The sequence below is a fragment of the Arachis hypogaea genome, chromosome 11 (assembly GCF_003086295.3).
Source record: "Arachis hypogaea cultivar Tifrunner chromosome 11, arahy.Tifrunner.gnm2.J5K5, whole genome shotgun sequence".
In the NCBI taxonomy this organism is placed as follows: Eukaryota; Viridiplantae; Streptophyta; class Magnoliopsida; order Fabales; family Fabaceae; genus Arachis; species Arachis hypogaea.
The window spans coordinates 145,410,432-145,482,520 of record NC_092046.1 but is presented as its reverse complement, the minus strand read 5'-3'; the positions used below and the strand labels follow the sequence as shown (position 1 = coordinate 145,482,520).

The window sequence follows — 72,089 nt, the reverse complement described above, 5'->3', positions numbered from 1 at the left end:
TTGTGATAATTTTATAAACAACATTACACAAGCTAATAGGCCTGAAATCCTTCATAAAGGTAGGGTTATCAATTTTAGGAATAAGCACAATCAGAGTTTCCCTGATGCTAGGATTTAAGAACTCTCCCAAAAAAGCGCTCCGGACAATATTCCAAATCTCAGTGCCTACTATCTCCCAATATTCTTTAAAAAAATAAGCTTGAAAACCATCTGGACCAGGAGCCTTAAAAGGGCTCATACTAAATACTGCTGACTTGACTTCCGCAAAAGAGACAGGGTCAATTAACCTAGCACAAGCCTCAGTACTTAGTGTGGGCATCGGAACATCCCCTAAACAATCAACCTCAACCTCTTCCGTTGTACCAAAGAGATTCTTGTAAAAAGAGAGAGCTTCTTCCTGGAGAATATTTGGATCAGTAGACCAAGACCCATCTCTAACATATAATCCATGTACTCTATTATGGTTTCTACGTACCAAAGTCTGAAGATGAAAGAATTTAGTGTTTCTATCCCCATACTTGACCCACTGCTCTCTAGATTTTTGGTACCAAAAAAGTTCCTCTTGCAACAAAAGCCTATTGCAATCTTCCCTCAATTCAGCTTCTTTAATTCTCAGAGATAACACATCGGTAACCTCCAAAGATTTGTAAGTTATTTAATGTCAAAATATCTTTTATAAACCTCATATGTCTGTTAGATAATATAGTATATATCCAAGTTAAAATAATGTGGATTTATTTAATTTTTTTTTTTTTAGATAATGTGGTTAATTGATGGAGAATCATGATTGATCATCCATAATTGAGGGATTATCCTTTGTTTATTTCGCCGGCTGGCTGGCTGGCTGGATGGATGATAAGTGAAGGAAACGCTGGCGAGGAGCGCGTGAAGTGCACAGTCATCGTTGGAACAAGAAGACAGATCTGAGTGTGGGCCCCACGGTGTGCCCCCCACAAATTGTAACCGCCACCGTTTGATCCGGAAAGGTGCATCATAGCCGCACAAATATTAAATCACTTTTTTACACCAATTAAAAACAAAAGTAAAACTTGTTTCATTAATTTAGCAGTCTAATCCCTAATCCCCTAACTGGGATCAAACGTAGTCAGCCTCGCTTTTTAATTAGGGTTCGAGGGAAAAAAAAAAAAGGCGTGCTTCAGTAATCCGTATAATCTTAGGCCCAATATTCTTCTAGGGATTGATGTAAAGTAAAAAAAAGAAAAAACAAAGGAGAAAATTAAAAATTAAAAATGATGAAATTTCAATAAAACCCCTAAATTCTGCTATAAATACCACGTCTCTCCTTCCCTACCCCTACATTGTTCTCTTTCTCTCTCTTATCTTGCTTTCTTAGGGTTCTGATTATCTTGTGAATCTCGTGCGGGGGGTTTGGTTGAGTGTGGGAATATGCATGATAATATGACATGGCCCTCTTTGTATTCTTCCACAGCTTTCTTGAACTGCATCTAATTGTTGCATGCATGCCATGGCACTCTTCTTCTTGCGTTGCGGTTCAATAAAGCTGTGGGAAGATACAGATAGGGTCAAACGCCTAAATTACCTTCCACTCTCTGGATTCTACTCTCACCGTCGCTTTCCATTTATATAACATAATTTACTTCTTTTCTTTTTTCGCAATTTTAATTTCACATATATCTGATCGGAAAATTTTGAGATGCAGCTATCAGAAGAGAACGAATCCTATATATAATGATGATGATGATGATGGCGACGATGGTTCACCAAGGGAAATGGCCTAATTAACAGGTATTCGTTCGATCCGTAATTTAAGGAATTTTTTCATGATATTGATAGAAGCAGAAATTACTGTGAGAAACTAGAAACTCTCGTTTCAGCAGATCTTATCGTAATCCATTTGGAGCTTGAGATATTTGTATGTTTCAGCAATTTTAATTTAATAAATTAAGCAGGAAAATTTTATTTGAAGATTATGGTATGGTGGTTGATTAATTTGCACATGATGAACATTTGTGATATGTATCATGTAAGTGTAGCTGTTTGAATCCACAATATATATTTATTTATTTATGTGAATATTTTTATGTGGTCTTGGCTTGCTACTTGCTAATCTTGTCTGATGAATTTTGAATATTATATAATTAATTTTGGTGTCTTTTTGCTCTTATTTTGAATGAATGTGTGTATGTAATTGTAAACCTAAAAATACTAGAAAAAGTTACAACTCACATTGGAATTAAAGGTCGTCATCATCATCATTGAGAAATTTTCAATTTATATATAGAACATACATGTCCCTCATTTCATTAATTATATATCTATCTGTATTTATATTTGTACCCTTCAGTAATAATTATTATTTAATATGTATATTCTATAACCTTCAGATGCAGGACAAGCATAACCGAGTATAATTTAACACCATCGTTATCTTGAATTGTTACTCATACATATATTTTATTAACAATTATAAACGTTTTTATATAGTATTAATTCATTAGTTTACAAAAATCAAGAGAGTATATCCAGATTCATATATCTTAGCTAATAAGCTGGATCAAGATACTGTATGTGGTTATTAAAAGGGTATATAAATATCTTCAAATAATTAAATCAGAACAAAGAAAACACTTGTTTTGTTTTGGGTGCACGGGGGACTAATAACCAGAAGGAACAATTTTCAGTTAGAGATTGTTAGGGAATGGACCACAGAGAGAGTGTAGTGACCATTATGCCTTAGGTAGCTACCTTTATCTCTCTCTCTCTCTCCAACAACTTATGAATGCTTTTAAGCCCCATTGGTTGATGACCCTAGCAAGAGGAGGGAGGGGGATTATTAGGTGAAGGCTTTTATGGGAAAGATTAACCATAAGGATCCACACAAGAATTAACCTATGGTGGTGAATTGGAGCAAAAAGAAATGAAATAATAAAGGCTATATCTACTACTATATGCAGAAGAAGAAGCAGCCTGTGGTGGAAGCTAGGGTTTTCTTTATTTTCCCAATCAAGTTAGAGACAAGAACCATTTGCTACAAATGGTGGAGTTTTAGACCACCTGCCAAGTACTATTTCTTTCATTATTTTTGTGCCGAGGAGAATCGGATCGCTTTGAATCAGAGAGAAATATCCCTCAAAAAGCATTAGAAATTAGAAACGGTAAAAAAGCATCTACCTTAGCTTGCATGGGCTTGAAGAAGAAGTGACCAATCCCCAAAATAAATAACATCCTACACTGTCTATTATTCTCCCTTTGGTTTATAATATCTGACAATTAAACCGACAAAACGGTGAGCTTCAAGCTCCATCAAAACTTTACATGGTCATGGTGCATTCACGGGCATTATGAGTTTTCTTTTTTTCCTTCTAAAGATATATAATGCAAAAGTCATGAATATGCCACTTTACTCTTGCTAAATCAATATCCTAATCCTACATGTTACCCACTAATCTAACATGTATATTCTCATTTGTTCCTTATTCAATGGCTTTCATAAATATAATGCTTTAATTTTAAACGGACTCAGCAACATGTCCTGCTTTTTCCTCCTTTGTTTGGATCTATTAGTTGTTTGTATTATTCACTATTGTAATAACCTCAGCCTCTATATTACTTTATGCAAAAGTGCTTCTTGCTAGCTCACCCATCATGCATGGTGCGTTGTTGCAATCAAATGATGTGAATTGTGTGATTGTATTGATGTTATATATTATATCTATACTTCAGTAATTTTTTTTTTGCTTCTTCGGAGAATGGTTGAACTGGAAAAGTTAGATTTTCTTGTGCTCCGTGATATACAAAAGAGGGGAAGATCGGTGAAAAGAAACGACAGGGAGGCAATAAATTAATGGACAAACCTCTTGATCTTGCTGTCTTAGCAGTGCCACTTTTGTCTTGTGGCTACAACCATCTTTCTATATATTTTAAATGCTTTTCAAAAATTTCGTAGCCCCTTAATTCATGAGCTTTTTTAGCTTATCGCATTGGCATAGATCGATCTAGCCAACTAGAAAGAGAAAAAGAAAATGTTAATTAATTAGTTATTATAGTTCTAATCCACCGTCCCCATATATGATGCTATTATGTATCCCTTCATTCTAGCCAATATTGCATTCTTCTATGAAATGAAGATGCAAACATGTCTACATGTTTCCCTCATTTATTAATTGTATGTAAATGTTTTGTAGCTTTTATCTATGCAATTATAGTCAACTACCTACCTTCCACACTCGCACAACACATATATTTAATTAGTCCTTTATTTTCTACCCCCCTTAGCGAGGAGGAAAAAGAGAATGAAGAATAAGAAATTGAATAAGCCATATATATATATAAATAGTTTCTTGGTAACTCAGGTTAAAAATGAGCATAATATATGTATGTATATATTGAAGATTGTACGGTAATGTATGTGATCACCATGATTGTTCTTTGTCGATGGGTACAATTTCTAATTTGGCATCATGGGTCAACACAGTTTCCATTTATTGTTATTTTGGCACTTTCACTTGCGAAAGGGGAAAAGGAGTTATTATTTTGATTGGGGCGTCCTCTTTGTATGGGTGGTTCATCACTGAGTTACTTACGTCAATAGCATACCCTACCATTGATGGTGGGCATGTAGTGTTATTGTTGTCATTTCATTACTCCTCATATATATATATATGATGATGATATCATTCATTTTCTTCAATTATATCTATCTATCTATCACGGGGCACCTAATCTGTAAATATATACAAATTAAAGCCAGCCAACTCCAACGGATTCTGCCGACATTATGCTTTAAAGACTAATCCTATGCCTAACAGGTTTGGTTTTATGTGCGTGCCTCTTAATTGAACTCACCTACATCTGATATACAAGACAATTCTCTTTTAGCAATGTTTACTATATAGTAAAATTACTTGTCTCAATTGGTATATATTTTTATCTTTTTCTACTTTTGAAGAATAATCACTTAAGAAGCATGTACCAATCAAATCAACCCTTTATTAGTGTTAATGATCGATAGGGCTCACAGGTCACAATACAATACATGAGCTGATCAGACCAGCACCATGAAGAACGGAAAATTGTTTGTTTATGTATGTGGTGCTGCTTATTAATCGATGTCAAGTGGGTCAAGCTAAGCACGCTTGCTCCAAATATTGCATTTTGAATGGTGCTACCTACTGTTGCACTTGGACATTCATTATTATTTTTTTTTCTTTTTGCAAAAACAACGTTGGATGCTTGAGAAATTCACAATAGGAATAAGTTTCATCAATGTGTAAAGTAGTATTCTATTATCAAAGTTTGCAATGCCCTTTGCTAAAACGTTTTATCGTATTGTTAAATTAAAGAGAGGAGCTAGCTAGGTAACTTCTTTACAGAAATAAAGACACAGATAAAGTTAAACGGAATTATTATGTCTCATAATCTTTTATATATGGTGGGTCTGTGTATAAACAAATTTGCTCTTATCTCTTTCCCAACATGATGGTCATATTCCAGTGAGGATCCAATATCTATTTCAAATCTTGAACCGTGATAGATGCTCTTTTTTTTTAACAAATAATAATAAAATGAATATATGTTGATTACACCCTAAGCAAACAATTTTGATGACTCAATTCCGTGAATAATTGTGAGGTACTCCTTTGTTTGTGCCTCACAATGTGTCTTTTTAATTCAAGTAGACGACAAATCATCATGTGTTAATTAAACATAATAGTTAACAGAAAACGAAGCAAAAACCATTTTCCTTTTCCTTAGATGCTTGAATCCGAACATTCCCATTTATATATTTGTTAAGGTGGGAGTGGTAGGGAAGCTCTTTAAAGCTACAAGACCCATTTAAAATATTTCAATAATAATAATAATAGTAATTAATATTTATCAAGTGAACTGAAAATTATATATATATATAAATATTAGGTTAAAGTAACGAGCAGGTAGTTTTACACTGCATGGCGCAGCTGACACGTTCCTGTTTAGCAGAAAACTTAAGTAAATAAACCATAGCACGAGAATTTTCTCGTTTTATTTTATATTTTACATATTTATTTTTTGTAAAAAAGTAGAACAGTGGTGTTAAAGTTTAAAAGCAAGAATAATTCCGTACTAGGAAAATTGTCTGATGATTCAGTTTCATCTTTTCATCGTGTCATTGAAGGGTTCAGGTCACCAATCACCAAGCATCCATGATCAGTTACTTACAGCTGAATCTCTGGTAACTCATACGATGTCGTGTCACAATTCACAAAGCTGCTTCATGGGTTTCGTGTGCCCGTTGCTCAAAGTGTTGATTCTTTATTTTTCCACTATTTCCCTGAAAAGGTAGCTAGGTGCATAATATATATAATATAATATATATATATATATATAATTTAGAGGAGTTTAATTATTACCGCACACATATAGATATATAAATAGTAGGAGCAAGACAGAATCTCTTGAAATCAATATGCTAATGATATAATTCTGATAAAAAAAGAAAGATGCAGATGCAGATGCAGATACATAGACGAGAGATGAGATCAGAATTGAAGTGGCATGCCATGCCACTGTGTCTTGTGGCAGATTGATTTAATCTGATATATCTTTGGTGGTCCTACTCCTCTCTGTACAACTTGTTGCATTCTCTTTGGCTAAATCTTCATAATAATGTATCTTAACTTTATGCCCTTCAATTTGGTAAAGCTTATCTCTTTCTCTCTCTCTTTTTCTCTTTTTCCTTCCCTTCATTCTGTAATATAATCCTAACTAGCCACCTAGGGCCCTTCCTTTCCCTTATGACATGTGCAATATTATATATATAATGAGAAGAAAGAAGAAGAAGAAGGAGGAGGAGGAGGCAATTGATTGGATGTGAAAATTCTGGTAATAAATTTGTGTGTGTGTGTGTGTGTGTGTGTGTGTTCAGAAACTGTAATACGGTTGAAAACCTAGTGACAGGTGAAGAAGAGATACATAGATAGAGCAATGGAATGGTAGTATCATAAATTACCCAAGATTTCAGCACCAACATTGCTTTCAAGAGACAGCATGGCAGAGAGAGAGAGAGAGAGAGAGAGAGGGAGAGGTTAAAAATGAAATGGTGTCAGGAGAGAGAGAAGAAGAGAAATGAAGAAAGAGGAGTGGTTAAAAAAATGATGTCATGTAGTGACAAAGGTTAACCTTTTTCACAGAAATGTAGGAGGGAGGAAGGGGGGATATGTGGATTCACTAAACCAAAAGGGCAACGCCAACAACTATCATCATTAATGATCAAAAGGAAAGGTGAGGAATCTTCTCTCATCTGCACCAAACAAACTTCATTATTATTTTTTATTATTACTTTCAATCATTTCTCTAATTCATTGTTAGTTTAATTTCTTGCATGAAGATTGTTCATCATCATATCCTAATAAGGTAACAGGTAGAGAGAAAGTTGAACCTACCACTGAAATTTCTCATGAGATCAGATCAGAGGAGACAGGGAACAGGTCAAGTGAGACCTTTTCTTTCTTTCTTTCTTTATATATTTCCTTAAAACAAAACAGAGATGAAACAATATAATGTAATGCAACAATTTGATTTGGTTGGATCTAATTACATACAGAACCATGAAGCAGCAGCATATGATGACTCTATCTATATAACAACAATATTAAGGTGTAGGGTAATAGCACTTACCGATGTTGAGAGAATCAGAGAAGAGAAATTACAAGAAAGGCCTGAAATTGCCATATTCTCCCACAGCTTTCTTGAGCTTCTTGGTTAAGACTGTAATTACATACTTACTTAGAAGAAGTTGAGATGGATGCACATACAAGAAGTTCAAGAAAGCTGTGGAAAAGCATGACCAGGACTCAGATCTGATGAATGAATGAATGAATGAAGGAAGGAAGGAAGGAAGGAAGAAATAGTGAAGCATTGGTATAGAAAGGAGAAGAGCATGGACCACTCTAGAAGCAGCTTTAATTTATAGAGAGATGAGAGTGGTGGAAAATTCTTTGCTTTTTGGGTTTCAGAGATAACAGCAGTATCCATCATCACTATGTAGTAAGTAAGTAAGTAACTAAGTAAGTAGGGTTCTGCTTCATTCATTCATTCACCGTTTCTTGCTTCTTCATTCATTTACCCATCACATACATACATACACGTCACATGGGTAGTAACACATTCACCCAACAATAATCTTCCCAAAAACAGACAAATCCATCAAAACCCAACACTGTAATTATTTATATTCACACCCAAATCACCCTTTCTTTTTTTCTTTACTTGCATATTCATTATTATTCTAACAAAATTATATAAAACCTTCCCCCATTCTTCCCCTCACATGCCACCATGTGACCACGATCTCTCTCTCTCTCTCTTTTTTTTTTCTTTTTTTTTTTCTGTTAGATTTAAAGGTATGGGTTGTTTATGGTCCCCAATCTTTCTTTCTATACGTCCTATTCGTTTATGTCTATTACTTTCTATCGCTTTCATCTCTAATAATATTAATCCATTTTTATACTATCTAAATTCATGTTTGTTAGCTAAATTGTTATTCGTCTACTCTAAACTAAAATTTAACAAATATTTACATAAACACTTATATGTGACAAATAAATTTACAGAAATGTTTGGTAACCAAAGAAAATTAGATAAAAATAGTCATAACTTACTTTATTTAACATTCATTAATTGTTGTGACAATTAATTAATGCTAAATAAAATAAGTTCTAACTGTTTTTGTTGTTTCCCTATCATTACTCATTTATCATTTTCCGTTTATATTTGACCAATTTTAAATTTTAAATTCTAAATTTATCATTTTCGATCACTCATTCACTTAAGTGAATAATATTAAAAATTTAAATTTATAATAAATTAATTCTTAACTTATCGAATTAAGAAACATAGAGGTGGGCGGATTCTTATAAGGAGTGTTAGAATTGAATTATGATAATGATTTATTGTAAGTAATTATATGGTGATGATTATTGAGACTATGGTGGAATTGGCGCCATCCATGTGATGAGGGTGCCCATATCTATATATTGTGCACAATTTCAAAGTCCTAATTATAGGAAAGGGATAAAAAGAAGTAGTAGAGTTGAAGATTGTTTCCATATAAAGTGCCTTTCTATTCTTTCTACTTATATGAGTATTATATCCGGGAGCTATCCACTGTGTGCTACACATCTACAACTAGCTACGTACACAGATCAAGATGTACCATACCACTAACTGCTTCAATTTTTATTGCCAAATCTTGCCTCAAAATAAAAGAAAATATGTGACCACTTTCATCTGCATTTTTGCCACTACAGTTCTAACAAAATATTAATATGTCTAAAGTCTGTCTGCTTCATCTATATTCTTTAATACCCTTCATAATTCATTTTCGCACTTTATATCTTATTGCAATTATTATTAATTTTTTTAAAGTTGCCTCTTAGTGGAAACATTTCATTCTTTGTTTCCACATTAGTTTAGTTTACTGAACTAGCAAGCAATTAACCATGAAATTATGGTAGATCATTAATTCACATAACAGAGGATATAACATTATATATCTCCCTTTAATTTTTACCTAATTATCCATGACACAATTTATAAAGCATATAAAAAGCTATAATATTCAAATTGAGTAAACATGAAGTGGACGAGTGGAGGATCTAGTTAGATACTAGAATTCGTATAAAATATTCAAAAATTCGTTGAAATATAGGGCTGCAATTAAATATTGGATTTTGCAACAATTATGGATTTAAATAAGCTAAATCTCTAGTTTACATGACTACAATTAGTTTTAAGGGAGTGGTAGAAAAATATAATAGTAATATCGTTATCATTTATAATTTATCTATAATTTTAAAATTTTGTATGCATCCTTTTTTATCCTTTTTTATTTTTAAGTTCTATTTTCTATTTTATATTGTTATTTAGTAAATTAATATTGTAATAATTATTTTATCTATTTCAGAATTTTGTGGTATAATCTTAATATCTATCTAACTTGAATAAAATATTTATTTAAAGTGTCTTCCATGTATATATGTACAGAAAAAATGTTGGATATACTATTCAAGTAATTTTCTTTTATAGACATTTTATTATATGTACCCATAAAAAATAGAAGAATATATATAAAAAACTTACTTTTTATATTAAAAAGCGGAAATGTTTGGTAATCAAAGAAAATCAGCCAAAAACAGCCATAACTTGTCTTATTTAACATTCATTTATTATTGTGATAATTAATTAATGTTAAATAAGACAAGTTCTAACTGTTTTTTTTTTTTGTCTACCTAACATTATCCTATAAAAGAATTGTAAAAAAAAAATACAAATAACACATCCTGTTAAGTTGTTATATCCAAAAAGATTTAGAATTTAATTTTCTATATATATATAGTTTTTTTCCTAATAAAACTAAATTTTATTAATAAAAACTGTGGAAGTATATTCCATGATAGATGCTATGACTTTTTCAGTGCTTAGATGCTACTATGAACTAATCTTGAATGAAAAGAATCTTTGATTTCAAAGACAAAAAGTTAAGTTGCGCTTTTGACTGATTCAATTCACTGGTAAAACAAGTCACTAGTTACTTGTCATTTTGGACCACGTTTATTTATTTCAGTAATGCTACAGTTTGTAATGTGAAAATTACCGTTTAAGTTGTTCCTCTTTCTGTTGGAAAAAAAAATAAAAAATAAAAAATATTTCATTTGTTTAATTAATTGGATTGCGATTCAAGTTATCACGACTAGTTGAAGGAAATGTCGGATGAATTGAAGTACTAAAAAGTACTTAGTGCTATATGATCAAATTGTTTTTGTAATTAAGTTTGAATCTAACTAAGTTAATTTAATAAATTATTGACATAATAAAAATCAGTTGAACAAAAATGAAAAATACATAAAAAAATTAGTTAAATTTAGTTATAAAAATAATTTGGTTATGTAATATCTTTTTAAACATATTCTATTATTACTAAGACAATATATATATAATAATTATTTTGGAAGAGTTTTTGAAATAATCTATAAGGTAGCATTTGTTTTGAAGTATTGACAGAGACTGAGAGACTGAGACTCAATATCATGTTTGTTAGTTCAGAGGCTGTTACTAAAATTTTTATCTCTCTCTTCAAAATTTCAGTATTTCAGTACCTCCAAAAAGTGGAGACACATATAAGGGATTAAAATTTTTAGAAATAGAGACTGAAACTTTAATAACATTTTATACTTAGAATACCCTCATTTTAATTAATTAATTCCAATTTTATCTTTTGTGCAAATTAAACTAGAATTTCATTCTTGTTTCAATTTCTATTTTCCATTTTGCACTAAATAAAATACTAAAATTTATTTTAATCTCTGTCTTTTAGTCTCTCTCTTTCAGTCTCAATCTTTCTATTTTTGTTTCTCCACCAAACGCTACCTAAGAGTGGAATCCAAATTTTGATTGAAATGTTAGTGTATCTGTCTTTTATTCACTGTTTTCCGTGGTCAAAACCCATGTAAATAAATATATAGAGCTAGTAGTGTAGTTTAATGTTGAGTGTTTGTGATGAATTATAATTAATGAGAGACACAATATATGATATTATAATATATAATGTAATAGTAAATAATAATAATAATCAGTTGTAAATGGAATGGTACGTACATTTACGGACCATCCTAGACGCAGGACCATAAAATGTACTGTGAAGATGATGAATAATGAGTGGGATAGATAGCCATAGGCATCGGACATCATGACATACACACGCATAAAGTTCTGTAGGAAACTGTATGTGTTAGTTGTATTATTATTATTTATTTATATTAAATATATGACAAGATAACATTATAAAGATATATTATCATCACATCATGATCATGTGGTGTGTTGCGGCACCATGGGCCCCCACCCCGCTCACACCCTAAGTACTCTGATTAACTGAGGGGGTGAAAAACGAAATCAACAAAAGATGAGGGGGCTGCTTGTTAAATGATAATCATGAAATGTGAGGTCCACCGGTGGTTAGCGTACGGAACAGCAAGTGGCTTCGTTGGGTTTGTTTGTTCAATGTTGGGATGTGAAATGAGGCTTTTTACCGTTTTGTTCATGCGTGCGTGCCTCTTGCAGTTGCCCTGCATCTGTCTCTTTCTATTATTCAATTAAAGGTTACCACGTACAATAAAATCAACTTCGGTTGGTTTTATAGTTAGCTTATTAGTTCATTTAAGTAAGTATTGAGATTCAAATTCTATTTTGTACATGCAGTAACTTATATATTAACCAATGACCCATATATAATTCTGATCTGTAACGAATTAGTCGTTGATCTGTCGAATTAAAAGATACTATAAAAAATAAAAAAAGGTTAATACAATAAATTCCAGATTAAATTTAAAAATTTATTATAAGATAGTAAATATAATATTAAAAATAAATTTTTTATAATTTAATTTCTTTTTGTTTGTAAAATCATTAAAAGGGACACTAATAATATATATATATATATATATATATATATATATATATATATATATATATATATATGTGTGTGTGAATTTAATTTTAATATATTGTCAGTGTATAGTAATTTTATACATGTATTCAATTAAGTAATGTTACATCAGTAAAAATAACTATTTTTTATATTGACCGTCTAAATGATCATCTAAAAAAGGAATGTGATTGTACAACTGTATCAGTGTATCAAAATTAAATTAAATTAAATATATATAATGATCTTAATTAGATGAAAATTAATAAATCGTATTTATTAAATTATATATATACACAGTGCATATAGAGATATGATCATTGAATTAACTCACTCTAAAAATTCATAATGGTTATAATTATCGCATATTTTTTAATAGCATATTCTCAAGATGAACACTATAATAATTTTTTTTTTACCTGCAACCGTCATGGTAATTAATAATATATTTATTATACTTTATTTTTGGATACCTAATATCTTAGGGTACTAGTTAAATGGACATTGGACATACTTTAAATATTTGTAGAATTACCAATTAGTTAATATGAAATCCGTCTATTCTTGATAGAGTTTGAGTTTTATGATTATAAACACTAAGATAAATAAAATATTGACCAAAGAAATTGAATGAATAAAGAAATGTGTTTCTTAAGTCATTTAAAATTCATTATAATAATGGTAATAAGTTAGAATTGACAATTAAACCATAACTAAGAGTTTAAAAGATTGAAGGAATTATACAAATTCTTCTGAAATTTAGTAAAAAATATATTACTTCATACTATCTAATTATTGAGGAGTGTTGTTAGACACGAACCTTGATTAGTAAATTTAATATGACTAATTTACTATCTGCTTAATTAGTATTGAACATTTAGGGTCACATACTAATGAGGGTTCTATTTTTTGTTAAAAAATTATTTGATTATTATTTTGATTCGATCAAATAAATAATAATATTAATTCAAAAATAAAATATTATTATATTCCTTACTAGTACTAAAAATATAATAATAATAATAATAATAATAATAATAATAATAATAATAATAATAATAATAATAATAATATATTAAATGAAAATCAAGAATAATTAATTATTTTAATTTAGATGAGATCTTAATCGACCATATTTAAAATTGAGTTATGATGTTATATGATTCATAAGATTTCAATTTGAAATAAAATGAGATTAAAATTTGAAATGAGTAACAAATCTGAATATATATATATATGTATGATAAGAGTAAAAAAGACACTTAAAAATTTTTATTCCCTTACATTTACATACACAAATATATATAACTCTAGTTTTTGGAGAAAAATTTGGTGGTAGATGTACAAAGAATTGTAAAGAAGTTTTTACAATTTAAATCAAAAGTCTATTAGTAAAAAATTAACAGTAAAAATTAATCTCGATATAAATATGCATAACGCCTTTGTACGATTAAAGAAAAAAATTATTTTTACTAAAGTGCTCAAGTATTTAGATTTGATATATGTTATTTGAATAAATTTTTAAATACAAAATAAATTTTTAAAATTATTTTATTACTTCTGTTTTGTGTTACGATCACATTATAATTTTGTGTGTCTTTTCTTTTTCAACACAAATTATTTCATATTTAATTTAATAAATACATTACTTGTCCAACAAAGTTGAATCAAAGCATTTTAAGGATAAACATTAAGGACAAAGTTGAATCAAAGCATTTTAAGAGATTGTGACTTGTGGCTGTTCTTTGATATTTTGCATATTGTGAAAAGCAGACCAACTCATATTTATATACATGATCTCAATAAAAAATGTTAAATATATACTAATATCAGTCACTAAAATTAGTTATTATGTATTTTTATATTTGTACATGTATATAAGTCTAATACAAATTAACTACTATTTTCATGTGTCACGCATCTCCTTTTCTCGCTCCTCACTGACCATCGTCATTTTGTCGCTACTACGCCGTAGTTTAGATGGCTCATCGCTAGCATTGGTCGGTCATGGTTTTTTGTCACTCACTCTGGTCGTTCCTATTTTTTCACCGCTTGCCTTGGTCAAAGTTAGGAAAAAGAAAACATGCCTGTTTGAACCACATAGTGTGGGAGTCCAACAAATTCGAGAAAAGGTCCGTAGCAAATTTCGATGGTGTAAGACCTAGAATTTTCGAAAAACCGTAACTGCAATCGCCAGAAGACATCCCTGTAGCTATCAAATCTCATCCCACTCCAGTTTAGATTCCGGCTCTGGTTCGTTTATGCCGGGTTTTGTTCTCCCGAGTGTTGGAGCCGCCATCTTCTTGGTAAGCTTTAGCCTTGTTTCAGATTTCTTTCCTTGTCAGTCGAAATCTTTGTTACCTTAAGGGTCGTCGCTTAAATTGTATATGTTTGATGATGTTGTCGTAGTGAGGTTTTTCGCTACTGGTTGAAGCCGCTGCTGTTGGAGCTTGCCGGAGTTAACCGCTGGAGCTGCGGCTGCGCTATACTTAGCTCCTTGTTGGTACAGTGAGTTGTTTTTGCTCCGAAACTCTTTTAGTCACTGTTCTGTTATATGTAGCTGAGATTTTGCGACGCTATTTGCTATATGATTGAGTTTCAGTTATTACATGTTGCAATTAGAATAGCTGTGATTGCAGCAAAAGTGGTTTGGAATTGCGGTTGTGGTTGCCGTTGTGATGGGCCGAGGGAAAAAGAAATTCAATGCGTTTAATTATGCGAATTGCGAATAATTGAGGTAGGGGCGCTTTCCTTAAACTTATTTTATTTCCGAAAATTGTTATAAATCGATATCGATGCAAAAATATATTTTTGGTGATTATGTGAGTCTTATGGATCTCTCTCTCTCTCTCTCTCTCTCTCTCTCTCTCTCTCTCTCTCTCTCTCTCTCTCTCTCTCTCTCTCTCTCTCTCTCTCTCTCTCTCTCTCTCTCTCTCTCTCTCTCCATTTTAGTAGATTATACTAATTAAACAAACCATTTAATACATAAAGTTGTATTTAATTTATAAAATGAATCAGAACCAATGAAAATCACTATAAATTATTTGATAAGTTTAGAAATTAAAATAAAATGGTTAGAATATTGTGTTTTTCTTTATATTTTCAACGGTTTTGTTAGGGAATCAAATTTGTTAATAAATAACAGTCAATAAACTAGTAAATATGAAAATATTAATGTAAGTAAATAAATAAATAGTTTTGAATTAGTATTAAAAGTTTGAATTAGTTGATAACTTGAAAATTTGTGAGTAGTAGTGGTTGTCCCTTAAATGGAGATACAAGAGCAATAATAGTGTATGAATTGAAGCTAGTGACAGCTTCCTTGCTGCTGCTCGTTGTAGTATAGCTAGGTTATATATAATTATATATTGACCCCACATATATCTCATGTTCATAATTTCAGTATGAATATTCATCAAGTTAATATTAAGCCACGAGTTTTCATATTGTTCTTGATTGTGCCTCGCCATTATTGCTGCCTTCTGCACTCACTGCCGGCTACATGTCTGAGTGTTTTTTGCTGGCAAGCAGCATCGATCGGACATTGCCTCTAATTAATTTATTAATAAATTTTGATCGAAATTCAAAAATGGAAAGGGAAGATGGATGATGAATGAATGAATGAGTGTAGAGGCATAGAGAGATAGAGCACTGAAGGCACTACTAGCAAGTTGACAATGTTTCAAAGTCCCATCTTTCACTTCAAATTCCAATCTCCATCGTTCTTATTAGGTGTCACTTTCTTACTCCCTTCCCTTCCCATGGCCCTACAATCAATTCTTCCACACGCCCGCACAATTACATCTACGTATTCCTACCGTATCCCTACGTATTCTGTAACTTCCCCCCAAAACAAGGCTTTATTTCATTCTTCTTTATGCCAATATCTTTGGAAGATCGATCAACAAGATAACATTATATATATCTATTCACACGTGCACTACTCGTGGAGCGAGGAGCGAGCTTCAAATTAAATCAGACAAATCATTGCATTTCCTAATTTTATAATCACAAGTGTGTTGTGCGTGTTTGCCCACTGGGCCTAGCTACCTATATATATATATATATTATATTCCATCAAAATCCCTTGCAATTATTAGGGTTTGGGTTGCTGAGCTTATATTAAACACACAAAATTTTGAAATTAATTTTTTTAGTTAGTTGTTAATTTTAAAATTTAAGATAAACAAAATAATTTTTAAATAAAAAAAAATTACAGAGAAAGAGAGACATTCGATGAGTTGCAGTCATGATTAATATGGAGAAGAGTTGGCAGCAGCGAGGGGGGGCCTGCCATAGGCTCAATTATACAGGTCCATATGACATGAGATCATATATATATAATAATTATTGAATGAATGAATGAATGAATGAAGGAGTTGATTATATATATAATATTAGTAGTAGTGGGGACTGGGGACATGCATGGTCTGGTCGGGCCGGGGAGGGTCTTGTCCTGTTGTTAATTTCATGGAACCATGAAAGCTGAAACCCTTATCTCACTCTCACAGAGACAAAAATAAAGCTACTTAGGGTGAAAGAGATAGAGAGACTTCTTAGGCTTTTAGGGTTCACACTTCACACTCAAACTGGGGGACAAACCTGTTACCTAGCCTTCAAATTTTCAATTCAATTCCTTCCTCCACGCCACTGCTCACCTCAGATCACTCCAACACACTTCCTGTTCTTGCTTTAATTCGCTTTTCAGATTCGTCTACCACCACTTTTCTCTCTATTTTATATATTCAAATTCTTCATACAATTAAAGTAATATTTTTTTTATTTTTTAAATTAAAAATATAATTAAATAATAAAAAACGTTACTTTAATTTTACCAGTAAAATTATAAGCATACTTATTCCATAGGTTGAACAGTGATTAGTAGATAAAAGTTGAAGAAGGAGTAAGTGAAATAAGATGAAAGTTGAAGAAGGAGTAAGAAGGGAATTGCACATGTAGAAGAGGCAGAGAGAGGGTTGAAGAATGTAAGGTCAATTCAGGAGAGAAGAGTAGAAGACAATTAGTGAGGGGGCAAGGGTACAGGAGAAGTTTAAAGGTGATTAGTGTATGTGTGTTGAAGTAAGTTGGTTGGCATATTGGATTATATGTAAAGATGCTTAGTTTGATGTTATAGCTCAGGGCTGAAGAGGGCCAGAGAAATCATTCAGCAGGGGGTACTATATATATGCAATGTCTCTATTCTTACACTATTCATCTAATTCCCTTTCGTCATTAACCTGTACCTTCTCCCTTTCTATACCATGCTAAAGGGGTCCATATATATCTATCTCTAATCTGTTGCGTTTCTCATCATCTCTTTCTAGATATATACATACATGCATCTACTACTCTATATGCTTCCACGTTAACACCGTTAATACACATACTCACGTACCAAGAGTTAACTCCAAAATGGTCTTTCACATTGACGTCAAATATTAAAATTGTCTTTGAGATTTTAATTGCATCATTACGTTCTTGAAATTGATAAAACTACACCACATTAATTTCTGATCCATTTTCCATTAACGTCGTGATGACATGACTTGATGACGTGGCCTGTTAGTAATACGTGGCAATCTATGGTTTGACCACGTGTAATGGTATGATGATGTGGTGACCAATGACACGTGGTATGTTGATGTGGATAGCTATACAGCTGTATTACGTGTCACAATCATATTTGGCCACGTGTCGCAACAGTATTCGTCTACGTGTTGTCCATTATGTCATCATTGTAGATGCACCAAATTAGTCCCTCACTTTGTATTAAGTGACTCATTTTAATCCCTAAAATTGAATGTTGTGCACCAAACTAGTCCATTCACCAGTATTTTCTCATTTTTTTCTATAAATTCAAAATTCTCTATATTTTTGAATGTATTAATTTCAATTCTATTTTTTTTATATGTTATTCAAATACAAGTGCTTTTATAAAATATTTTTTCTCTTGCGGATACCCCTAACTGCAGTCTTGGAGTTGACGTGAAGGCATTTCAAGCACCCTCACTACCATCTCTGACCTCTTTCGTCTAGACTGAAGAGGTAGGAGATGGTAATGAGGATGCTTAAGTGCCTTCAGTCTAGCCCATTTACACACAACGAAAACATGTATTTCATAAGAACAAAAAAAATTATTTTAATTATTGATTTTTTGTTAAAAACACATATTTTTTTATGAAAAAATGTGTCTAATCAATTATATAAAATTTTTTATAATAACATACTTATATATTACAAAATTTATCAATGTTAAATTATTATCGAAATAAATTATATAATTAAAACTAAAATCTTAAAAAATTTTATGAAAGCACTTGTATTTAACGATATATAAAAAAATAGAATTGAAATTAGTGGATATAAGATATTGAAAATTTTAAATTTAAAAAATATGAGAAAAAACTGGAGAAGGAACTAATTTGGTGCATGACATTCAATTTTAGAGATTAAAATGAGTCACTTAATACAAAATGAGGGACTAATTTGGTGCATCTACAATGATGATATAATAGACGACACGTTGACGAATACTGTTATGACGCGTGGCACAATCATCTACATCAGCATGTCACGTGTTACTGGTTGTCACGTGTCACTGGTCGTCACATTATCATACCATTATACGTGGCTAAATCATGGAGTGACACGTGTCACTAAGGTAACGTTTGTTTTGAGGTACTGAGACGGAGATTGAGAAACTAAGACTCAATATCATGTTTGTTGGTTCAAAGACTGGTACTAAAATTTCTGTCTCTGTATCTAAAATTTTAGTATTTCAGTACCTCCAAAAAATGGAGACACATTGGACTAAAATTTTTAGAGATGGAGACTGAAACTTTAATAACATTTTATACCTAAAATACCCTCATTTCAATTAATTAATTTCAATTTTACGCTTTGTGCAAATTAAATTAGAGTTTCATTCTTGTTTCAATTTCTGTCTCCCATTTTGCATCAAACAGAATACTTAAATTTATTTCAATCTCTGTCTCTCAGTCTCAGTCTTTCCGTCTCTATCTCTTTACCAAACACTACCTAATAGCTCATGTCATCAAGTCATGTCATTATGTCGTTAATAAAAAATGGGTTAAAAACTAACGTGGTGCACTTTTGTCAATCTTAGAGACGTAATTGATATAATTAAAATCTTAAAAATGATTTTAGTGTACGATGCTAATCTCAAAAACTATTTTAGGGTTTAACTCCACGTACCAATCACACGTTACTATAAAATTATCACCTTATATATTCTTCATACATACCTAGTGTATGTATATATATAATTAAAATATAAAAATTTTAGAGTAAAATTAAAACCAACCGATAAGAATAGAATTGAAGTAAATATAAATATTAAAGACAAAAAAATTTACTATTTAATCTAGAGTTACTATACGATAATGATACATTACCATATAATTGTCACATTAATATATTTATTAATAGTATTAACCTCCTAAAAGTATGATTGAAATATATTTTAAATTTTTGAAACAAAACTAAAAAATTTAAAATTTTTTTTCTAAAATTCAGTGTTAGAAAGTATATATATATATATATATATAGAGAATGAAAACTAGCACTTTTATTTTAATAATGCTTTTTTTTATTATAAATCCATAGAAATATATAATGTAAAAAAATTATATATATATATATATATATATATATATATATATATATATATATATATATATATATGAAGCAAAATAAATAAAAGAAGAGTGATATTCAAATTTGAGAGTGAGAGAATTTGTGTGCGAGAGAGATACATTTGCATGACTATAATCCAAGGAATTCAATTATATTAATTAGATCCGAGCCATAAAAAACTACAAAAAGGAATTAAGAAGAGCAAAGAAAACTGCAAATTTCGAGTTATGAGCATCTAAACGAAAAGCATCATCACCACATACGCACGATATGGGAGAATGAATTAACAGTAGTGATAGCTAACGGCCAGCACATTTTAACATTTATAGTCATTAATTAATTATCATTAGTATTTTTAATAATATAAAATTATATTTAATAATATAAAATTATACATTATTTTTTTTTATAATTAAATATTAACTAAATTCTAATAAAAATATTCACCTCTGATACTTTCTCATGAATTAATAATTGTGAAACAAAATTTTTTCCATGCATTCAAAGTAATGATATATAGTAGTTATTGATGAAATTAATTAATGATAAGGGAGTATGCAGAAGGCAGGAGAAGGGGCAAAGTCACCTAATAGGGCCAAAGTGCAAAGCAGTGATGAGACTGAGATTGAGATAGATAGTAGAGGGATTTTTTTTTTATTTCATTTGGTAGTAAATAGGAGTCTGCAAAATTGATGTGATTTTTTGGAAGTGAATAATGAAGAATCTGTGTGTGACTGTGAGGAGTGGATCCACCCCCCAAGCGTGTGCCAGCAGACTGCACACAAACACTGTACTCTCTTCACACAACAATCATGCATACACACCCCCCCAACCAACTAACACAAATACATACATACATACATACAATACCAATTATTATTATTATTATATATTGGTTAATGTGAAAATTATTGTCATCTTAGGCTGATAACATTCTCATAAGAAGCTGGAGTCAGTTAAAGTAAAGAGAAAAAATGCGCATGTATGAAATACGTATGTATGTATGTATAAATATAATTGGAAGTTAGTAAGAAGGGCCCACATCGGACAGGATGGAAAGTGGAAATGAGGGATTGATTCAATTTGTTGATGGGTTTGACAAGTCAGGTGCACGAGCATCGCACCCGCGGCATCTAATGATATGAACTCGTACGGATATATCTCTTCAATTCCCAATCCTATCCTATCACACTTTTCCCCCTTCTTTCTCTATTCTTTAACATACATACATACATACATACATACTTAATTAATTAAATTAATTGCATTTGAATATACCATGTCCTACTTGAATAGTAGTGTGGATAATAATAATAAGCACATGTTTAAACATCCCTAATTCAAAATTCAAAATGTTTATACCCAAACATTCATTCTTGCACACGTGTCTCTACTTCGAAATTGGTCTCAAGTGCACATTTCCAAATTAAGTTAAATGAGTAATGTGTGTTATTTAGACATAATAAACTTAAAGGATCAACAGAGTGAATAAGGGACTCATATAGTGAGATCTGCAATTTAATCTAATTGGTGTTTAACTAGATATTAACCTTTTTGGTGTCATATATGAGATTGAGACTCATCACGTGACAGATTGCCAATCTAATCTAGAAAGGAGAGGGAGCCTTTCAGATTTGGATTTTCTAAAATGAGATTTTCTTTTACAAAATACTAAAATAAATAAATAAATAAAATTATTACACACATGCAAATATTATTATGTAAGAACAATTTTTAACTATTACTTTTATATTAATATTCACCAAAATAAAAACACAAATCAAATAAATTTTTAGCTAATCCATATGTCTTATCAAACAATTTAAGAACAATTAAATTAAATTTTTATTTTCTTACTTTATAAACTTATTCGTTCTAAAAAGACAAAAAATTATTTGTCTTTACGTGAAATTAATAATTAAATATGAAAAATTTTTAAGGGCTAACAATTTTTAATATTTTTAGTCATCATTTGACTAATATAAACGCTAAATCATTTTTAATAAATAAATTTTATTAATTTATTTGTGCAAATTTTAAATAATATGAGTATAAATTGTATTGATTTATATGTACAAATTTTAGTAAATACAGATATAAGCTATATATTTTTTGTGTGTAAAATTCTATAAATATAGATACAAATTATTACAAACCTATGATGCACTGACACGGACACGGGACATGACACGACACGAGACACGCCGACACGCGAATTTTAAAATCTTACATGACACGGGAACATATATACATATAAAATATAAAGCATTTTTTAGATAAACTGCAATGATATTTTGATATTTTATTGATATTAAAATATAAATTAATTTTTTTTATTTTTAATCTCTTATTTTAATTATATCAAGTATTTAAAATATTTTTTATTTTAATAAATAATAATATATACTATATCTAAATTTATTTTAAGAATATCTGTTAAGAATAAGACTGGACATGCTGACACGTGATGATATTTAGGTGTGTCCAAACGTGTCCGGAAAAGAATTTTTTTATTTTTTATTAAAACACAGTTGGACACTGCAGACACGCGTGTCGGACGAATGTCGGTAGTATCCAAAATATTTCCGACACGCGTACATGACAACTCAGCGAAATATCCGTGCTTCATAATACAAACTAAATATTAATAAAAACGATGATCATATAACATTGTTAATTAAAAATTATTAAATAATTTAATATTTTTATTTAAATTACCATCTAATAATCCTTAACTATTAAAATAAGAGAATTTCACAAAAAGAGAAAGACAACTGCTTATAAATTTTTACCACTTAAAAAGGCAAATGGGCAAAAGGAAGAGGAGCGCGTGATGGTGGGGGTGGGACCATACTAAGGAGGGTGGAAGCAAGAGCATGTGATGAACTACTCCAAAAGGGAAAAGGAAGTAAATAAATGAATGTACGTTTTAGAAACGGGACGGAGGAGGGAGGGGCTGCTGATAGAGAGAGATGGAGAAGTGTGATTGTCTCTTTCCGTAACAAGTCTCACTCATGGGGTCACTCTAACAGCCTGTGATAACTATTTCTATTCCTATTCCTATTCCCACCCTCCCTTTTCAATTTCCAAACTAACATCCTTCTTTAATTTAATTCATCATTTTCATAATTCTACATACATTATTATATTTATATATATTGCCTTCAGTCCTTCTCTAGTTTTCATATTCTCTCTTTATCTATTTGGGGGCATTACGTATGTTTGTAAATTAACTTTTCACACATGGATTAAATAGTTCAAATAAGGAAATCAAAATTATGTTTTGTGACAAAAAAGATAAAAGTTATTGTATGAACGTAATGTTATACTTTGTATGTAGTTTGTACTTCCTTTTTAGCTGGCAGCCTTTTATTGTTGAGTGTATTTATATAATGCATGAATCTATATATTTTCTGTTCATGTCATAAAGGCGACAAATATATATATTAAAAAAATAAATACTCCGTCTATCACAAAGCTGTCTTCAATATATCATGAATTTTTTCAATTTATAAAATGACATCATTTTTAGACCCAATCATCACATTATAAAAAAGTTTAATTGTGATGTTCTAAATAACAATTTAATTAGTAAATATGTTAAATCAATATAAGATAAAACAAATTTATTTATTATATTAATTTTTTTTTCTTTTTTATATATTAGGGTAGGTTAACTTGTTGTGCATATATTTAGAAAACAAAATTAATTAAGGATTTAAATAAAGAAAAGATGGATAAATGAAGCTACATTAGGTGATGTTTTCGGTACAAAAATAAATACAGCAGTGGGAATATTTTCTCTTGTTTGTTTGTTTTTGTTAGTATTATATAGCATACAAGTTTGGGGGATTGCATGAATTATTTAAGATTGTAGTGGGAACCACCACTAGTTTTTGGTTGAGGGCTTAGGTCCAACAGGAATGGAGCATTAAACAACACTAACAATTACAAATCTTGTTCGAGACTTGGCTCAGATTAACAGTGGACAAAAACCCTTAATATTGGGTGTGAAAGTGTGTAATGTAAAGTGTTATAATGTTGTAATATCCTTCCCTCTTCTTTTTCTTCTTTTATTTTTTTTCACTTAACAAATGCTACTTCACTCTAACTAATATAATAAATATTTTATTAATTAATGTTAACTCAAGTGTATGTAAGATGAATATAAAAAAAGAAGGGGAAAGAAGGCATTACATCATGATATTTGTGTAGCCTCGAACCTTATCCCACATCCTACAATTGATCTTAAGGGCTCTTTTTTGTACTTTTTGTGTGTTTTTTTTTTTAATACAGTCTTGGGCTCTTATTTAGTGTTTCGAATTTTTTTGTCATGGGTAGTGTATCCGTTTAGTTTGGGTTAGTTCACAACTTGGACGCTTATCTGTTATCCATGGGCCTAGCCCTGTTTTTTTTTTTGGGCAAGGGCCTAGCCCTGTTTATTAGCATAGGAATGCAATTCAAAGAATATATGGGCCAAGATTAGAAAAAAGAAGAAGAAATATATGGACGCTGCTGAAAGAGCATAATGTGTAGTTGGTATTGGCATATTTTACTGGTATGCGAGTTGGGTGTTCGAATATCATCTTTTGCATGCAATAATTTATTAGCCAGCGAAAATTTTTTAAATAGAACTCCGATTCGCGATGAATTAGTCTTTGACCTACCAGACTGAAAGATACTGTAAAAAGTTAAAAAAAAAAGATAGTATAGAACTTTACTAAAAATGGCCAGCAAGTGACTTTTTTACATTGAACCTGCCATTTGAATTTAAGAAGTAATAATGAGAGAGACAGAGGGGAAAAAACAACACTCAAATAGTGAATTGAAATTGAAGAAGGAGAAGAAAAAGAAAAAGAAAAAGATTAGGAATAGCTGGAGAGTTGGATGAAAAAAGATTTAGGAAGTGGCTATAAAAAGGATAAGAGTTTGAGATAGAATAGATTAAATTAAAAGGAGTAGTTTAAGAATTTTTGATAATTTTTTACAGTTCAAATAATTTTATCCACTAAAATTTATTTTTTGTAGGTACAAAATTATTTTTGCTTTTTTACGAGTAAAATTATTAGTTTTGTAAACCTTCGTAAATACAAATAATAGGTTATCCTTATCTATATTTAGAAACTTTACCCTCTATGCACGCTAATATAATTTTCAACCACGTGACAAGGAAAGGGGAATAATTGGGCTAGGATCAAACTTGTAATAGGCAATGGACAAATTCTTGTAATTGCATTGATACTTTATGTTTTGTGAATTGTGATCATAGTCATACTAACGGATCGGATCAAATACTTTGCTTCCTGTTGAGAGTTGACAAAGAAGGATAAGGATTCCCGTAGCCAGTTTTAAGGAAAGGTCATGGCTAACCATTTTTTAAACTAATTATAATTTGAATTTTATTTCTTCGTTTAAAATTATAATTGTTCTCTTGAATTATGATATTTTTTTTAAGCAAATTTCTTTTCCTCCACCGTTATGCTTCCCTAAGCAACAAAAGAAAGCGTTCAATGGAAAAAATCATTATAGAACAGAGCTTAAAATTTTGACAAAAGTAAAAATTTAGGTACAGTTGATTTCATGTGAAATTGATAATTAAGAATTATTAAATAATTTTATAGATTTAATTAAATTATCATCTAACAATTTTTATCTATCAACTTTATATAAAATAAACTGTACCTAAATTCTTTTTTTTGAAAAAACATTTACTTATTTTGTATACAACAGTATGAACCCATTGGACAGCTATGAAAAGATTCATCCATGCCTTCAAGAATAGTATGAAAACTCAATACTCATAAACTTTTATTTTTCAACCTCAACATTAGCACCAAACCATCAACAATTGCAGGACCCGCAACATTGTTTAGGAACAACTCATTATTAATATTGGATTTTGAGGAGAACCATTTAATGATTTTGGAAAATTTTGTAACTTTCGAATGAAAAGTGAGACTTAAAGTTGTTCGGTTGTTCAGGTAAATGTCGGATCGGATGAGGTCGAGATTGGAGCAGTTCTGAGGGTGAGATGATCATTCGAGTTGTCAGTGAGTCGGTAAGTGGATCCACTTGCAAGGACACTCCGATGTTTAAGTTAGTGTCCGTACTAAGAGGCGGCCGATTAAGGTAAGAAAGGTGACGTACTTTTGGGAGAGGGGTAGGTCCCTCGCCATTTATACTCTGACTCGGATGGGCCTCCTTCATTTGGATCCATCTGCCTGGAAGCTTTCGCTAGTTATCCAGGTTTCCTCAACAGGTGTGAGACGGCACGCCGATCACCCGAGGTCGAGTCAAATGACCCGGCAGGGCGGCGGGTCGCAGTCGGACCCAAAGCCCTTGTTGGGTTGGGCCGGAACAGTGCCCCCAATGCACCGAACCGTGAAGCCTAGTGATAAACCCCATTTTTAGGGTTTATCTTGGGTTGAATTTAGTGAATCTTATCAACTTATCTCACATTTATTCAATAAAATAGCATGATTTTGTGGATTTCTCCTAATTTGTGCTCAAGAGAGAAAACATGCTTTTTAGACCTTTAAATTGCTAATTTTAATTCACTTTAATTCCATTCAATGCCTTGATATGTGATGAGCGGATAATTTATACGCTTTTTGGCATTGTTTTTACATAGTTTTTAGTATGATTTAATTAGTTTTTAATATATTTTTATTAGTTTTTGAATAAAAATCACATTTCTAGACTTTACTATGAGTTTGTGTGTTTTTATGTGATTTCAGATATTTTCTGGCTGAAATTGAGGGACTTGAGCAAAAATCAGATTCAGAGGTTGAAGAAGGACTGCAGATGCTGTTGGATTCTGACCTCCCTGCACTCAAAGTAGATTTTCTGGAGCTACATAACTCCAAATGGTGCACTCTTAATTGCGTTGGAAACTAGACATCCAGGGCTTTCCAGCAATATATAATAGTCCATACTTTGTTCGATTTTAGACGACGCAAACTGGCGTTCAACGCCAGCTCCCTGCCCTATTCTGGAGTCAAACGCCAAAAACAGGTTGCAAAGTGGAGTTAAACGCCAGAAACATGATACAAACTGGCGTTTAAATCCAAGAATGACCTCTCCATGTGAAAACTTCATGCTCAGCCCAAGCACACACCAAGTGGGCCCTAGAAGTAGATTTCTGCATCATTTACTTATCTCTGTAAACCCTAGTAACTAGTTTAGTATAAATAGGATTTTTTACTATTGTATTTACATCTTTTGTTCATCTTTGGATCACGTTTTGGAGGTTGACCTCTCGGCCATGCCTAGATCTTGTTCTTATGTATTTTCAACGGTAGAGTTTCTACACACCATAGATTAAGGTGTGGAGCTCTGCTGTTCCTCATGAATTAATGCAAAGTACTATTGTTTTTCTATTCAATTCAAGCTTATTCCTATTCTAAGATATTCATTCTCATCCAAGAACATGATGAATGTGATGATTATGTGACGCTCATCACCATTCTCACCTATGAACGCGTGCCTGACAACCACTTCCGTTCTACATGAAGATGAGATATAATGAGTATCTCTTAGGTATCTAATACAGGGGACCGAGTCCGAGATATTAGAATCTTCGTGGTATAAGTTAGAACCCATGGACGGCCATTCCTGAGATCCGAAAAGTCTAAACCTTGTATGTGGTATTCCGAGTAGGATCTGGGAAGGGATGGCTGTGACGAGCTTCAAACTCACGAGTGCTGGGCGTAGTGACAGACGCAAAATGATAGTAAATCCTATTCCAGTATGATCGAGAACCGACAGATGATTAGCCATGCAGTGAAGCGCATTGGACCATTTTCACAGAGAGGATGGGATGTAGCCATTGACAACGGTGATGCCCTACATACAGCTTGTCATGGAAAAGAGTAGGAATGATTGGGTGAAGACAGCAGGAAAGCAGAGGTTCAGAAGGAACAAAAGCATCTCTATACGCTTATCTGAAATTCTCACCAATGAATTACATAAGTATCTCTATCCCCTTTTATATTTTAATTATGCTTTAATTATCAATTCTCTATAACCATTTGAATCCGTCTGACTGAGATTTACAAGGTGACCATAGCTTGCTTCAAGTCGACAATCTCCGTGGGATCGACCCTTACTCACGTAAGGTTTATTACTTGGATGACCCAGTGCACTTGCTGGTTAGTTGTGCGAAGTTGTGACAAAGTGTGAATTACATTTGAGAGCACCAAGTCTTTGGTGCCATTGTTAAGGATCACAATTTCTGCGCACCAATATGTTTATTGAATGATTTCAGGTTCATAAAGACAAGGATTGGGTGGAAGAAGTGAAAAGAACAACATGAAAAGTGGAGAATTCATGAAAAAATGACTATTTGCAGAATTCATGGCAACGCGTGTACGTGCTCACGCGTGCGCGTGGGAAGGAAATCTGCCAGGCGAGGTGTACGCGTGACCCATGCGTACGTGTGACAAGTAGCACGTGACCAACCTAAAGGCAATACGTTGGGGGCGATTTCTGAGCCATCCAGGCCCAGATCCAACTCATTTTCTGATGCTATTGAACCCAAGGATTGAGGGGAGAATGAACCAAGTAGTCATAATTTAGTTTTTCATCATGTTTTAGGTTAGAATTCTAGAGAGAGAAGCTCTCTCTTCTTTCTAAAATTTAGGGTAGTTTATGTCAATTTTTCTTAGATCTAAATTTTAATTCTTGTTTTTAATTCAACCTTCTTTATATTTTATTGTTTTATTGTCTTAATATTCTTAGTTTCTCTTGTTATTTTCTTTACTTGGTTGATTTTATGCTTATGAATTCTTGTAGATTTTGATTTCCTTTTAATGCAATTTCATGTTTTCATGTCTTTTGATATTTACTTTAGTTGCTATTATTGATTTCTTGCTTGGGTTTGTTATGGTTTTTGTTAATTCTTGCATTGTAGGATGTTTGCCTTTATTGCACTCTAAGTGTTTGACAAAATATTTTCACTAGTTATGGAGTAGTTTTCTATACTCTTGGCCTAGGTTAAGGGAATTGAGTTACTTTGAGTCATTGGGTCTAATTGAATTAGTGATTTGGGTCCCTTATTGGTCAATTTGATGTCCATTGACACCAACCTACTATTAAGCTAATTAGTGGCTAGGTTGAGACTTATGGTTGATGTTGATCAAGCCTATTTGACATACTTCAAGCATAGAAGTAGACTTGATGGGTTGGTCCCTCATAATTGTCAATATATGGTTGTTAGACAAGGATAGTGATCTCAATTTCTATGCCTTAGCCAAGAGTTCTTTTTGCCATTTAATTTCCACTTTTGTTACTTTAATTGATTTTCATTTAATTCATTACATGCTTGTTTACTTTCTTGTTATTTACATTTCTTGCTTATTTCAAACAAAAACCCCCAATCTCTTCATAGCCAATAATTGAGCACTCAATTGCAATTCCTAGAGAGAACGACCTGGAATTAATACTCCTGGTTATTTTGATTTGTATTATGACAAACCTTTTTAAACTTTGATTGAGGATAAATTGTTGGTTTAGACTATACTTACAAAGAAATTTTCTTGAGAAATTCTAGACTAACATTTATCCTCCATCACCTGGTGCTCGTGATTGGTGTGTTTGAGTAACCCACGCCTTCTTGGGCCGAGCCTTGTTCGGCCCAGGAACCCGTCGATGGGGGTTGTACTTTCAATGCGTGTGAGATGCCCCATCCATTGCTTGGGGTGTCACTTCGATTTTCATGTCGAGTATTAAATGCTCTTGATGACTGATTTGAAAGTGGGGGGTAAAAGCTCGATTTTACCCCTGCCTTTTCGTGCTCTCCCCTAACAGTTATCACTTTGCACTCCACCTTCTCATCATCACAACCACCATTTCAACCCTCTTTTCTCCTGCTTCTGCACTCTCCCTTGCCATTCCTATTCTTCGATTTCCCTTCCACTCTTGGCTTACTGCGAGGCTTACTGCATCGTCCCTTCATCAACCCTTCTTGCTTTATTCCCTGGTAAGTAATTCTCTCATTCCTGATTTATTTTTCTCTTATCGTTGGTTGTTGCATTTTTATCTTTTTAGCTCCATGTTTGATTCTGGTTCTGTGTAGATTAGCCTCGCCATTGCTAGTTAGTTGTTAGGGGGTGCCATAGCTATCATTTTTTCTGGACTTAGACCTTAAATTAGCATGAAACAGTGTAGTGTAGGATTGTGTTTTAGTTTTTCTTCCTTTCTTGCGATTTTTCGATCTCTCGAGTTCACTTAAGTGGTGCCTCCACTGTAGGTATGGCGCAGCATCCTGCAGCGAGAGCCCCTGTAGATCGTTACGCTTGGGTTACAACCGACGTGAAGGACACAACCTCCAAGATAACCCTGGAGGTACTACAAGTGTTTCGTGACTCTGAGTCATTATGTGGAAGTGGCCCTGAGGAGGCCAATTACGATGTGTTCGTTCCCGGGGACCGAGAGCGCATCTGCCATATAAACATGTCGATTCCTTGGGTCACCAACTGGTTATGGGTGTACAAGCCCATGTTCACCAACCTAGGGATTCAGATTCCTTTCTCTCCCTTTATCATGTCGCTCCTGAACTGGTGCGATGTGGCACCCTCACAACTTCACCCAATTAACTGGGCCTCCATCCGTTGTTTCGAGATGGTGTGCGATTACTTGGATCTCTCGGCCTCCATTAAAGTTTTTCTTTACTTATTTCTCTTGACCAATCCTTCGAAAGAAGGGAAGCATAAAAGGGTACCTTTCGTTCTGAGCTGTGCAGAACCGACGGATCTTCGGCCACTTCGAGAATTCGTATCATGGCTTTAAAGAAAAGTTTTTTAAGGTACGGCCTGTCGAAGGTCAGCATCCCTTCTGGCTTACTTTTGAGGGAGAACGCTGTATACCGACCTGCTAAATTTTCGGTGCTGGCACGAACTATCTAATAAAGGTGACTTACGAGAGGTTGAGTCAACGAAACCGGCACATTACCCATATATTACTGGCCATATTTGGCGTAAATAACCTCAACCCCCACCTCTTGATGGGTGATCGTGAGACCGGTAGGAACCAAGTAGATAAGAGTTTGTTTTTGATCCTCCGTTTTCTCCTTCTTTCTTTTTTTTTTTCTGATTTATGTACTTTAGCTTTTCGTTTTATAAAATTATGCTTCATTACTTCCACTTCTCTATTTTAGTGTCTATGGCAGTCGGGCAAACTGGTCTTATTGACTTGATGGCCCAATTTCTTCCCGGGGGTAGTGAGGATAGCACAGAGACTCCTTCTGCAGATGCCCCTCCTTCTCCCGTTGCCGAGGTCTAGTCCCATCCTCCCACCGAGGAGAATCTCGGCACTAGTGCAACTGGTGGGAATGTCCTGGTCGAGGAGGTCATCGTAGAGGACTCTGGTCCTGAGATGACCATCCTGGAGAACCCCAGGAAGAGGAATTTTGACGCCGAAGGCTTCATCGACTCCCACTCCTGTCAGGCACAGAAGCCTTCTTTCAAGATGAAGACTTGGCCTCCCAAGCGAGGTGGACTTGTTGGAGCCTTCTTCACGCTGCTGCTATCGTTAGAAAGGCAGAACCTGTATTGGCCCAGTTTCACGTCCTGAACGATAAATACCGGACGGCTCTGCGGGACATCGGCAACTTGAAAGCCGAGGTGGAGGTCATGAAGGTTCACCTCGAGGAGACCGAGAAAAAGCTGAAGGTTGCCGATGAGGCGGTGGCCCGTCTTTTCGATTGGGAGCTTTCCCTAGAGAGCCAGCTTAGTGCTGCTTTGAGTCGGGTGTCTGTAGCGGAGACCAAGGTAGCCGACCTGGAGAAGGAGTTGGCCGCAGCCATCCACTCGGCTGACACTGCCAAGCTTGAGGCCACCAACCTTAAGAAAAAGAACAAAGAAACCGTCAAGAATGCTTGAGAAGCTATCGGGGCTACCGAAGGAGCGATCAAGGCTCAGGTTAAGTTGTTGTCCCCTAACTTTGATACCTCAGCCATTGGAGCATTCAAGACGATCCGAGATGGCAAGATTATTGATATCCCGAGGAAGTGACTTTGCTTTTTCGTAGTACTTTGGTAATTTGGGATGTGAACTTGTATCTTTCTAATTGTTGGGCCGATATGGTACCTTTGTTGATAATGAACAATTTTATTTTTGCTTGTCGTTAGATCGGCGTGATGCCTTTTGAATATGAACGATTTTCTGATCGTCGGGCCGCCCCGATGCCCTTTTCAGCTACCGTTGTTACGTTCTCGATCCGCTGTTAGAACCTTAACGTTTATTTTGATGCTATTCCTTTATTTGGTCGTTGATTTGTTGTGTCGTGGATATCCGTTTGTCGAATTGTGGCGCCCGGGGAAACCTATCCCGGGTTGCCGTTTTTATATCTTACTAATAATAGTAAACCACAGATATGACATGAAGCATGATATAAATTGACCATGAAAATACAAAAGGTCCATTGCAACAAGTTTAATGAAAGAGAAAAAAGGTATCTAGCAGGAAGATAACAAAAGTAAAGGATGACAGTAATTTGAATAACAAGGGTGAGGAATAAGTAACCGTTAGGTCGGCAAAATGGCCTTTAAGAGTAAAACATCTTCAGATTTTCAATATTCCATGTCCTTGGGACCTCGGTTCCATCCAACCACTCCAACTTGTATGCACCATTTCTGAGGGATTCTCTCACTCTGTATGGCCTTTCCCAGTTGGCCGCTAACTTACCTTCTCATGGCGCCAGAGAGCCGATGTCGTTATGTCGTAACACCAAATCTCCTTCCTCCAAGCTCCTGTTCAGCACTTTGCGATTATAACATAAAGCTATCCTTTGTTTTAGCGCGGCTTCTGACAAATGGGCTATCTCCCTTATCTCATTAATCAAATCTTTCCCAAACGCTACACTACCCCGCCCCAGAAGTAGCTTTGGGCTTAGTTCCCTGATCTCCACAGGGATGATCGCATCCACACCGTAGGTAAGCTGGAAGGGCATTTCCCGGTAGAAGATTGTGGTGTTGTTCTGTAATACCATAGCACAGAGGCTAGCTCATCTATCCAAGAGCCCTTTTGCTGGTCAAGACACTTCTTTAACCCTGGCCTGGGGCTACTGGGAATGGCCCCAGGAGGTCGACTCCCCACTAGAAAAAAGTTCAGGAGGCCAGCATGGATCTTAGCTCTCACGCTGGGGCCTTGTAAACATTCTCATTTTCTTAACATTTTCTCATGAACTCCTGAGCGTCCGTTATCATAAAAGGCCAATAATATCCTGCTCTAACAAGCTTCCTGGCTAACGCCTTTCCTCCAATGTGGTGGCCACAACACCCCTCATGGACTTCGCTTAGAACATAGTTCATTTGGTCGTGACGCAAACACTACAACAGGAGTTGGCTAAGTCCTCGTTTGTACAGCTGCGCTTATATTACTACGTACTTAGCAACTTCTTTTCTTATCACCTTAGCCTCCTTTTCATTTTCTGGGAGCGTCCCCTTTTCGAGGTAGCGTTTAATCGAGTTTATCCACAAAGGGGGGGGTCTGGGACTTCGGTCATGCAGAGGGTCACTGATGGCTCCTTTACTAAGCCTTGTATTAGGGATCGGTTTCCTACACCAGGTTTAGAGCTCGCTAGTTTTGATAGGAGGTCGGCCCTAGCGTTTTACTCCCTGGGTACATGCTGGACCACAAAGTATTTTTGTAACAAAGAATCCCTGGCCTGTAGGTTCTGTTTACCTGAGAAGTCACAACCTGTGAGTCGCTGTTGATCTCGATTTTTGTTGCTCTGACTTCTCTGGCTAAGGTTAGGCCGCCTATCAGGGCCTCATACTCCGCTTGGTTGTTTCAGACCGGGAACTCAGATTTGATTGAATGTTCATAGGTCATTCCTTTCGAGTTTTCTAAAATGATCCAAGATCCCCCAAAAGCCTTGTTGGACGCTCCATCAACATGGAGTTTCCATTATACGTTCGCGTTCCCGGGAGGGTCCCCCGTTACCTCCACACAAAAATTTACCATTGCTTTGCGCCTTAATTGCGTGTCGAGGTTCATACTGGATATCATACTGGGACAACTCTATTGCCCATGTCTTCATATGGCCCGCCAGGTCGGGTTTTTGTAAGATTTGTCTGATGGCTTTGTCGATTCTCAAAGTGATTGGGTGCCTCTAGAAATACCGTCTTAACCTCCGAGAGGAGATTAACAGGGCATGACTAACTTTTCTAGCTTGGTGTACCTCAGCTCCGCTCCTTGGAGCACCTTGATAATGAAGCACACTGGTTGTTGGAGTTTGTCTTTCTCCCAATAAAAAGGCCTCCATGGCCTCCTCTGTCACTGCTAGATATAGGTATAAAGTTTCTCCTTCATTCGGCTTCCCGATCACTGGTGGTTCTGATAAAATCCTCTTGAAGTGGTTGAAGACTTCCTCGCTGCCGATTCCCCAAGGAAGCGAGACAAAGTCGTGAGCCTCCCTGCCAATCTTTGAACATTCTTAACACATCCTGGGCTTGTTATCCGAAGGATGGCTTCACACTTGTCTGGGTTGGCTTCAACCCCTCTTTGTGTGATCATAAAGCCCAAGAACTTCCTTGCTTCCATAGCAAATGCGCATTTCAGAGGGTTCAGCCTCATATTTTGCTTTTGAATCAAGCCAAAGACGACTTCCAAGTCGGCGACCAAACGGCTCGGTTCGGCTATCTTTTCCAATATGTCATCGGCGTAGACTTCCATCGTCCTGCCGATAAGCTCCTTGAAAACTCTGCTCATTAATCTTTGATATGTGATTCCCGCATTCTTTAGTCCGAACGGCATGACCCTATAGCAGTAGGTCCCAGTTGGTGTAAAACCGTTTAATTAATTAATTTAATTGTCTAAAATAGGTTCCAAAAATTTAGAATATTAATTAGAAAATTTAAATATGATATTTGGACTTAGTAGATTTTTTTAGTTGGAAAATATAATTTTCTGCGAAAATTTGCGTAAAAATGCGTACCGATAAATTAGTCGGCAGTACTGGCTTAAGTCTGTCTGGTACTGTGTGAGAGTAATAAAAACAGTAGAAAAACTTGGGAAAACTTTTTAAAATTTAAAACCGGGCACAAATTTTAAAGATTTGGCCCAATCAAAAAACGCTAACGGGTTGGACCCGTCCCAAGTTGAGCCCAAACCCAACATATATATATATACTTAAATGAAGGCCATTCAGCCTCATACACAACCTAAAAACACAAAAAGCAGCTGCTGAATTGAGAAAGAGGAGGAAGAAGTGGTACTATTCACTTTCTTCTTCAAATGATCATATCTTGATCTACGGTACTCCGATTCGCGTCCCGTTTGCGGCTATGCGAAGTTCTCGCCGAGCCCGTTAGTTCTATCTAACTTTTGTTAGTAAGATTTCAAAACTCCCTCCCCATTCTTCAGCTCTAAGAATTTCAAAAATTTAGGTTTTGATATTGAATAGATTTTGTGATTTTGATTGTTTATGGGTGTTGTAGCATTGAAGTATTGTTGGGTTTTGCCCTCCCAAACTATTGGGTAAGGTAAGAATATCATAAACCCTTATGGATTTATGATTTTGGTAAACCCTAAGTATTAATTATGATGAATTAATTGTGTATAACTTGAAATTTATGATTATTGGAGCTTTTGGATTGGTTGTGGTGGCTTGATTGAACTTGAAAACTTGTAGAAACTTCGTTGAAGTCAAATTTCGGTGTTTGGTGTATATTGAAAATCGGCCAAGTTTCGGTTTTTTCTATGAAATATGTAATATTTCTGGACACTTAGGCTAGTAGACCTTAGGATAGGATTGAATTGGTTGTTGATAAATGTGATGTATGATGATTTTGATGATTGTAATGATTTCGGTGAATGATGATGTTGATTTATAATGTGGGGTTGGATAATGATGATTATGAGGATTAATAATAAATTATGAGGCTTGTTGATGTGGATAAATGTTGAGGATGGTGAAATGATGTTTTGTGATGTTAATTATTGAAAATTGAGTTTTATAAGTAGAATTTGGTGTATGGAATGGATGATATTATACGTTGCTAAGTTGTGGAATGATAAGAAGGTATATTAATATAATTTAGGAACTTTGGGGCTGTTTTGGATGTGGAATAATTGGTTTTGAATTGAGAGTTTGGTAAATTTGAGGTTTAAAGGTTTTTGGTAAAAATGAATTTTTGGCTAACTTTGGGGATCATATCTTAAGCCTCGATTTTTGAAATTGATTGGATTTTGTATCAAATTAAAGATAATTCAAAGAGCTTTAAAATGGTATAGATTTCGTAGAAATTGAAATTATGTAGAAAAATATATGATCGTTGGAAGTTAGTGTAAAAAATATGAATTCTGTGATGTTGCAGAAAATTGTAAGTTCTGGTTTGTGTGCCCACGCACACACCTGTGCCTACGCACCGAGCAGGATGGGTGTTATGACTCATGCGCACGTACGAGGGGTGTGCGCACGCACACCCTGTGAAAGTTGCAAGTTGTGCGTACGCACAAACTGGGAAGAGCATTCTGTTGAGTGCGTACGCACACCTCTATGCGTACGCACAAGCCCTGCTTTTTAAATAAAAACTTTGTTTTCAATCATTTTACCTTCTAGGTAAGCTTGCAAACTTCCGTAACGCTTGTTTAAGACCCCTTAGCTTATTTTAGGCTTTGAAACATATAAAATACAATGAGTGAGTTTAATTAAGATAATTTCTGGTGAAAAGTTTAGAAGACGGAGGTTTAGGTTTCTGAAGTTGTGAGTGAACCATTGGAGTACTATATTGATGATGATTGTGGGAACTTAAAAGCTGATGGTAAACTTGTGAAATCAAGGGATTAATGATGGTTATGACGAGTCAGAGACTCGAAGAGAAATGGTGAATTATTGAATGTTGAAAGTGATCACTGAATGAGATATGGATATATATTGTATTATACTGATATGGTTGAGACGCTATACGCCTGGCAGGGATGGTAGGTTAATCCCGCCTGTCGAGGTCGCGGTGGCGGTGTAAGGGCGGTGGTTAGTCCCGCTTACATTGAGATGTGAGGTCTGTGGCTGAGTATCCCGCTCGCATCCTTTCGGAATTACAAAAGTGTGCCGGGCACTATATCCTTGGACCGTGTGCCAGACACGATATCCCTGGGGGTTCCCGAAAGGCAACATCTCCATAAGGATGTGTCGGGTTGGCAGTTGAACCGACAATGTGATATCATAGCCAATAGGACAGGCATTCATCATGTGCATTTTCTATGTGGTTGCTTGCTTTGTTTACTTGCATACTATGCCTAATTGTATAACATGCTTAATTGCTTCTTGATTTACTTGCTATACATGATAATTACTTGTGCTTTACTTGTATGAATTACTTGTGTTTTCTACTAGGATTGAGAAGGTTTGGTAGGCGGTGGTGATGGAATTGCATGGCAATTAGGCTAGCGAAGGCTGTGGGATAGCAGTGTAAATGTTAGATTGGAAATCCCCTAAGTTAGAGGACCTGTTTAAGGATTTATTTACTTGTTTTATAAGCTTGAATACTATCCATGATGTGAAGTTCTAGGATTGCCTCTGGCGTTCCGGAATCTTATATGTTACATTACCAAAGACTGTTACCATACTGAGAACCTCTGGTTCTCGTACCATATTTTGTGAGTTGCGTGATGGTGACAAAACAGAGGACCTTTATAATCTTTTGGATTTCTTTTGGATAATTTGTTTTAGTACTCTCACTTTTGAATATTTATTTGCCTTAAAGGCAAACTTGGAGAGAGATGTTGTATATGCTGTTTTAACTTTCAGAACTATATATATCTGTATATAGCTAGTGGGCCTAAAACTCTGCAGGTTGTGGCTAGTACTCTATGACTATTATGCTTATATATTTTCATATACTTTGTTATCTTGTATCTATATCTTGTGCCTTTAGGATTGTAGCTTCGTGTGAACGCTTCGCACCTTTGTATCTCAGTTTTTGAGCTGTAATCCTTCATCGGGTTTCTCGTACTATTATTCCTTTATATATATATATATATATATATATATATATATATATATATATATTATCGTATAAGCCTTAGAACTGTCGTGGCACTTAGTTATCCTTTACTTTACGGCTAGAGGTAAGGCTTAGAGTAATTAGGGTGTTATAGTCGGAGTTATGAATGCCCTTTTTTTCTCGTCTAGGCGATACATCGGGATCTGATTGTACCCTGAGTACGCGTCCATAAAGCTTAGAAATCGGTACCCCGCCACTGCATCTACCAGTGCGTCGATGTTAGGGAGAGGAAATGAACCTTTCGAACATGCTTTGTTAAGATCCGAATAGTCAACGCACATTCTCCACTTCCCATTGGCTTTCTTAACAAGGGCCACGTTTGAGAGCCACGTTGAGTACTCTAACTCCCTTATGAATCCAGCTTCCAACAGGCTGACTGTCTGTCTGGCCACCTCGTTATCCCTCTCTGGAGACATCTTTCTTTGCCATTGCTCTACTGGCTTGGCATCTGGTTTCACGGCCAGACGATGCGACATGAAATCGTGGTCCACTTCTGGCATGTCAGCCGGGGTCCAGGCGAATAGATCGCCGTTTGCTCTGACGGCCTCGATGAGAGGTTCCTTTAACTCGTGGGGGTGGTTTCGGTTCACGAAGATGAACTTGTCCTTTGTGTCTCCCACCCGGAACTTTTTCAGGTCTCCCTGAAGCTCTGGTCTCGGCTTGTCGTCAACCATCGCATCCAAATCCGCTAGGAACACCCGGCTGCCTCTTTTAACTTCTTCCTTAGTGAGAGATTGGCATCGTCGCAAGCAACCGCCATTTCCAGGTATCCTCGGATGGAACCTACGGCTCCATTGTCCGTCACAAGCTTCATTGTTAGGAACTTTGTATATATGACAGCCGAGAACTCGTTGATAGTCCTCCTTCTTAAGATGATGTTGTAGGCTGTGGAGTCCCTCAAGACCACTAACTCTGCCATCACTGACCTCTTGCTCTCCCCAGATCCAACACAAATAGGAAGTGTGATTAGCCCGTCAGGTCTTATGTAGTTATCGCCCAAGCCAACGACCCCGTGCTGGTGGTTTTTGAGGTCGTTTTCTTTGAGTCCCAGGGCATCAAACACATTTCTAAACATGATGTTCGAGTTAGCTTCGGTGTCCACTAGGATTCGCTTCACGATGCCCATCCCAATCATTTTTGTATTCTCCATGAGTGGGTTTTCGGGGAGATCGTGACACAATCGATCTACCGGGCCGAAAGATATATTGGGAAACTCCGTGGAATGGTCCTTAGAATTTCCTGAATAGACGACTAGGATTTTAGCATCCTTTTTTGCTGCTGACTTCGACTTGGGTGGTGCGTCTCTTCCAGCCACGACATTAATGACTACAATTGGAGCATTGTCAGCGTTCTCGGGGGGCCCTTGCCTCAGCTTCACAGCTCGATTGCGGTCCTCCTCGGACTGTTCTTGCTCTCTCCTCCTCGGTTCTCGTATGAATTGCGAGAACTTAGTCAGCTTACCCTCCTAGATGGCCTGCTCTAAAGCATCCTTCAGATCAAAGCAGTTTTGGATTTTGTGGTTAAAACCCTTGTGATAGTCGCAGTATAGGCTTTTGTTTTCACATGTCCTATCCTTCAGCTGCTGAGGCTTCGACAGTTTGCCTTTATTTGTGATTTGTGGGTAAACTTCCACAATAGATGCTGTGAGAGGGGTATAGTGAGTAAACTTTCCCACCCGGGAGAACGGCTTGAATGGCTTCCCTAAGGTTCCCTCCCTCGGCATCTCCTTTGGCTTTTTTACGTATCCGGCTTGACAAGCTGGCGGGTTAGGTGGCTGCCGCTTATTGGCGGCCACCACTTGACTAACCTCTTCATCGTTGATATACTCCCTCACCACATTTTAGATTTCTTGCATCGTCCAAACAGGCTTAGTAGTGAGATGCTTCTTAAAGTCCTCATTCAATAGGCCATTTATCAGGCATAGGCTTGCTACCGAGTCCGTCAAGCCATCAATCTCTAGACATTCATCATTGAACCGATCGAGGAACTTCATCGTTGGCTCGCCAGCACGTTGCGTGACCCTTAACAAGTTGATCGAGTGCTTGGCTTTGGCTATCCGCGTGGTGAACTGCGCTAAGAACCTCTGTAAGATGTCCGCGAAGGCCATAATAGACTCCTGCGGGAGCGCATTAAACCACCATATTATTGGACCTGCCAGGATTACTGGGAAAGCACGGCACCTGACAGCCTCACTAACACCCTCCAGGTTCATTCTGGTCTCAAAGGCCGTCAGATGTTCCTGTGGGTCTTTCGTCCCATCGTACCTCATGTCCGTAGGCTTGTCAAAGTTTTTCGGTAGCTGGACCTTGAGGATCGAAGGGTGGAAAGGGGTTGCACCCATAATGATGGGGTCCCATCGCTTCTTTCCTCTATCTCTCCTAGTCTCCCCGCGTCCTTCCGACCTATCATAGGTGTAGGAGTGAGATCGAGCATCAACTCATTCGCTTCCCTCTTGGGGCTTCTCCCACGACCTTCCGACAACCTAGTAGGAGATCAGGTGTGGGACAGATTTGGGTGAGAGTCTTTGCTGTGTCTGGACGGTAGCGAGCCTTTGTCGCTAGCTCTCTTTCAAAGTTTTGTACTCGGTGCCGGAGTTCCTGCGTGATCTTTGAGTTGTCATCACCCATACCACTAAATAGGCATCTCTTGGGAGATCTGGAGGGGGTCATCTCGAAGGGATGGTGGTCTTGAGCATTCTTAAGAAGAGGCTGTGGAGCCTACCTTGTTTCTCAAGTGGGCTCCCCCCTCCTCTCGTACTTCCTCTACATGAGATAAGAGCTCCATACACGTGCCAAATCCCCACAGACAACGCCAATGTTTGGTTGCTCAGGTAAATGTCAGATCGGATGAGGTCGAGATTGGAGTAATGAGGTGTGAGGGGATCTGGACCTGGGCACGAGCTTCGAGGGTGAGGCGATCATCCAAGTTGTCAGTGATTCGGCGGGTGCACGATAAGAAAATAAGCCTTTTGCCACGCTTTTAAAGAGTGCCGAAAAGTGCAAAAAAGCGTGCCGATAGCTTTTCGCCACGCTTTTTGAGCTATCGGCACGCTTTTGAAATAGTCACATCCACAAGTGTGCCGGTTGCTGCATTGCCATGCTTTTGTAAATCTATCAGCACACTTTCTTTTTTGCCACGCTTTCATCTATTGTCACGCTTTAAAAGCGTGGCCATATGTATAACCCTATAGCGACGCTTTAAAAGCGTACCGAAAAGTGAAAGATATGGCTACGCTTTTGTAGCGTGCCAATAGTAAAAGATATGGCTTCACTTTTGAAGCGTGCCAATAGTCGAAAACACATGGACCTATTGCCACCATTTTAAAGCGTGGCTATATCCCTATTAAATTAAAAAAATCTGGCATGTGCTTTTACACGTACTCTGATGCACTCCAAAAATAATATCATTTAAAATTAATTAATAAAAATTAGTATTACATTTAAAAAAATTAATTGATGAAAATTAGTATTACATTAATAAAATTCAAACCAAATTAGCTATATCAATCTCTTATAACCAAAGTAGTTATAAAATACATTGGGATAAAAATATCAATACATATAAAACTTATTAAAAGTCATTAACTTATTCTATCTCTTTGTCATTTTTTGTGTAGAAAATAAAGAAATTAAAAGATAAATATCAATAATCCAAACATAATATTGTTGAGTTTCACGGTTTATAGGCAAAAACTTAAGCTGCTGAATCTTGTAGCTCACAACATTGTGCTTTAGAGAAAGGAGATGGCCCTCTTGAAAGAACTTCTATTATTTTTGTAGCGCTTGAGGATTTTATATTCTTCATGCATGAATATCAATGCAGTTTCTTTACTTTCCATTCTTCTTACCTGTAACAAGTTTAAAAGAAATGCCATGAAAACACACTCAACCATTTTATCTTCATTTAATAATGATTTCAACAAGTCTAAGCACAACTACACAAAATATACTGCAGTTTTGAATTGTAACTATCAGCTTGAAAATGTTGTTATACCTTTCTGAAACCATGATCGCCAGACAGTATGTCATATGTGTCGTTGCTAAGATCTCATTGACGGTGTGCATTTGAGATATTAAGGGTCCTGAAAAATCAACCATGTCTCCTTGATCCTGTGAACTCTGTAACGAAGGAAGTAAATGAAAATAAAGTCTCAGTAAGAATGCATAAATTGCATAAAGCTAAAACAAAACAATGCTTGATCCATTTATGCTCTTGAAAAAAACAAAATTTCTCTTTGAAGTCAAATAATTGCCTAGCGTATAACATTACAAGTTTCAAATTTCATATAGATCAGATATTACAAATCACTTTATCAATGAAAACAGAACAGGATAATGTAATATCTCAGTCACATAATTCTATCTCTTAGATTGAATAATATTATCAATGAAGCTGGAAAATTGAAACTAACGTACTAGGTTACTTCTCTTGGATAATGAGTCTTTTCTGTGATAAAGTGTCATAGATAGTTCTCGTGAATGGTACTCATCGGAAGTATTAAATGAGTTGGGACAATCAAACTTAACCTCAACCTCAAAATTTCAGAAATTTCTCATCAAGTACAGATCAATAAATCATAATTTTCAACGCTATAAAACACACAGAAACAGTTCAAATTCTCATGAAACAGAAGAATCAAAATCATTTGCTAAACAAACCATGCAGATTAAAGTTCAGATCAGTTCAATAACATTTTCTAAACAAATAGAGGAATCAAAACCATGCTCAAATTTTCAGGGAACAGCTCAAATTCTCAGAAAATAGAGGAATCAAAATGTTTAGTATCAATTAACCTGAAAATAGACAATTGAAGAAACAAGTTCACAATTCATAGTTCAACCATTTTGAAATCACAGAGAGGGACAGAGAAAGGGTAGCCATAGACCCACCTCGGTTTATTAACAAGAGAATTAAAATGGGTGATGCTAACAAACAAAGGAGAAACTTAGAGAGGGACAGATGATCCATAGAATTTTGCTGATGATGATCGTGTAAGCCTTGCTTCAAGCAAAATGGTTCGATCATCTTCCTTAATGCTTTCCTTCCCCAACTCATCAAGATTAGTGTCTGAATTACTGCAATCCTCAAAGACAAATTACTAAAAATAAGATATTTTTCTAAGAGGTTTTTTTATGCTTTTCAGATCTCAAAATCTTAGAGGGAGAGGTTAAAACCATCAAATACAAGTCAGTAAAAAAGAGTATTATATCTAGTTTAATTGGATAACGTGCGGGCTTGATTTGTGTTTGTTTGATGAACTCTGCAAAATAAAAAAATTAACAAATAATCCTAACAAAAATCAGCAAGTAACAAATAATCAGATTAAGAACGGAATTATGACAATAAATTGCTATAAATAAACATAACTAAAAAATCAGAAAACCTAAGACTTGAAGAATTTTAAAACAGAATTCAAAAATCAGAATCACAACAACAAATTATGACAAATAAAAAGAATTTAAAAACAGAATTAAGAAAAAATCAAAAACCCTAAGAGAATGGAAGATGCAGCGACAGAGGCGAAGAGACTTGATGGTGGCGGAGAGGCTGGACGTTGCAAGACTGGACAGCTGACGAATTGTGATGGAGCACAACGGCACTGAGAACGACAAAACACCAAGGCGCTGAGAACGGCTAGAGGCTGATGAACTGCAACGAAGCACACGCGGCTGCTGGATGGCGTGAGTCTTCGACGGACAGCGACAGAGAGGACTGTGACGAAGAGAGGAGAATGGAGCCTGAGGTTGCGTGAGTGAGAGACGAGTTTGTGTGTGCACGCGGCGTGAGTGCTTTGAGAGAGAGAGAGAGAGAGAGAGAGAGAGAGAGAGAGAGGAGTGTATGCCAATTTAGGGTTTCTGAATCTTAATATATATAATAGAGTAGGAAATAGGTACGCTTTTAAAAAGTGACCAAAACAAAAAAATGGTCACCTTTTAAAAGTGTGCTGATTGATACCTTTAGGCCACGCTTTTGAATTGTGGCAATGAAAAGCGTGGCGACAAAATTTTAAAAACATCACCATAACATAACTCTATTGGCACGCTTTAAAAGCGTGCATGTTGCTCTCTATGGTCACGCTTTTGAAGCGTGACAAAAAAACGTGGCTAAATCTCTACTTAGTCGCCACCCTCATAAAAGCGTGCCAAAATTTCTCAAAAGCGTAGTAAAAAAGCGTGGTCAAATCAGAAATCAGTGGCCACCCTCATAAAAGCGTGTTAAGAAAAAAAGTGTTGATATGCCTTTTTTCTTACAGTGGTGGGTCTACCTAAAAAGACAATTCGATGCTTAAGTTAGTGTCCGTACTAAGAGGCGACCGATTAGAGTAAGAAATGTGGGTAGGTTCCTCCCCATTTATACTCTAACTCGAGTTGGCCCATCTGCCTAAAAGATTTCGCTAATTGTCTAAGTTTCTTCAGTAGGTGTGAAGCGGCACGCGAGTCATCCGAAGTCGGGTCCGACGGATCGGCAGGTCGCGGTCGGAGCCGAAACCCTTATTAGACTGGATCGGAACAAAAGTAAAATTAGTTTCGTAAAGAGAATTAATAACCTTCTTCAAAAAAAATTACGGAATCCTTCGTCAACACACTACCTAATGAGGAGGGTGCGATAAAACGTGTGGCGTGTTCATGTCATTTAAAAAAAGTTAGGCCCTTCATCATGATTTCATTTCAAGAATCTTTGAGTGAGAGTTGTCCATGTCCGAAACCGGTTTAAACTTAAATTAGACCCAAGGCACAAAATTCCTTAATCCACTGAATTTAAATCTGCTGTTACTATTGGATGTGGAATGAAAAATTCCGCTACCCATTGTGTCACATCGGACAGGTAGAATTTCTTCACCTTTGGGCAAGGTAGTGAATCAATTCCTCCCATCACAGTAACTCAACTTATAATTATTTGTATATTTTTATCCAACCGTTTAAATTATGGTGAATCATTTATATAGTGTCTATAATTATAATTAAGTTGAATGTTAATCATAATAATTAAGTATATATTCTCTATTTTTTTTCTCTCTCTTATAATTATTTAAATTTAAAGTAGAGTCTATTTTAAAGCTTTAAATTCGACCTAAATTAACTCGAAATAAATCAATTTACACCAAATTGACCCAATACATACTTAGTATATATATAATTTTGTAAATTTTGATATAACTAATTAATAAAGTCTTACTTTTAAAAATTGAATTTAATAAATATTATATAACATTTATACCAAAATACATTATTTAAAAAAAATTATACTATACAATATAAAAAATATTAATAAAAACATAAGATATAACGTTTTCTTATTAAGTTTAACGTAAAATATATATTTTCACTATAAAACATGACCTCAAACCGAGTTGGATTTACACTAGAGGCATGCCATAAAATTCGACCGATATTTTATTTACTCGTGTGCTTAGTTACACTTTAGAAATCACGCGGTTGTGTGTGGGATCAAAAAAAGAGAAAGAGCATTTTATATGTACCAAACCCCGCGTAACTTGTGTTACACTTGGAAGTTGGAACCTTAGTTTAATTTGTTTTATAACAACGATAAAGTTTTGTTTTCTTATGCTCATTGACTCATTGTCTTCTAACTACACACCTTCGTTCTTCTTTGTCTTCCTCTTCTTCCTTATCCAATTCTTAAACATGGTTCTAGCTACACTCTTGCTATTACTGCTTTTCATTGCAGCCATCATCAACATCTTTTTTAACATACCCACTAACAAGATTTGTGCGTGCCTTCAAATTTTGTTCCCCAAGAAGACCAAAACCAATACTACTGCTGAAGCTCCATCATCATCTTCTAGATCCTCAGCAGCATCTGCGTTGAGGAAAGAGGAGCTTAGGAAGGTGTTTTCGACTTTCGACAAGAACGGGGACGGGTTCATCACAGGGCAGGAGCTGAAGGAGTCACTGAGGAACATCAGAATGTTGATGACGGACACAGAGATTGATGACATTGTTGTCAAGTTTGATTCCAACGGGGACGGGTTGCTTGATTTCGAAGAGTTTTGCTTGCTAACGAGGGAATTGGGAGGTGAAGTTGAACAAGAGGAAGAAGAGGTGAACTTGAAGGAGGCGTTTGATGTGTTTGACAAAGACAAAGATGGGTTAATATCAGTGGAGGAGCTTGCTTTGGTGCTAACTTCCTTGGGATTAAGGGAAGGGAAGAATATTCAAGAGTGCAGGGACATGATTAGGAAGGTTGATATGGATGGTGATGGCATGGTTAATTTTCATGAGTTCAAGAAAATGATGATCAATAACAATGGAGGAAACCGTTTCAATCCATCCATCTTTTCATAAAACCCTCATCACCATGCAAATTCTGTATTCTCTATTGTATATTACTATTGTCACTCATTCATTTTGAAGTTTCTTTGATATCTATATGTTTGACTTATTATTATGACTACCTTATAAATTTTCAACTATTATTTCAAGAAGCAAGATGCCAAGATTTGTGATTTGATGCTTAGGTTAGGATTTTCCCTCCACCATGGTTTTAATTTCTTTAATAATTAGAGGGATGTTAGACATTTTATAAAACATTTTAAAGCAGAAATATCCAGGTGTAAAGGGGACCAAAACTTGAAAGTTTGGCTTACAGAAACAGAACACCCTAAGGCATGGGTACGAACAATGCTTCCTCAATCTCTCATTATGTGGGTGGGTTATTGCTTCCCTTTTTCCAGTTCCTTCTTCAAAGGGTGTCAACAAAAGCAAAAGTGCATATAATGATGAAAGTAATGCTGGCTTTCTGCATGGTCCAGGTCCATTCCTATGTGTCTTTTAGTTTTTTTTTTTTCCGCTCTAAGATTTGGTATTTGTACCTCTTTTATGTCTTATACATATTTTTTTACTATTAAATGAAGTCTAAGATCTATTTTATATGAGTTTTATATTGTGTTTAATGATTAAAAGTATATATCAATTTAATAAATATAAGAGATAAAATGAATACATACAACATTATTTATCAATCTTTCATTCTACTTTTTCAAGCAATGCAAACATAAGAGAGGAAAATCTGTCACAATAAACTTGGTTATGAAGTAAACAAATGAGAATGTATTTAGTATTTACTTTTTAAAAGCATATGATATATTAAAATTGTAACGAAATTTAGAATTATTTTAAGAAAAATATACTTCTTATACTTGCTTTAAAGGAATATATTTTAAGACGAAACTGATTAATTTAGACTTCATTCTATTTGATAGTGGATCAACATATTCAAATCAGATTATTTGACTCACAATCTCTCATTATTGTTTACTAATAAACTTGAAATACTCAATCCTAAATTCTTTCTTACTTTTATTAGTTCGGGTAAACAAATAACCTTTTGCTTATTACTAAATCAATATTCCAATAAAGCTCTATGGTCAAATTTCAATATTGTAAAATATTTTTCAAGTATTTTACACTAAAGAGCATCACCCAAAATAATATCATAATAACGGACTAGTTATGAGTTATGACACTCCAAAAGAGGAACTACTGAACTAGTCCATGTCTTCTTTATCTTTTTGAGTAGTGCCCTCTGACGGAGAAAACACCAGGGAAGGTGGAAGACAGACAGACCTGAAATCTTAACCTTGGGAAGAAGGAGACAAGCTTATATGTCAGCACAACAACCATTAGTCTCTTGCAAAGTTAAGAGTAAATTATAGCTGTTGCAAGAAGAAACTGCAGTAAGTTTTCTTTAAAATAAAACTTAACAGAACTGGTATTATAATAAAATTTAAAGCAAAATTGCCCTTGAACTTAATAAGGGCCCAGAATCAAATCTTCGCCATTACATTCCATGTATAAACTTGCATAAACTAAGAAATCATACTTGATAAGAGAATTGATGAGCAATCTATATGCCCAGGAAAATATAGATAACTACACAGATACAACTCAGAGGATATAGTCACCACAATCCTGATCAGTCTGATGGAAGACCAGCCAAGAAATCAGCACACTGGTTGGACTCGTGACATTCCTGAATCCTGCAAAACAAGCAACCACTACTCTCCTGCTACAGCACCCTTGATGATAACTCTAGCTTCATGGTTGACACCATTCACTTGATCCAGGGTTTCCAAATTTTAATACACCACTTCAGAAATGTGTATCTATAAGACTGTTATCTATAAGACTATATCAAATACAATTTACTAAATGGGTACGGCCTAATATTTCGGCTGTATCAAAGCATCATCAAGTAGTTATAAATCTCACTATCCACCATTGATAAAGGTGGAGTGTAACAACCATGCATTTGCCTTCTCATTCCTTCTTCCTGATTTATTTAAACTACAAAAGCAGCAGCGATAGAACAGGTTGTTGTGAGATGACTAGAACACGTCCGGATGGAAACGCCCAGGTATGGAACTGCTTTGTTCTGCTTGCTTTAAATGCATTGTCAATGCATAATTGTTCACCTCTAGAGTTCTTAGCTGTTCCTGGTATTGGGATACTAATTGTTTCAACTGCTGCAACTCTTGATTCCTGTCTTCGTACTCTTTCTGGCGTTCATGCTGAATACAGATTGCTCGCTTTAGAACTATATTTTCTTGAATAAGGGCCTCCATTTGTTCCTTTAGCACCAACTTTTCCTATAGTAAGAAAACCATAAGTAAAACACATGCTATGACAATTCATTTTGATTGGATGTCTTTAGAAGAAATAGATGAATCGATAAGAGGGAACACAAGGAACAAAGAAATGAAGTATAACAGTGATATTTGGGTTGATAATGAAAACACGAGAAACATGGATAAAACAACTAACCTGGTGAAAGCTCTGCCCTGTTTCTGCATTTACTCGAGTGAAAATGGATTTCTCCAAAGCCTCTAGCACTCTTGAAGCTCGAGCTTTGGCATCATCCATGTTTGAGGCATTCATCATTTCTTTAACAAAAAGCTCCACCCATTCGGCACCATTTAAAGGATAATCTTGTCCGGGGACTGGTTCCTCACAAGCTGCAACTTCTGCCTCACATTTCGGTTCACCTACAACAAAGTAGCCAATTATCTCCATAAGTAGTCCAAGAATTCATTATGTATAATGACAAGCAAAGACTTTACATAAAAGTAACATTAAGAAGAGCAAGAGCAAAACTCGCCTTACTATCATAGTAACTGCTATATATCACCATACATTCTTCCTGAATTCAATTGAATTTGAGCTATAAATCACATACTTCTTACATCGGCACGTGAACATGAACCATTAGGAACTTGAGTTCAAGGATGCAGAGTGTTACATATTAACTTGAAGAATATATAAAATCCGATACGTTGTGACTAGTTTTTCTTTTTCATAGAATTGTCCTGTTTATGTATACATACAACTCTGTTACATTCAATACTTGTAGGCATCAGCATATAACCACAGACACAAGAGAAAGATTCGGAATCCACATGATGACATAAGCATATTCGTAAGATATCAACATCCAAGAGGTTCGTTCGTAGGCATTACCTTGGGGAAGAAGGTGAGCAGTTGGATCTATCGGTACATGGGAGCCAACGGCAGGAGCAGAATCAATGGAGTTATCGTGAAATCCTCCGAGGCGAAGGTCGTTCAAGCTCCTGATGGCAGAATCGAGATCATTCCCGCATTCTTCGAGTGCCTTCTCCAGTAGCTGCAAGAAAGACGAAAACGGCGGTGAGCAATAATGAATCGCTAATGGTAAAAAGAAGAAACGAAGGAAGAAGCTAACCTGCTTGTCCATGTCAGGGAAGAAAGCGACGAGATGATCGAGGAGGAAGGAGTGCCTGCGAACGGGGGAAGAGGAGGAGAAGCGGATCCTCTTGGAGACGGGAGGGGAGGAGGAAGAAGAAGAGGCAGAAGCAGAAGGAAGGTCTTCGAATATGGCGGATCTCTTGCCGCACACGATGGCAGACATGTTATTCTAACTGCTTCGACAGATTACTTTAACCTCCTCCTCCTCCTCCTCCGATGGCCAGCGGTTACAAACGTCGCCGATCTGTTCATGCAGATTCCAGAACCCCAATTGGATAAGAGAGAAACAAACCCTAAGAAAATGGAGATGAAGATGAAGACGATGAAGAAGGAGCAATCACCAATCAGGTGAATCACACAGCTGTCAGCCGTCCCTTCCGATTACCCCTCTATCCACTTCCCATTCACTAATCAAATACACTTTTCATTAATTCCTGCATCTTTCTTTAGATTATGACATTATGTTATGAATGGTTTGAGTAAATTATTTAAATAATGTGTTCTATAAATTATTTAACAAAATAGAGGAAAGTATTATTTTTGTGCAAAGATTAGTGCAAGATTTAAAAGTTGTCTATAATGTTTAAATAATTTTTAAAATTTAAATAAATTTTACTTGATTTGATTTTTTTTTAAGAGTAATATATCGTTTAATTTTTAATGTTTTCGTCGTATTTAAGTTTTTAATATTTTAAAATATTTCAATTTTATCCTGTATTAATTTTGTTAATAAATTTTTTACAGCAGAATAACATTGAGACAACTTTAAAATATTAAAAATTTAAATATAATAATTTAACTGTTAAGAATAATTTTAAAGCTTATTCTAAATGTTAAAAATAAAAATAATACCTTATTCTAAAAAATATCTTGATATACTGAATAGTAAATTTTCACTCTAAATTTATCTTTCCTTGTTCTTTGGTTTTTATTTTTGGTTTACACAAAAATAAGTTGGGCCACGATCCCACGACACATGTGGATCAAGAAACAAATCCAAACGAAAGACTTTCTTTAAAAAGGGTTTCCTCCGGCCCCGCTACTTTAGCAAAAATGAGTGGAGTAGATACAAAAGATAAAAAAAAAAACTACGAATCGAAAATTCGAATTTCATATTATACATGCAATAATTTAATTATAGATTAGTTATTAATCTGTAGAGGTAAAAAATATCTTAAGAAGAAAAAAATACACCAAAAATAATTGGGTAGAAAAGATTTTCTCCCTAACTATACTTTTTCATTTATATTATTATTAATGAATGTTGTTGCTTATGACTATGAATCGAGTCCACAGTTCCAAACGGATTCAATTATTCAGCAATAATAACGAGCAATATCTTGTCAAGGTTCCTTTGTAGCTAATAACCCAGTTTTATGCAATCAAATTATACATTAATTCTTATCCCATTTCCAATTTCCAATTATTATTTTTAATGTCTTATCTAATAATTAAAGTTGAGATAATAAAATAAATCAACTCTAGCTTACAGGTAGAGACTTGTATGTATGTTCCATCCCATGCACTTAATTAGTATCTACTACTATATAAAGATGGTGACTATTATCCGAAAAAGTCATGAAACCAAAGCTTTTTCCACAAGGTAGGTTAGCAGAAGAGTAATAAAATAAAATTTGACTAAAAATAAGCGGTGTAACCTAAAAACAACGTACATTCATTAATTGAGGAAATGCATGATGCATCCTCAATAATAAAACACTTTAATTTTACCAGCTAACAAGCTTGATTGATTAGCACAATTTTAAAAGAACATGAGATTTAATTTGGTCCATCAAACCATGGGAATCTTAACCTTTCTCTTGGACAAATCTTACTCAAGATGTCACTTTCCAATAAATGGTTTAGGTTCATCATTTGCTCTACTTTACGTTAAGGAGACATAATAATCAAACATATCACAAGAATAAAAGCTCATTTATAACTGTTTGCCAATCTTAATCATTACGTATTACTATGTGAATGTGAAAATGCGTTTTGCTATTAATTTTTCCTTCTTGATTTCTTCGGTATAGGTTTATGCTCCATATTTCTCTATCGGTAATCAAATTTATCTTCTTTTTTTTTACTAAATTTATCTTATTTAATATTATTAATTGTAGCGATCATTAATAAATATTAAATAAAATAAATTTAAACTATTTTAGTTAATTTTTTTATCATTCAAATATTATTATTTTTTTATTTAAAGTAAGTAGACATAAAAAAATAAAAATTTATCTGCGGTTATTTTTATATAAAATTAATAATTTTTATTTATTAACTTTATAAAAAAATAACTGCATGAGGTTTTAGTTTTTTTACCATATAAAAAACATGTTATCATAGTTTGCCATTGATTTCATAGTTTAGTCTTTTAGTCTTTGGTTCTAATGGCATCTTTATTTACTGCATCCTTAAATCTTGATGTTATTGATTTTATAGTTTAATTAGACACACATTTTTCAATTGAAATAATATTTGTAAAATAGTATCAATTTTAAGCAGCAAATTAACAATAAATGGAGAAAGTAAAAAAAAGTTGCTGGCAGCAAGTGAAATGACAGCAGCAGAATGAGAAAGAAAAGAAAGAAAAGAATGATTGAGAAGAAACCGAGAGAGGAGAGTGTTGTGATGATGAATTTTCTGATTCCAATTAAATGATACATCATAAGAACTTCACACTATGCTATATGGTTTATATAGCTGTGCAAAAGGTGTAAAAACAAAAAGGAATAACAAACTATATATTAGCTAGTCCTAACAAACTAGTCAGCTGAACAATCTAATAAACAAACAAAAATATACTAACAAATCTTTTAAATTTGAAAATATTATTTTCAGCATATATATTAACTAACATCCCCCACAAGCTGGTATTACTTGACTTATGTAGATCAAGTAATCCCAGCTTGAATAGCAAGTAGGAGAAGGGTCCCGGTGCAAGAGGCTTTGTAAACAGATCAGCCAGCTGCTCACTAGAGGCAATATGTTGAAGATTTGAAACTCCTTCTTTATATTTGTTACAAGCTACATGACAGTCAATTTCAACATGCTTTGTCCGTTCATGAAAAACTGGATTTGAGGCAATATATATAGCAGATTTATTGTCATAGAATATATCAACTGGCAGGGAAGGAGAAATCTTGAATTCTTTTAGAAATTTTAGCAACCATACAAGTTCACAAGTTCCATTTGCTAGAGCTCAATATTCAGCTTCAGAAGAGGATCTAGAAACTGTTGTTTGCTTCTTGCTTTTCCAAGATATAAGAGTTTGGTCAAGAAAGAAGAAATAACCAATAATAGATTTTCTAGTATCCTTATAAGCCCCCAATCAGAATCAGTATAGCCAGAGAGAATAAGAGAATTAGAGGCAGAAAAAAAAGATCTGATGCTGGTGACTATTTCAAGTATCGAATCACTCTATAAACTGTCTTGAGATAAACATCAGTGGGACAATCCATGAATTGAGTAAGACAACCTACAGGGTAGCTCAGGTCGGGTCTGGTATTGGTGAGATAAAGAAGGCGACCAATCAGCCTTCTATAAAGAGCAGCATCAGGTAGAGGAGAGCCAAAATTTTTTGACAAAGATGTAGTATAATCCATGGGTGTAGTGGCAGGTTTGGCTCCAAGTAACCCACAATCATTAATCAAATCTAAAGCGTATTTTCTTTGATAAAGAGCAATCCCTATTTTACTTCTTGCTACTTCTATGCCAATGAAGAATTTTAAAATACCAAGATCCTTTATCTTGAATTTGCTATCCAAGAAGCGTTTGACAGCTTCAATTTTCGAGAGATCACCACCAGCTAACACAAGATCATCGACATAGACCAAAATAGCAGTGACATCAAGTTGATGAAGATGCCAATTCTTTGATGCTGCAATTGCTAAGAGAACTCTCACTGTGCTCATTTTAACAACTGGGCTGAAAGTGTCAATATAATCAATGCCTGAAATTTGAGTGAATCCCTGAGCAACTAACCGAGCCTTGTGTCTTTCAATTGTCCCATTTGGGTTGAATTTTGTGCGAAAAATCCATTTACAACCTACTGCATTCTTGCCAGGAGGAAGAGAAGTAATGATCCAGGTCTTGTTTTGCTCAAGAGCAGCAAGTTCTACATCAATAGCTTTTCTCCAACAATCATACATAACAGCCTCAGAGTAGTGCTTTGGGTCAGGGTTATTTATAGGGGTGTAAGTTACCGAACCGGACCGAAAATTACCGCAGAACCAAACCGAATTTTACAACAACCGATTAAAAAACCGAAAAATCAATTTTTTTTTTCGAAGTAAACCAAACCGAAGAATGAGGGTTCAATGGTGTGCTTTTACTAAGTTGCCCTTTAACCTAGGTATAAAAGGGCAACTTCACACACAACCCTAGCTTTCTTCCTCTCTTTTACGCGAAAACCAAATCCAGAACCCTAGCATTCTTCCTCTCTTCTTCTCTTCCACGGTTCCACACTTCCACCTTCGATTCCACCATGCTCGAGAGAAGGAGACCCTGAAGGAGAACCCTAGCTTATCTTCCTCTCTTCTTCTCTTCAGTCATCGCCGTCGCAGGGTCGCCGTCACAGGGTCGCCGTCGCTGGGTCGCCGTCGCTGCGTCGCTGGGTCGCCGTCGCCGAGGGGCAATCGATTCACCGAGAAGCAGTCCTGTCACCGAGCAGCAGTCCAGTCTCCAAGCAAGACTCCAGTGGCCGTCGCAGTCCAACTCGAGCACAGAGCAGCACTCCTGTCACCAAGCCATCTCCCATCTCCTGCAAAAAGCAACTCCACAATGTCTTCTTCGGAGGTTAGAAATTCTGAACAATTATTTTTAGAGATTCTGTTTAGTAATATTGTGCTTGATTTAGCCTGAACAATTGTTTTTACAAATTCTGTTTGTGGTTATGATTTTTAGAAATTCTGTTTGTGCCTTTGTGGTTATGTTTTTTAGAAATTCTATTTTTAGATAGTCTGTTTGTATTGGCTGCATCAAGAACTCACAGGATAATGCTTGTGAAATACATTGCTTGTGAAATAATATGAAGTTTGATGTTTAATTTTTGAGGTAGATTCTAAACCCATGTGATCTCTGCTTCAGCAGCTGTCAAGCTTTAGAATTTAGCTTTAGTGGACTATGCATGAACTGGCTAACTTTCGTTACTATTAAACTTCTCTGATCCAGTTGATAGTAATTTTAGGGATGAAATCATTGAGATAGGCATTGGACTAGCTTCACTCATTCCCAATTTTGATAGAAGGTCTATTATATATTTTGTTTGGGACAAACTGCATAGAATCTGTTCTATGAACTTCAATTCCAAGAAACTATGATAAGGAACCAAGATCCTTTAATGTGAAGATTTTGTGCAATGGCTGAATCATTAGAGTAATTTGTGTAGAGTAATTTTCTGTAATAATAATGTCATATACATAACAAGGTATATATAAAATAGAATTGGCTGGATAATGCATCGCTTTATTTATTTATTTTAATTTTTTTCCTGGATGAGAAATAGAGATATTCATTGAATACATTGCTTGTGAAATAATAACTTGCCTTCTACTTGTTAGAATATGTTGTTTTTAAATCATTTATGTTGTTTTTAAATCCAATGATGCTTGTTTTGGTGGACTGTTAGAGCTGTTAATGAATTTAAATTCTGCTTGATTATATGGCAGTTGGTGAGTATTAAATGATGCAAATAAACTAGCCAATTGTACTGTTATGAGCTGCTGTGATTTTGTTCTGCATATATATGGCTGCATAGTTTTGTAGTTCCTTTCATGGTTTATGTTTATAATCTATAATCTATATTATATTTATAATCTATATTGATTTTCTTGTTTTATTTTTGTAGAAATTGCACCAACCGGAGAAGATGAGGATGAGTCTGGTGTGAATTCAGATTAAGCATGGTGGTTGATTGGCTGTTTGGTTTTTATTTGTTTTAAAGTGACTGTTACGGTTTAAAGTGTGTTTATTTTTGTTGGTTTGCTAGACATTTTTAATTGCCTTTGTTTTATATTTAATTAAGTTGAATTTGTATTGGATTTGAATGTGATATACTCTTGTTATTCTAGTTTATTGAAGGTTTTAAACTTTATTTTATGATATTTTAAATTTTGTTTATTAGGTATAAAAAAACCGAAAAAACTGACCGAACCAAACCGCTGTTGGTTCGGTTCGGTTCGGTTCGGTTGTCCAGAAAGCAGTCAACCGAATGGTTGATATCAACATACAACCGATCAGGTCGGTTCGGTTGGTTTTCGGTCCAAAATCGAACCAAACCGAACCAATTACACCCCTAGTTATTTATAAGTGCAAAAGTGAAGGCTAGGTATTTTGGAGAGAAAGATACATATGACAATGGTGTGATAAAGGGTACTTACAGTTTGAAGAAGAACGAACAGCATTGATGGGATCCTCATGTGATGCCATACTGAAACAATGAAAGTCCTTAAGGTATGAGGGTAGTTTTCTATCCCTCTCAGACCTTCTCAGGGCAGGCTGAGTTGGTTCAGGTTGAATGTGATCAACATGAGGCATAAGGGCAGTAGCATTATCACTATTTTCATGAATGTATGATGCAGATGCAAAAGATGTAGAATTCTTACTAATGTCATTATTCAAAGATGAAAGAGAGCTATTGTTATTAGAGACATCAACAGTAATTCTAGGATGTGATGATGTATGAATAATATCCTCATAATGTGATGCAGAAGGCAATTGCAATTCAGGAAAAGGATCAAAATCTGTTGGATTAAAAGAGTGTTGTGGGTGAAAATTTGAGTTTGCATGAGTCCTGGTTGTTGTTTGAACAGATTTGAAAGGAAAGATGTGTTCAAAAAATTCTGTATTTCGTGAGATAAAAATTTCTTTTGTGTTTAAATCAAACAAAATAGAACCTCTGGTTCCTGACTTGGATCATAAGAAAGTACACTTTCGAGCTCTAGGATCTAGTTTTATCCTACCAGCTGTAAGTGTTGAAGCAAACACAAGACAACCAAAAACTTTAAGCTCATGTAGATCAGGTTTTGAATGAAATAAAGCCTCATATGGAGTTATATTGTTCAAAAAGGCACTAGGCAACCTATTAATTAAATGAACTGAATGTTGCACAGCATAATGCCAAAAGCATTTGGGAACATTTGAGTGAAACAATAATGTTCTTGCAACTGTCAGTAGGTGTTGATGCTTTCTCTCCACAACACCATTTTGTTGTGGAGTTTCAACACAAGAAGTTTGATGTTCTATGCCTTTTGAACTATAAAATGAGTCCATTTTAAATTCCATACCATTATCAGTTCGAATTTGCTTAATTCTTTTGCTGAATTGTGTTTGCACAAGTTGGACAAAGTCTTGAACCAATTTTCTAGTTTCAGATTTTAATTTCATGCAATAAATCCATGTGAACCAATTTTTGTCCTCAACTATAGTTAGAAAATATTTATGACCTGAAGTTGATTGAATAGAAAGAGGTCCCCAAATATCAATATGCAATAAATTGAAAGCATTTTCAGAATTTGTATTACTTGTTGTGAAAGGTAATTTTCTTTGTCTAGCATATTGACAAGAATCACAAACATGTGAAGAAGCAATGCAATCAATAAAAGGAAAGTCTTTTTGCATAATAATCATTCTGCTGTAAGGTAAATGACCTAGTCTATCATGCCAAAGAATTCCTAGGTCTTGCTGCACACTAAGAGCTATAGATTGTATCCTAAAATCTAATGAAAGCAATTTCATAGGTTCAGTATTCATCACATATAAGTCTCCTTGCATCTCAGCTTGCCCAATCATCTTCAATGAAGGAAGTGCCTGTATCTCACAGTAAGAATCAGTAAATCTAAATTCACAATGTAATGATTTAGTAAGCTTGGAAACAGAATTTAAATTATATTTAAAGTGAGGTATGAATAAAACATTGGTAAGGATTAAAGAGGTTGACAATTGCACATTTCCACAAATATTCGTAGAGATCTTAGATCCATCAGGCAGATTAACCAAAACAGGCTTTATATGATAAAAAGTTTTAAAAAAATCTTGAAGATAACAGGTATGATCAGTAGCACCACTGTCTAGTATCCAAGAGGTTTTAGTAAAACATGCATTCAAAATATGTCTACCTTTTGGTTGAGTTAAGGTGGCTGAGGAAGTGATATGATTCACACTACTTGAAGCTGTCATGAGTGGTTGCTGGAGAAGAGCAATTAAAGTTTGCTTCTGGTCTGGAGTCAAGACAAGAGCAGTTTCATTACCACCTTCTTCTTGACCAGAATCAGTAATGTCACCACCAGCACCTGAATCTTCAATTTCACCTTCAGTGCTGATGTGATTTGCACTTTTCTGCTTCCAGTGTGCAGAAAAACCATTTTTCTTGTAGCAATTCTCAACCAAATGTCCAATTCTGTTGTAGTAAGTGCATAATTTGAGAGTGTATCATTTACCAAAAGTCTTCTGAGCAGTGTTTTTCTTGCCACCACTTCGACCTCGTCCTCTGCCTCTTGAAGAATAACTACCTCTTTGTTGATGTTGTACTTTCATAGAATTTGTGATTATCTTTGCATCCAAGAAATCTGAACTTAGTTCCCTCTCTTGTTGAGTTAGCATTGCCAAAACAGCATTGATATCAGGCAAAGGTTTTAGCAACATAATCTGAGATTTCACAGTAGAGTTTTGCTCATTTAGACCTCTGAGAAATTTCACAACGTATTTCTCAGAAGCATAATCCCTAATAATTTTTAATCCACAGTTGCATCCATTAACACAAGCTATATAGCTAGGGATTGTACGAAGGTTTTCTAATTCTTCCCAAATAGACTTCAATTTGGTAAAGTAGGAAGTAACAGTTAAATCACCTTGCCTGATAGTGTAGAATTCCTCTTTCAATTCTCCAACTCTGAAGACATCTCCATGTGAATAATGATTCTTCAAGTCCTTCCACAAATCTGAAGCATTGCTAATCCACATCACACTCTTAGCAATTTCTGGGGAGAGCGAGAGGTTGAGCCATGAAAGCAAGATGTTATTGCAGCGATCCCAAGCTTTAAACAAAGGTTGATTCTCAGCTGGTTTTGGAATCGAACCATCCAAGAACTTCACCTTGTTCTTCGATCTGAGTGCTCTCCACATATCGTGTGACCATTGGTAATAGTTTTGAGAAGTAAGCTGAAGCGGAATCAAAGTCGTACCTGAGCTTTCACTTAGATGCAGATAATACGGAATGATGGGGTTAGAGATTGGAAAAGAAGAGTTCGATCTGTTGAGCTGAGCCTGAAATTGCGATAATTGACGCATAAACGCTGTGAATCATTCAAAATCTGCAGCGGAATCTACTTAAGTGTTGGCATTTGAGCTGTTTTCTTCGTTTATTGCCATTGATGTAACCAGGCTCTGATACCATGTAAAATGGTATCAATCTTAAGCAGTAAATTAACAATAAATGGAGAAAGTAAAGAAAGAGTTGCTGGCAGCAAGTGAAATGGCTGCAGCAGAATGAGAAAAAAAAAGGAAGAAAATAATGATTAAGAAGAAACCGAGAGAGAAAAGTGTTGTGATGATGAATTTTCTGATTCCAATTAAATGATACATCATAAGAACTTCACATTATGCTATATGGTTTATATAGCCGTGCAAAAGGTGTAAAAACAAAAAGGAATAACAAACTATATATTAGCTAATCCTAACAAACTAGTCAGCTAAACAATCTAACAAACAAACAAAAATATACTAACAAATCTTTTAAATTTAAAAATATTATTTTCAGCATATATATTAACTAACAATATTAATCAAATTTAATATAAGTTTAATTTTAGTATATTGATTATGTACAAACATTTATATAATTATTTAATTAAAATTTATATATTTAAATATTTTTAAAAAATAAATTAAAAAATTATTTAGTTGGAAAATTTTGGGCACTGATAATGCCCCAATAATTGTGGAGTTAGCATTATTCAAAAAGTCTGGCACATTTGTTATTGTGCGTCACATTATATAATATATACATCTGCAAAAATGTAAAGAAATTCAGATAAGCACTTTTAGTTTTTCACCTTATTGTGCCAATTATTTCGAGTGTTAACTTTATGGATCCAACAACAGGAACTTTTGTTTTTGGCCATATGATCTAATTGAGTGCCTTACACTCATGAGTGACCAGTGATCACTATTTACGGAAAAATATTAGAAGAGAAATACAAAAAGATGATAAAATTTATTGTTTTTAATTATTATTTTTAATTAATAATATTTAAAAATATATTATTAAATTAAAGAAATTAGAATAATAATTAAAAATAATAGATAAAAATTTTAAATTCTGCTGATATATTTTTTTTTTTTGAGTTTTTCTCATTCCAAACACCCTCTTTGTCTTGTATTTGTTAGTGGAACCCACATACCTAGTGGGGTCAAAAAATTGGCATCACTTCCTTTCCAACAAGGCATGTCAAGTTGCAAATAATAGTATACAAAATACAAATAATTAAACCAACTTGGATTGGTCAAGTGGTCAGCTCATTCGTTCGCTTAAGTAAGTGTTTGGACTTCGAATCTTACCTTGTGCATGTAGCAACTTATTGGCTAGCCATTAACCCTCAAATGGAGCTCAGATTTGTGACAGATTAATTTTTGGCATATCGAATTAGGAAATACCGTAGACAATAAAAAAAATACAAATAAATAAATAATAGTATCTGAAATTGCTTTTCATTCATAGAAGCATCATATATAGAATACAATTTTGTTTATTGTTGGTTGATGAAATGACATCTCACCAAGCACTCTGCAACCTCTCCATCGGCCCTCCCCCCCATTCCCCACTTACTCTTTCCCTTTTTCTATTAAGAGAAAATATTTATAACACCCTCAGAATACACAAATATTTAGAAAATAATAAAAAATCAACATGAAATAATTTTGAATTATTTATTTTATATTTTTTATTTTATTAGATTAATTAAATAATATTAAATATAATAAACATACCATTGTAAATATTATTTGTATAAAAAGATACTATAAAACAAAATATGTAGATGGATTTGATTTATCTATAAATTTTTTCTCTTTGCCAAACACACCTTAAATATGAAAAACACTTAAAAGCTTTTAACCCAAGAAAATTATAATATGTACACTCTTTTATTATTATTATTATTATTATTATTATTATTAGATATTTTTTGTGACTACCATTAGATATAGGGCAATTCACTTAAATAAATTGTTTCACTTTTAAAATTACGCAAATGCATTGTTTCCAAAACGAAGACGCAAATGCATTGTTTCACATATCTATAGAAATCGCTACTGGTAGTAGCAATTTACACAAATACAAAATCCACTGCTGCCAGATTACATTGAGTTGTGCCAGTAGCAGTTTTTATAGATATGTGAAATAATGCATTTGTGTCTTCGTTTTGAAAACAATGCATTTGCGTAATTTTAAAAGTAAAACAATTTATTTAAGTGAATTACTCTTAGATATAGCTATATATATACACTCTTTTCCATATTATTGGTGACGATAAATCACCCTTACGTTTTTTTTAGTCACTACTGCTGTCGTTGTTTTGCAGCAAATAGTGTATGATTTACAAAAACAAATCTAGAACACTTAATCTAATTCTAGTTCTAAAAACACCTATAAGTCATCCTTCAATTTAAAAAAAAAAAAATTGCTTTCGATGAAAAGAATGTTATATGTTTTTTTTTTTTCACTAGAAGTGATTTATGAAAAAATAAAAAAACAGAGCATAAGAATATAGAAAAATAATACAACTATTTCTTTTTATTCTAAAGCCATTGATCATCCACGTAAGAATATATGGTCTCCTCCCTTATTGGGGGCAAGAGAGAGAAAGAGTGATGGGATTGCACTCAAATATGCTGTTGACCATCTTTTCGTTAGTTTTGACCAAGCAATATATAACATAATTCTGAATTGTTTTAATTAATTATCATATTGTTCTAACTTAATTGACGCCTAATTGTAGGATTTTGGAGATTGCTTATATATCGCAAGAGAAATATTTAAAACCTATCCAAATTTATTATTTTTTAATTATTAATTTAATTTGTTAATTTAATATATTTATAATTCATATTTTTCTGTTAGAATAAATAATTAAAAAAAAAACAAATCGATTTTTAAGCTTCTGAAAATTAAAAAATACATTTAAGTCCTTACCCTCTTTAAAATTTAGACACATTGATCTTTGGGTCTAATTTGTCCTATTTTAAAAACTCTCTCACGTGTACATTTGTATCAACCAGATTTACAATAAAAATCACGTTTGATTTTTTTGTTGGGTCTGACAGACCAAGTGAACATGATGAAACGATATGTTCAAGTTTTGAAAAGGTCAGGGACTTAAATATTGATACATGCTTCAAAATTCAAATGTTCGTGATATGAAAAGATCAAATATTATTTAAAAGTTATTAGTTTATTTTGATGAATTTTTATTTTTATTTATTTAGTTATTAGATTGGGTTTATGTTTATGAGTTTTAGAATTTTCTTTATTTTAATCTAATATGAGATTATAAATACCTCTTTAGCTCTTGTAGTCATAGTATTAGTGATTAGATGTGTCAAAGCACTTTTTTTTCGTAATGAAACCATTGTGTAGACAAGTGTAGTTGAGTGAGTACCTCTCTTATTGCACGGAAAATTGGATAGAATGTTGATAAATCTTTTCGATTCAATTCTCAAATTATAATGTGTACAAGTTAAGTTGAGGAGTTCTTTTCTTGTTGTATCAAGAAATTAGATATAAAGTGAAGTGATTATCTTTACATTCAATTTTAACTTATTTTTTTTTCTATTTTAATTTTAATGTATATTTTTTATTCAATTTCAATTTATGTCATTTTGTTTATCTTTTTTTCATATCAAATGTATTTTCAAATGTCTGAGGATTTAAATATTTACGGATCAATAGATTAAGAATCTATTTGTCTTTTTCTCATAATTTTATAATCCAGATCATCCATATTAAACTATCAAATATATATATATATATATATATATCATGATACAGAAGCGTATTTATACTCATAAAAGTAATAAAAGAGTTGTTTCAATTTTTCTTAACCAAATCCTTCTGTATTTTAGTAGCGCTGAATTGTAACATCTCTGTTAGAAAAAGAGTTACAGAAGCGATTTTGGTGCGTTAGAAACCAAAAATTTAAAATTACTATTTATATTTGAGTATGACACCTATTAAATTCTAAAGGCCAAGTAAAATAATATTTATGATTTAATTCTTATTAAATTCAAAATTAAAAGTAATCATAACATATTCAATTTAATATTTATAATAATAAATAAAATTATATAAGTTATTTATTATAAAATAATTTAATTTACGATTATAATTAATATATGTATTAGCAATAAACAGCTATGAAAATTAATAATTTTCTAACATTACCCTCATTTGTTTTAGCATGTTCAACTTCTTATTTAATTTTATAATTATTAGGTTAAGTGTGGTATACTTTTGTTTTTTCTTTTTTTTCAAAAAATAATTAATAGAGTAATGAATCCCACAAAGCAAAAAATTATAAATTAGACATAAAATAATAAATCATACAGTCAATTTTATTTTTTAATGAAATATGAGATTGATACAATTATCCGTCGATAATTCCATTAAAAAATAATGTATTTTTATAAAAAAAAAATTATTGATGAAAAATCCATTGATAATTCAAAAAGTGAAAAGTATCATGAGAGTTGTCAAGGCTTTCTTTTTATCCATACATGTTAGGAGTGACCATAAATAAGATAGAATTTAGATTTAGTCCTAATTATATTTATAAATTGATTTTTTTAATTAAAATTTTATTCTATTCGTAAATTTATAACATGTCAATTTTAATTATATCTGTTTTTAATTTATAGGTATCCAATTTTATTTGTAAATTAATTTCAGTAAAACCTAATCTTATTTTATCTATAAATTTATAATATGACAATATTATTTGTGGATAATAAAAAATTACAATATTTAATAATTTAATGAGATTTTAAGATTGTAATTTAATATTTATATATTACTAAATATATTTGATTTTTATATAGATAAAAATATTAAATTTTTAATTAAAAATCTTGATTTAATGATTAAATACTTTTTATATAAATAAAATTCTTGATTTAACCCCTCACCCTTTAACATATATATGATACCCGCGGATAAAATTACTATCACCACCCTTAATGCATATTAGTTATTTTGTAAGACAGGTACATTATTACATTTTGTGTAAGGTACGCTAATGTTTTAAAAACTACAATAACATGAATCTTTGTTATATCGCACTCATCATCACATTGCATACATTTCTTTATGAAACAAATTGAAATCAATTAGAAAAAATAGTAATATTCCTTCATTCATACATTAGTATACGTGACTTACGTAAAACATGTCTTGTAATAAAAAAAAAAGTCTAGGGGCTAATTATATAGTATAAGCTAACTCAATCAATTTTTTTATTTTTAATTTTAAAATTTAAAAAATTAAAACAATAGAAAATAATATTTTTGTTATGTAACTAGTCTATTTTTAACTATGTCACCTTTATTTTAATGTATTACACTTATATAATTCCATTTGAAAATAAATTTATGTGTTATAACATATTTTAATCTTAAAATAAGTAGGAGTGGCAACGGGACGGATAGGAGCGGATTTTTGCTTTACCCGACCCCACATCGTTTTATAATAATCCGCAATAAACCCGTTTTTATTGGCGGATAGTAAATGGTTGAACCCTAACCCGCCTCCGCAGATACTCGCCCCTATAATTATTACAATCTAATAAATAAAATTAAATTTCAAAATTTATATAACCATCGTTAAATACATCACATAAATTAAAGTAAAATTTTAAATATGATATAATATTATCAATCATTTTACTAAATTATTTTACATATATTACACATATTATATATTAAAATTATATATATATAATTGGGATAGGAATATCAATTGGCTTTGGTTTTGGAAGGCGCGGGTCCCTGAAAAGTTGAGGCTCCTAGTGTGGCTTTGCCTTCATGATGCTGTACCAATTCAATATCTGCGTTTTCGGCGACATCTCTCCTCCTCATCCTTATGTACACGTTGCAATCAACTTCCGGAGACAATTCTTCATTGTTTTCGGGATTGTGAAGTGGTGCGATCAGTTTGGGTTTCTCTAGGTTTTTCTGATGTGTGTTTCTTTGGCTCTCACGAGGTGCATGATTGGTTCAAGCATGGCCTCCTCAATGAAGGTTGTTCTAAATTTGCACCTATAATATGGTCAATTTGGCAAGACAGAAATATGGGTAATTTTCAGGGAGTTTTTGGATCTGCCGGGTCAATTGCATACAAGGCTCGCAGGTGCATGGTGGATTTTGAATATACAACTCAGAATCGAGTGTGTTGCATCCAGGGATTAAAACCTCTGTCTTGGTCTCCGCTAGAACCTGGTGCTTGGAAGTTAAATTGTGATGGGAGTGTGAACTTGGGGGATGATTGTGCTGGTTTTGAGTGGGTAATTCGTGATAGCTCCAGTCAATGGGTAATGGGATGCTCAGGAAATTCCTTTGGATCTAGTGTCATCAAGATGGAGTTGTGGAGTATATGGAAAGGTTTGGCTTGGGCTTGGGAGGCGGGTCTTAAGCTTGTTGTCTGTGAGACAGATTGCACAGCAGCTTTTGAGCTAGTGACTGGTTGACAAGTTCCACTCTGGCATCTTGAAAAAGAAGTAATACAACTGATCTTTGACTTGAAGTTAAGAAGGGATTGGGATATTCGTTTTGAGCTTATCCCGAGAGAAGCTAATGTCGTGGCAGATCGGTTGACAAAGATGGGATCTGGAGGTAGCGAAACTGATGAGGTTCACCTTTGGCACCAGCCACCAGAAGTGGTTTGTCCTCTCTTACGGTTAAGAACCTGATTTATTTTCTTTTTCTTTTCTGCTCTTTTTTTTTTGTTGTTCACCCAAAAAAATATATTATATATATATCGGAGCAGGTAGAGGCGGATAGTACTTAAACCCGACCTCACTCTGCCCAACAATCTGTCCCACTAAAAATCTGCTCGATACGGGACGGATAATTATTCACCCCGAACAGATAAGGACGGGTAGAAACCCGCGAATTCGAGCGGTGTTACCATGCCTAAAGATAAGATCATTATATAAATTTATTTTATTATTGATAGTAAAAAAAAAAATTTAAATACAGTTAACTTTATATAAAATTGTTAACTGGTTTTTAATTTTTGAAAAAGCGTAGAGAGGAGGAGAGAGAGAGTGGAGTGTCCCCATTGGAATTGGGGCATGGCATCCCCCACAGAAAAAGGTGGTGGCAACAAAAACCTCTTTTTCTACACTCCGCCATGATGCCACTACGATCATCATTCTCTCTCTCTCTTTCTCTCTTCTCTCTTCTCTCTTATGGAACCACCACATGCAACCACACTCAACTGCTAGATGGAGAACAAGTGCGGTTGCTGGTCTGTCCTCAAACGCGGTGTTAGAGGTTCGTGCAAATCTTCTTCAGCTTCCAGACACTCCCCTAACACTATCCCTCGTACTAGTCTCGTTTATGATGCAGGTACCCTTCTTCATTACTTTGTTTTTCGGGGAAAGCTCCTTTTTTTATGGATTTCAATTCTCATCTGCTCCCTCCTATCAAAAAACATGGATCCTTTTTTCTTCTTTCTAACTATGCTTTATTGCTTTCCCAGTACCCTTTCCCCCCATTCTGCTACTGCATAAACAAAATTAAACACTTCCATTCAACTACAGACTGCTCCAATTTTCTCATTCTTTCTTTTAAGTGTTGCCGAATTTCATGATTTTTCTATCATTATAAATTTACTCTCAGTAAGTTAGCCAATTTTGTCTATGTTGGTTCTATTTACATTATATCAGATCCAAAAACCAAGCTAAATGCAATTGTCATGTATAATCAATCATGTTCAATAAAGTGGTTAAAATTTGAAGAAGGAAGGCTTCACATTTCTTTGCATTGTTGCAGCAACTGAGACAAGATACCTGAATGCTAGCAATCGAGAACTATGCCCTCCGAATGAAGCTAGAGTATCTTCTGACAATCCTGATCCTCCACCTCAGGAGAATAAGGCTCCTTGCCCACTTCTTAAATTTACATTTCAAGAACTTAAAGCTGCAACCGGAAATTTCAGACCGGATAGTATTCTTGGGGAGGGTGGTTTTGGTTATGTTTTCAAAGGGTGGATAGAGGAAGACGGAACCGCCCCGGCGAAACCTGGGTCAGGGGTTACCGTGGCTGTCAAAAACTTAAAGCCAGATGGTCTTCAGGGCCATAGAGAATGGGTGGTTAGTAAATATCTGCCTTTGGGTTAGTAGATTGAATTCATAAAGAATTGCTTAGGACATGCTGGTTCATTGGATTGTCACATGGCATTTTATTAATGCAGGCTGAGGTTACCTTTCTCGGACAGCTTCATCATCCTAACCTTGTCAAACTTATTGGCTACTGCATTGAAGATGATCAGAGGCTTCTTGTATATGAGTTTATGACCCGGGGAAGTCTAGAGAATCATCTTTTCAGAAGTGAGTTTCTGCCTTGACTTAGAATCTAGTTTCTGGAGTGTGTGATAAATAATTTCTAGGTGTTGCTTTCCTCTTGATTATTGTGTCTTACAATAAAACTGCTGATGTTTCCTTCATTTTGAAGGAACCGTACCTCTTCCGTGGTCCAACAGGGTTAAGATTGCACTTGGTGCAGCAAAAGGATTGGCCTTCCTCCATAATGGTCCTGAACCAGTCATTTATAGAGATTTTAAAACATCAAATATTTTGCTTGATACGGTATGTGTATCTGGTTAGCAATATTAGTGTCCGAGAAGATTTTTGCAGTCTACGGATTTATTCACATTTTGTTTTATAGGAATATAATGCAAAGCTTTCAGATTTTGGTCTAGCAAAAGCAGGGCCTCAAGGAGACAAGACGCATGTTTCTACCCGAGTTGTCGGAACATATGGCTATGCTGCTCCAGAATATGTCATGACAGGTAAGAATGCAGCAGTTTAGGACACACACATGCACACACACGTATGTGCTTTCGCAAAATCTGTGCTTAAACAAAGTTGTGTGATAGATTATTGATTCTGCTACAAAGCATAACATAATGTAGAAAAGAGCACACTATGTCAAGATGATTAATTTCAGTACCCCCTATCTTGGTAAACAAGTAAGCATGTTCTAGAACTCAATCACTATGGGATTGTTAAGTTTGTAATGTTGTAACTAACTAGCAGGATGATAGTACACATTTGACTTTCTAAGAAATTAAAAGAGCTAATAACTTGTCTGTTTCTGAATTTTTTGTTACCAGGGCACTTGACGGCTAAAAGTGATGTTTATAGTTTCGGAGTTGTATTACTTGAGATTTTAACAGGAAGAAGATCGATGGACAAGAAGCGCCCGAGCGGGGAACAGAATCTTGTTTCATGGGCTAGGCCATATTTAGCTGACAAGAGAAAGCTATATCAACTTGTGGATCCTCGGCTGGAATTAAATTATTCTCTAAAAGGGGTGCAGAAAATCTCTCAGTTAGCTTACAGTTGCCTCAGTAGAGACCCGAAATGCCGTCCCAACATGGACGAAGTGGTGAAAGCTCTGATGCCGCTGCAAGATCTCAATGACCTTGCAATCTTGTCATATCACTCTCGAATATCCCAGCAAGGGCGGCGAAAAAAGAAATCGGATGGAACTCCACATCTCAGCTACACACAATCCAAGAGCATCATCAGGGCTTCTCCCTTGAATGCCAGCAAGCAGCGTCGATGATAGGAAGCGAAACGATCGATCTTCTTCTGTATTTACTTGCTCAATCATTGATTGAAACAAGAGTTAGAATGCCTCCTTTGTTGTTGGTGGTGTTGGTTTGTGGAGATGGACATTTCAAGCTTACATAATCTTTGGGTGTTTAGAACCTGTCTTGCATGATGAAGGCCAGAAGAATGATGGAAAAGTATTGATAAATTGATTTTCTTGTGCTCTTTTTATTAGAGAGCTAACCATCATTAATATACTTTAATTTCCTGTTTGCTAATGCTGTGTAATTCAGAAAATCTTGTATGTATATGAAAGGTCTCACATCTCAGTAGTTTGTGTGCTGCAACATGAAATCAGTTGCATTTAGCAATTAGCAGTTGAAGTAACATTATTGTTCATGCACCTTCAATTAATGGTCACAAATTTATGCATTCTTTAGTGTCATTAATCACAATAATTTTAGATAAATAGATAGAAGAATGAAAGGCACTGAAAAGAGTTGAACTCACAATATTCTGTTAAGTGATGTGAACATATTTATGTACACGTTGCAGGCTTTTATGACCCCAAAAAATAGCATTAGCATCTTATATTCTCATGTGGTTAATGCTGAATAAAATTGAACCAAGTTAGCATATATGCTTGGTGATAAATATATATATATCAATGCAAAGAGCATAAATGCCTTTATGCTTAGCATAATTTGTTGTCTGTGGACTGCATTCTATAAACATCTGTTTTCAAGTGACAAATTGAATTGGAAAAAAGAACCTCACTTTGCTTTAGTGCTTTATAGCTTATTCTTTTTGTTTATTTTTCTTGCTTTAACTTATTCTTTTTTTTTTTTTAACACAAGAAAGGTTCACCTTCTGGTAATTAGTTGGTTACATAGAATTTGGTTATTAGCGTCAATTATGGAAAATTACGCCGCAGTTAGTACTAATCATGCTTTTAATTTTCCCCAACCTCACCTCACATCACTTGTTTCAAGTTTCTTAGCATAAAAAATTGAGCCTTTTTTATATATAAAAAATAGATGAACTACTAAAAATATATTCGAATAATTTTGTTGCTGAAAAAAATGTACCAAAAATTTATTATCGACAAAAATATCCTCAAATAATTTAAAAATGTGATAAAAATGTCTAAAAAGAATATTATTTTTTTGTATGTGACAAATTTTTGTATTTGACAAACCGCTTATGCATTTTATCCAAAATTTTATAGAAATATTTAGATAATTGTTTAAAAAATCTACACACAAAAGGAGATAAAATTTTTATCTCTATATTTTTTTTTATTTTTTAAAAGTATTATTAGTTGTTAAAAAAAACACAAAAAAATATATTTAGCGAAAAATCATCAAATTTGAAAAATAAAAATATCTCATTTTTTTAATTATTCTTTCAAAAAATCACATCAAAATCCAATCTCTAGAGCATTTTTTTAGAATACATCTTTAATGTTAGACATTTTTATCGCGTTTTTAAATTATTTGAGGATATTTTTGTCGATAACAAAATTTGAGTATATTTTTGTTAGTGATAATTTATTCCGGTGTATTTTTAGTAGTTTATCGATAAAAAATATTTAAAAATTAATGAAAAGGAACTCAAAGTTATTTTATTTTGTATTTTGTTTTTTTTTAATTACGGTTAGAATAATTATATAATATTAGATATAATAAATATGTAATTTTAGTACGTGTAGATTATATATTCTGGAATAGATATTAAATGAAGGGTAAATCACAAAAAATGCATCCAAATTATTTTGTTATTGATAAAAATGTTCAAAATTTTGTTATCAATAAAAATACTCTCAAATAATTTAAAAATATGTAAAAAATATATCCCGTGAATTGAGACATTCTATATTAACAAAAAGAATGAGGGTATTTTTATCACATTTTTAAATAATTTAAAATATTTTTATCAATAATAAAATTTAAAAATATTTTTGTCAGCATCAAAATAATTTAGATGTATTTTTAGTGATTTATTCTTAAATGATCTATAACTAAAAAGTGATGGTATGCAATAATTAATAACTACATACTACAAATTAATTAAAACGAAAATATTCAAGAGACAATAAAAATTAGTCTAAATTAATATTAAATTATTTTATTTTATATTTAATAATTAATTCTAAAATAAATGTATAATATTAAATATAATAACTATATAATTTTAAATGTTATATATTAAATTATAAATATTAAATTAAATAGAATAATTTTAAATTATTATCTCCATCGAATTACTCTTAATTGAAATATCTGGTGGAATAAATTGGCCGCTCAAAGCTGTGTGTTAATAAATACGTGATATCTGATTATCTCTTTTGCATTTAATTAGTGGAGTGGATAGAGCATTAATAAAAAATTTAAATCCACTCTGTCAGAGAAGAGTTGTTAGATATTTATATTTATATTTATATTTAACCTGGCGTACGTGCAACACAATGTCAACAATTGAATTTGAGGGCATGCTTTTTTTTTTTTTTTTTAATTACTATTATTCTATATTCGAAAAGGAATTTGAGTAAGAGAGACACATCTCTAAATCTGCACTCTCTAATCACTATCCCTTCATGTTACAAGCTAGAATCTTTAGGTAATTACAACCAACAATATATATCTTTAATTCCAATAACAAATATATATATATATATATATATATATATATATATATATATATATATATATATATCCTTAATTCTATTGTTTATTATTATAGTGGTTGAGGATTACATATATTTACATCCTAATATCCATATATATAAAAGATTATAAGTCTATTCTTTCATAATTTCATTAGGGAGATAATGAAAAATTTTGACAATATATATAATAAGTTAATTATTTAGTACAATAAAAATAAATAATAAAAATTCTTCCACACGTTATTCTAGATTCAAAAGTTTTCATTCAGTTATTTCACGTCAAATTTTAAATTTTCAAAAAATCCAATCAATTATTTAAAAAAAAATAACCATCCAAAATTTTAATTTACCAAAATATTTCATTCCAATAATATCCTCTTCTTTTTAACTGGCAGCCACCCCACATTCGTCAATAATCATCCCACTTCACATTCGTTGCTTGACTTGCCACACGCCACTCATCCTAAGTTAAAATAAGGGTTAAGTATGATTTTGGTCTCCAACGTAGAGGTCGAAAATTAGAATCGTCCCTAACTTTTTTTTTGCTACAAAATAGTCTCCAAAATTTCAATTTGTTTTAAAATCGTCCTTTTTACTAGTTTTATTTTTTTATTACTAAATTACCCCTCAATAAAAAATTATAAAATAAAATAAATAAAAAAAAAGAAAGAAAGGGATACATAAGCTTTAAAATCGTCATTTTCACTAATTTTATTTTCTTATTACTAAATTACCCCTCAATAAA

The 72,089-nt window shown here is 33.9% G+C and overlaps 5 protein-coding genes and 2 long non-coding RNA genes across 10 annotated transcripts; 4 read left to right on the top strand and 3 right to left on the bottom strand.

The window, feature by feature from the left end:
* Window positions 1-5,953: 5,953 nt before the first annotated feature.
* On the bottom strand, window positions 5,954-7,775 carry LOC114924788 (uncharacterized). 2 transcript variants are annotated; one of them, XR_011868061.1, is made up of 3 exons: window positions 7,639-7,775; window positions 7,404-7,490; window positions 5,954-7,261 (listed from the first exon to the last, which is right to left on the bottom strand). It is a non-coding gene; the product is annotated as an uncharacterized lncRNA (long non-coding RNA). The 2 variants fall into 2 exon arrangements; XR_011868060.1 differs by having other exon boundaries at window positions 5,954-6,292.
* LOC114924789 (uncharacterized) lies at window positions 7,102-8,289 on the top strand. Of its 2 annotated transcripts, none has more exons than XR_011868063.1 (3): window positions 7,102-7,242; window positions 7,349-7,448; window positions 7,565-8,289. It is a non-coding gene; the product is annotated as an uncharacterized lncRNA (long non-coding RNA). The 2 variants fall into 2 exon arrangements; XR_011868062.1 differs by having other exon boundaries at window positions 7,349-7,453.
* A 31,659-nt stretch (window positions 8,290-39,948) lies between these two features.
* LOC112722122 (uncharacterized) lies at window positions 39,949-40,449 on the bottom strand. The gene has a single exon (XM_025773093.1). The coding sequence runs from the start codon at window positions 40,447-40,449 to the stop codon at window positions 39,949-39,951; it is 501 nt and encodes a 166-aa protein (XP_025628878.1).
* A 5,052-nt stretch (window positions 40,450-45,501) lies between these two features.
* On the top strand, window positions 45,502-46,554 carry LOC112723304 (calmodulin-like protein 2). Its single transcript, XM_025774626.3, has one exon. The coding sequence runs from the start codon at window positions 45,674-45,676 to the stop codon at window positions 46,412-46,414; it is 741 nt and encodes a 246-aa protein (XP_025630411.1). The 5' UTR covers window positions 45,502-45,673; the 3' UTR covers window positions 46,415-46,554.
* A 1,256-nt stretch (window positions 46,555-47,810) lies between these two features.
* LOC112723303 (uncharacterized) lies at window positions 47,811-50,407 on the bottom strand. Its single transcript, XM_025774625.3, has 4 exons — window positions 49,827-50,407; window positions 49,586-49,748; window positions 48,893-49,113; window positions 47,811-48,717 (listed from the first exon to the last, which is right to left on the bottom strand). The coding sequence occupies exons 1-4, from the start codon at window positions 50,010-50,012 to the stop codon at window positions 48,457-48,459; spliced, it is 831 nt and encodes a 276-aa protein (XP_025630410.1). The 5' UTR covers window positions 50,013-50,407; the 3' UTR covers window positions 47,811-48,456.
* A 14,780-nt stretch (window positions 50,408-65,187) lies between these two features.
* LOC114924709 (uncharacterized) lies at window positions 65,188-65,583 on the top strand. Its single transcript, XM_029289998.1, has one exon. It carries the CDS (start codon window positions 65,188-65,190, stop codon window positions 65,581-65,583), a length of 396 nt encoding a protein of 131 aa, XP_029145831.1.
* A 539-nt stretch (window positions 65,584-66,122) lies between these two features.
* LOC112723302 (serine/threonine-protein kinase PBL34) lies at window positions 66,123-69,108 on the top strand. 2 transcript variants are annotated; one of them, XM_025774623.3, is made up of 6 exons: window positions 66,123-66,466; window positions 66,893-67,212; window positions 67,314-67,449; window positions 67,574-67,707; window positions 67,787-67,910; window positions 68,235-69,108. In XM_025774623.3, the coding sequence occupies exons 1-6, from the start codon at window positions 66,343-66,345 to the stop codon at window positions 68,687-68,689; spliced, it is 1,293 nt and encodes a 430-aa protein (XP_025630408.1). In that variant the 5' UTR covers window positions 66,123-66,342; the 3' UTR covers window positions 68,690-69,108. The 2 variants fall into 2 exon arrangements, with proteins under 2 accessions (XP_025630408.1, XP_025630409.1); XM_025774624.3 differs by having other exon boundaries at window positions 66,134-66,391.
* Window positions 69,109-72,089: the final 2,981 nt, after the last annotated feature.

Coding starts and splice junctions, on each gene's coding strand:
- LOC112722122 (XM_025773093.1), bottom strand. CDS start 40,449: ATGGGTGCAACCCCTTTCCACCCTTCGATCCTCAAGGTCCAGCTACCG.
- LOC112723304 (XM_025774626.3), top strand. CDS start 45,674: ATGCTCATTGACTCATTGTCTTCTAACTACACACCTTCGTTCTTCTTT.
- LOC112723303 (XM_025774625.3), bottom strand. CDS start 50,012: ATGTCTGCCATCGTGTGCGGCAAGAGATCCGCCATATTCGAAGACCTT. Junction 49,749..49,826: donor TCCCTGACATGGACAAGCAG/GTTAGCTTCTTC, acceptor TCTTTCTTGCAG/CTACTGGAGAAGGCACTCGA. Junction 48,718..48,892: donor CAGGGCAGAGCTTTCACCAG/GTTAGTTGTTTT, acceptor TTCTTACTATAG/GAAAAGTTGGTGCTAAAGGA.
- LOC114924709 (XM_029289998.1), top strand. CDS start 65,188: ATGGGTAATTTTCAGGGAGTTTTTGGATCTGCCGGGTCAATTGCATAC.
- LOC112723302 (XM_025774623.3), top strand. CDS start 66,343: ATGGAGAACAAGTGCGGTTGCTGGTCTGTCCTCAAACGCGGTGTTAGA. Junction 67,450..67,573: donor AGAGAATCATCTTTTCAGAA/GTGAGTTTCTGC, acceptor TTCATTTTGAAG/GAACCGTACCTCTTCCGTGG. Junction 67,911..68,234: donor TCCAGAATATGTCATGACAG/GTAAGAATGCAG, acceptor TTTTGTTACCAG/GGCACTTGACGGCTAAAAGT.